The sequence below is a fragment of the Heptranchias perlo genome, unplaced genomic scaffold, assembly GCF_035084215.1.
Source record: "Heptranchias perlo isolate sHepPer1 unplaced genomic scaffold, sHepPer1.hap1 HAP1_SCAFFOLD_636, whole genome shotgun sequence".
NCBI lineage: Eukaryota > Metazoa > Chordata > Chondrichthyes > Hexanchiformes > Hexanchidae > Heptranchias > Heptranchias perlo.
In genome coordinates, this window is record NW_027139662.1 from 9,596 (window position 1) to 81,684 (window position 72,089).

General features: G+C 46.3%; 6 non-coding genes across 6 annotated transcripts; 5 read left to right on the forward strand and 1 right to left on the reverse strand.

The window, feature by feature from the left end:
* Nucleotides 1–4,110: 4,110 nt before the first annotated feature.
* trnar-acg (transfer RNA arginine (anticodon ACG)) lies at nucleotides 4,111–4,183 on the forward strand. Its single transcript has one exon. It is a non-coding gene; the product is annotated as a tRNA-Arg (tRNA).
* Nucleotides 4,184–11,998: 7,815 nt separating this feature from the next.
* On the forward strand, nucleotides 11,999–12,071 carry trnav-cac (transfer RNA valine (anticodon CAC)). The gene has a single exon. It is a non-coding gene; the product is annotated as a tRNA-Val (tRNA).
* A 5,259-nt stretch (nucleotides 12,072–17,330) lies between these two features.
* Nucleotides 17,331–17,404, forward strand: trnaa-ugc (transfer RNA alanine (anticodon UGC)). The gene has a single exon. It is a non-coding gene; the product is annotated as a tRNA-Ala (tRNA).
* A 3,392-nt stretch (nucleotides 17,405–20,796) lies between these two features.
* On the forward strand, nucleotides 20,797–20,878 carry trnas-gcu (transfer RNA serine (anticodon GCU)). Its single transcript has one exon. It is a non-coding gene; the product is annotated as a tRNA-Ser (tRNA).
* Nucleotides 20,879–30,229: 9,351 nt separating this feature from the next.
* Nucleotides 30,230–30,303, forward strand: trnat-agu (transfer RNA threonine (anticodon AGU)). The gene has a single exon. It is a non-coding gene; the product is annotated as a tRNA-Thr (tRNA).
* Nucleotides 30,304–35,951: 5,648 nt separating this feature from the next.
* trnas-cga (transfer RNA serine (anticodon CGA)) lies at nucleotides 35,952–36,033 on the reverse strand. The gene has a single exon. It is a non-coding gene; the product is annotated as a tRNA-Ser (tRNA).
* Between the last annotated feature and the right edge of the window lie 36,056 nt (nucleotides 36,034–72,089).

The following is a 72,089-nucleotide window of genomic DNA, read 5'->3' on the forward strand; positions in this document are numbered from 1 at the left end:
CCCACCGAAGCTTTGACAACACATCGCAGGCATCATCTGTCCCACAGTGTTCTTACTTCGCTGCAAACACAGAACTCGCCAGCTGTTTCAACGTTCATTGTCTGAACAAGGATTTGAATTCTGCACACACAACTCACTGGCCACTTTAACGAAGTCCAGTAGTCTACCGACTGAGCTACCCAGGCTCATCATTAAAAAGCGATCCATTATACAGATTTATGGTAGGACTCTGAATTATCCTTCGTAGACGTCGAACTGAGGTGAAGATCCCTTTTATAAATTTTTCAGTAACGTGTTGAGGAGAATCCTTGTTCCTGTTGAACATGATGCAAGAAACATGGGCAGTGAACTCGTGAGTTTACAATTCTTCTTGTTTTTGCCAAATGTCTTGTCATTCGTTAGCACCAATTAAAATAACACTTTACCCAGTGGCTCAAAAGCTAAACTTGTCCCACACGGGAGCTGGAAACGGCCTCTCGACATCTGTAAGCTGAATAATTTCACCCGTTACACAGTGACACCAGGCAGCAGATTTCCCTTCCAAATTTTCCCCACACTAAACTTCCACCCGATGAATATCTGCTAAACGAAAAAAAGAATTGTGTGTTTGGTTCTTTAGATTTCAAGATCTCGGACCGGGCCCTTTGGCACATCAACTGCCGCTTATAGCCCCCCTCTCCCACTATAAACAAGCAAACTGGCACCTGCTATTGCAAGATGGTAGGCCAGAGGAACCCAAGGGCCCACATGGGAACACTAAGAAGTAGTGAACATTTCGACCGGAGATAAAGGTACAATTGGTGTGTTCCAAAATGCATCCATTCATTTGTATTGCCACGTGGTTCCTCCGGACTACGCTGTTGCAATAGCAGATGAGATGTTCAGTATTACTTGTTTACAGGAGGGAGGCTGCGGTTTTGGAGACACAAACTATGATTTTGATCCATCGACAAATCTTGCGATTTAACTAGAGCTTTAAATCAGCGCCTTAGACCGCTCAGCCAGGATACTTTCCATCCGACACTTCTGGAGCTAGTTTTACAGGAATAGAATTACTACAAGCAAGAATTCTACCCCTCAAGCACCAATGCTCGCACGGCAGCAGGATGCATGTGTCCAGTTGGAAACCTGTCTGAAGGAACATGCAGTCTGACAGAGCCGGAAGTCCAGCAGATTGACTTTCGGTCTGAGATGATGTTGAGTCTCCATCTTGAGAGTGTTTCGCCAATCCAGCTCAGAGTGGATTTAGAATCATAAATTCTGGTTTGACTGGAGACACTTGTGTAAGGTAAAGTGCAGGGAGCAGTTTCCCGTCCTTGACGGACATCAATGATCCTGTTGCGGTTTTGCTGCAAAATATCACTTCCCAGCTCCCGAAACTAAAACTCAACTCTGGTGGGACTCGAACCCACAACCTTTGAATACCTCCTCCAATCATTCAGTAGAATGTCCAACACGCTATCCATTGCGCCACAGAGTCAGTTATGTAACATGCCGGAGAGCGGGGGTGTTGTGCTGTGGTTGAGGCGGTCAGGCTGCTCCTGCTTCCGCTTCTCACATTCCCAGAGCGCAGCGGCAGTCTGCACGGATCACCCTCCAATGGATCCGGCTCCAGCCGCTTGTTGTGGGCCTGGTGCAAGAACAGTCGCGTCTGACTCCAAATCAGAAGGCTGCGTGTTTTGAACCAGGTTGAAATCACAGCATTTTCACTGTGGCTCAGGGTCCTGCCGACTGATTTTAGATCGGGACCGTGTTTCAGGGATGGGATGTTCAGTGTTTGTGCAACAATATCAAAATTAAGTTTGATACATTAATGAGCTTTTTTTCTGTTACTTTCTATTTACACCCTCTCCAGTTTTATGTAGAAAGAGTTAACAATGTTTAAGGGATGTGGTGTGCAGTGTTTGTGGAATCAGTGTAATTAAATTGGATACTTTCATCAGTTCCTTCTCTAACCCAGACTTTGCTAGATTTGTAGCTTCACCCTGTTTAAAATAGGTTACTCAGTGATATAAATCAATCAGTTACAACCCCGAAACCTCAGCGGGTATATTTGTTCCAATGCTTTATGATGATCTCGATTTCCATTGAAATTTTCAATCAGCAAATCCCAACGGGTGTTTTGGGTTTGACAAACTAACTTTTTTACTTGCCTGGTTCCTGGAAATGATCCAGTGGGGATTTGCTTACCCGTACAGATATAGAAATAAATACATTCCATCATTTCACAAATGACAGTTGTGTAAATAAATATACCGCGATATCCAACATGGAAAAGCAGCTCTTCATGTTCTTAAACAAATTTCCTCAAATTATTTTATTAATCCACTTACGTTTCAATGTAAAACATATATTCAGAGCATCTCTCTAAACTTAAAGAATGGTAAAACAATTGCAGGTTTTACAAACACAAAACATGCGATCGTATAAGTAAGATTAAGGCTGACTTTGTGAAACTTGTATTCTAATTGTCTTTATGATGGTGCGAAAAATATTTCTAGATGTCCGTCCCCAACATAACAGAGAAACTAAGATGAAAACCAAAAGGATTTTTCAAAAACTATTTGGAGCGATTTGATCGGTTCCCCTTCTCCTTTCTTTAATTGTTACCTTTTGATAATTGTTGATCTTGATCCGTTTGCTTCATTTTTTTCAGTCATTTATGGTGAATTTTCTATCCGTTAACGTTCTTAAATATTTGATTTGTTTGTTCCCTACCTCTTGACTTGTGATTTGTCGACCTTCAGGTAAAAATCTGAAACAGAAATGTGTTTATATTCAGGAGTGACTCTGAAGTGTGAGACCGAGAGGTGATGCCGGATGTGTGACCGAGAGAACAACTGCTGGAGGCAGAACTGTCCGTAACCTAACATATCCCGTGTGGCATTGCTCATGGTAGGTCGGATGACAATGTTTTATATTGACTGAACGGCTATGTACATAACGCAGAACGGATTTTACTGCTGCTTTAACTCCACAAACTTTAATCACCATAAATGACCAAAGTCTCAGATCAGTAAGAATTGAATTACTGTTGGTGAGGGGAGTTTGTACATTGGAAGGAGTTTATACAATTACAGCTCCAGGTAAAACCTGCAAACCTCCCTCGCCTGTAGGTGACGTCACTATGAGATGTCCAGCTTTCTTTGCGCTTCTGGACTTCTGAAGTGTGATTGAACCTTCCCAAAAGTTTCCGATAATTAGTGAGGAAGGAAGGTATCAGTGAAAATGTGATATATAAACGTGGATATTTCACTGGGTACCATGGGAACCTGATACACTGCTCTTTCCAGTTATTTGTCCAGCAGGAAACAGAAATCATTCTCTTCAACTGTACTCGCCCGAAGGAAAAGGAAACAAACAAAACTGCTCAGTTCTTTGTTTTAGCTTCTTCTGTTGGTTTACGTTCACTCACCGAGAAAGTGACAGAGAGACTGAGAGACTGGATTGGCTTTTTCACTTTGTAATCGATTATACTTTGTACTTATTGTAAGAGACGGTTCCATCCCAATTGTCATGTGCCTGATATTCTCATTAATACTATGATGTGTTCAAAATGAGTTTCTGCTAATTTTACAAAAGCTGAACAGCGAAACTGCTCTGAAACGAGTTTCGCTTCGCAAATTTAATGGAGATGGGTTGCTGGTTGTCACTAAAGTAGTTTGTAAAATCAGCCCTCTGGAACAGTATCCTCGAAACGTCTTTCGGACACATTGTATGAGAGCTCCATCTGTTCAATGAAGGAGCACTTCCGCACTGCAGTTCTGGAATCCTTTCCTTGTTGACTCCGAAACTAATACAAATATTATTTTGTTAAAGATCATTTTGTTGTTGAACTCACAAATTGGGTAAATATCACATCGGAGGCTTAAGACAATAAAGGACCCGACGAAACACGCACTTTGAGCAGCGAAGCCACGGAGCCAAATCAAGCTGCAAATTCACCATCTCCTCTCACTGACACCTGTCAGATACTCGCCACTGTGTGTTGGATTTTGAGGCCGTTTGGTTCATTTCGATGACGCTTGCACATTTCGCTGTTTTTATCTGTCAACCTGTCGGTTGATTCTGAATGAAAAGTGAAATAAAATACATCAACTCCCATGACTTGGGCCAGTGGCGCAATGGATAACGCGTCTGACTACGGATCAGAAGATTGTAGGTTCGACTCCTACCTGGCTCGGGTTCATGCAATTTTATCTCTGACACTGGGGAACGAAGAATCAAATTTCATAATAAGATATTGTTTATGGTGAAGCAGGAAAGAAAACATTCCATCTTGAAAGATTTAGGTTCAATTACAAAAAGAAACTGTGACCACAACGTTTACCAACAAGCCGCCTTTTAGTTTGATGTCAGACACACGAACATTGCAGCACGACGTGGAGGCACCGCGCTGATGACCTTCAGGTGTATCCGGGCCGTTCAGACACTTCGTGTGACACAAGAGCTTTCCAATCCCCGCCAGCTCCTGGACGCCGAGACGTTCGTTGAAAGCAGCATTCACCGACAGGACCGCTATTCCGCTCCCTTTGCCGGTCTGCAGGAAATCCGATGCTGAAAATACAAAGTAGGACGGACAGTATCTGGAAAACAGTTAAACTTTCAGTGTTCAGACATTGGTGAGAACCATAAACAGGACTTTGGATACATTTAAATTGGGTGTGGAGGAGGAGTACGCTGTTTTTTTATAAACTGTGGGAGTGTAGATATGAGTGTGATGTTTATATATGAACTGTGGGTGAGTATATATGAGTGCGATGTTTATAAATGAACTATGAGTGTGTATATATGAGTGCGATGTTTATATATGAACTGTGGGTGTGTATATATTAGTGCGATGTGTATAGATGAACTATGAGTTTGTATATATGAGTGCGATGTTTATGTATGAACTATGGGTGTGTTTTTATGAGTGCGATGTTTATATATGAAGTGCGGAATGACCGGGAGGGGCAATTCCCCCTGGGTTTATATGTTCTTCCAACATAAGGACACAAAGATCAATTAACAGTGGGGTGGAAATAGCTCAGTTGGGAGGGCGTTTGACTAAAGATCTCGGGTTTCGGCAGTTTGAGTTATTTGGTTTCTGCTTCTTTGAATCCTAGAATGGTTACAGCACGGAAGGAGGCCATTCGGCCCATCTAGTCCATGCCGGAACTTTGCTAGAGCAATCCAGCTCGTCACACTCCCCCGCAGTTTACCCGTAGCCCTGCATTTTTTCCCTTCAAGTACTTATCCAATTCCCTTTTGAAAGCCACAATTGAATCTGCCTCCAGCACTCACTCAGGCAGTGAATTCCAGATCTTAACCACTCGCTGTGTAAAAGCGTTTTTCCTCATGTCGACTTTCATTCTTTTGCGATCACCATAAATCTTTGTCCTCTGGTTCTTGACCCTTCCGCCTATGGGAGCAGTTTCTCTCTCTCTACTCTGTCTGGACCCTTCATGATTTTAAATACATCGATGAAATCTCCTCTCAACATTCTCTGCTCCATGGACAACAACCCCAGCTTCTCCAGTCTATCCACGTTACTGCAGTCCTTCATCCCTGGAACAATTCTAATAAATCTTTTCTGCAGCCTCTCTAAGGCCTTCACACCCGTCGCAAAGTGCGGTGCCCAGAACTGGACACAATACTGCAGTTGTGGCCGAACCAGTGTTTTACAAAAGCTCATCGTAACTTCCTTGTTTTTGTTCTCTTTGCCTCAATTTGTAAAGCACAGGATCCCATATGCTTTTTAAAACCGTTTTCTCTATCTGCCCTGCCACCTTTAAAGATTTGTTCACACAAACCCCCAGATTTCTCGGTTCCTGCAGCTCCTTTAGAATTAAACGCTTTAGTTTAATTCGCCTCTCCTCGTTTTTCCAACTAAAATGTATCGCTTCGCTTTTCTCCGCGTTAGATTTGATGTGCCATATGTTCGCCCATTCCACCAGCCTGTCTTTGTACTATCACTATCCTCTTCACTGTTCATTACACTTCCAAGCTTTGTGTCATCTGCAAATTTTGAAATTGTGCCCTGTACACCAAAGTCCAATTCATTAATATATATCTAGAAAAGCAGTGGTCCTAGTACCGACCCGTGGGGAGCACGACTGTACACCTCCCTCCAGTCTGATAAACAACCGTTCACCACTGCTCTCTGTTTCCTGTCACTTAGCCAATTTCGTACTGCCACTGCCTCTTTTATTCCTTGGGCTTCAACTTTGATGACAAGCCTATTAAGCAACACTTCATCAAACGCCTTTTGGTAGTCCATATATCCCATGTCAACCACATTGCTCTCATCGAATCTCTCTTACCTCAACAAAAAACTCAATCAAGTTAGTTAAAAACGATTTGCCTTCAACAAATCCGTGCTGCTTTCCTTAATTAATCCACACTTGTCCAAGTGACGATTAACTTTGTCTCGGATTATCGTTTCTAAAAGTTCCCCCTTCACCGAGGTTAAACTGACTGGCCTATAGTTCCTGGGATGATCCATACACGCCTTTTTGAACAAGGGTATAATATTTGTAATTCTCCAGTCCTCTGGCACCACCCCCGTATCTAAGGATGATTGGAAGATTATGGCCAGTACCTCCACAATTTTCACCCCTAATTCCCTCAGAAAACTAGGATTCATACCATCCGGACCACGTGACTGATCTACTTTAAACACAGCTGGAATTCCTAATAGCTCCTCTTTATTAATGTATATCCCATCTCGTATTTCAACTACTTCTTTTACTGTAACTTTGCAGCATATTCTTCCTTGGTAAAGACAAATGCAACGTACTCATTTATTACCACAGCCATGCCCTTTGCCTCCATGTGTAGCTCTCCTTTTTGGTCCCTAATCGGTCCCACCCCTCCTCTTCCTACCCGTTTACTGTTCATGTGCCAAAAGAAGACTTTTGGATTCCCTTTTATGTTAGCCACCAGTCTATACTCATACTCTCTCCATGCCCCTTTTTTTCCATTTTCACTTCCCCTCTGAACTCTCTGTATTCAGCCCGGTTCTCACTTGTATTATCAACCTGACATCTGTCCTACGCCTCTTTTTTCTGTTTCACCTTAATCTCTGTCTCTTTCGTCATCCAGGGAGCTCTGGCTTTACTTGCCCTACTTTTCCCCCTGGTGGGAATGTACCTCGACTGTACCTGAACCATCACTTCTTTGAAGGCCGCCCATTGTTCAGTTACAGTTTTCCATGTCAATCTTTGATTCTAATTTACCCTGGCCAGATGCGTTCTCAACCCATTGAAATTGGCCTTCCAGCAGGATTAAGCGAGAACCAGAGAGAGTGAAACTGCCTCACTGAGAAAATCGGGGTCAGTGAACTCGAGATTCTGGAGTCAGGATGAGCCAGCGGTTGAGGGCGCTGTATTCAGATCGCAGTTTCGCCTGGTGGTGTGGTTTTGAATCCTCAATCTTCACATTCAGTCCTTTGCTTGTACGAATTTTTTTCTTGTGCCTTAGGATGGAGGTGATTTTTCTGCCCAGTTGATTTGCTGCTTCCAGAAAACAAACCCGACATCCGTCCACGGCAGGTTTGTTTTTATTTGTTCTGAGAATGTGTCGTGCTTGGGGTCAGCAGAACACGGCCCGTGGAATCAATCCATTGTGTCTTTGACCAGTTGTTCCAATATCTTTGCCACGAGCCTCATCTGGCTAAATGGGAATCCAGATATGGCTAATTGCAATTGCGATTATTAATTCAAAATGAGTCATGGACACAGTCTTTAGGCCTGTGATCTCAATACTCATATTCGCATGTGGACTTTAAACTTTTTGTGAGTTGTTGATAAAATGGTGAAAAGCAGAGTGTGCGAATGTTTTTGATCGTTGTGAGTGCTTCACTTCCTAGGTTACTGAATGGTGGGAGATGTTTGTAAGGAAATATACACATGTGAAGTACACCTCACTGTATATTGTGTGTGTGCAAGATGTTTTCGTTCATGTGACTTAAACAATGCCACCATGGCCACACCTGCGGCTAGTCAGCAATTTCTCTTGGACAACACTGACATAGAGGATGGCCGAGTGCACTGAGCATGGACATTGATTCTTCAGGACTGTCAGGGTGGGATTCGATTTTCGTCTCTAACAAACTTTCCATAGCAACGGAAAGATTGGCGGCGGCCGCTGCATAAACATCACAGTCAAACAAACACACACTCTTTGTATATACTCACTTGAGGTTGTGCAAGAGTGGGGGGCACTAGTTAATGTACATTAACTGAGGCGGCACCAGTTGGGGTTGTATGATAGAGTGGAGCAGACGTTGCCCTTCTGTCTTACTGAGGCGGGGAATTTAACAAAGGCTGCACCAGATACCTTGCATCACAAGCACGGAACATTTTTAACCAAGTCCTAAAATTCCGTCTGTAAAATGAGAACGGGTGACAATTCAACACAGGGAAAACACAACAAACTCATTAAAGTTTATACTGTCACTTGGTAACGAAGGTGGAAAGCCAACAAAGTGGAACATTGTGCAGGGATGTCCTGCTCACAAAAGGCTGGACAAAGCCAATCCGGCAAATTACCACCCTACCAGTCTACACTCTATCATCAGCAAAGTGATGGAAGTTTTCGTCGACAGTGCTATCAAACGGCACTTACTCACCAATAACCTGCTCATCGATGCTCCGTTTGGGTTTCGCCAGGACCACTCGGCTCCAGACATCATAACAGCCTGGGTCCAAACCTGGACAAAGAGCTAAATTCCGGAGGTGAGGTGAGGGTTACTGCCCTTGACATCAAGGCATCCTTTGACCGATGTGTCTTCAAGGAGCCCTAGGAAATTTGAAGTCAACGGGAATCAGGGGGAAAACTCTCCAGTGGCTGTAATCGTAACTGGCACCAAGGAAGAATGTAGTCGTTGTTGGAGGCAAATCGTCTCCGCCCCAGGACACCACTGCAGGAGTTCCTCGAGGCAGTGTCCGACGCCCAACCATCGTCAGCTGCTTTATAAATAGCCTTCCCTCCATCATAAGGTCAGAAATGGGGATGTTCGCTGATGATTGCACAGTGTACATTTCCATTCGCAATCCCTCAAATAATGAAGCAGTCCGTGCCCGTGTGCAGCAAAACCTGGACAACATTCAGCCTTGGGCTGATGAGTGACAAGTAACATTCAAGTGCCAGGCAATGACCAACTCTAACAAGAGAGAGTCTAACAACTCCCCTTGACATTCAACGGCATTACCATTGCCTAATTCCCCACCATCAACAGCCTGGGAGAGGCCACCATTGACCAGAAACGAACTGGACCAGCTGCATAAATACGGAGGCTACAAGAGGAGGTCAGAAGCTGGGTATTGTGCGGCGAGTGACTCATCTCCTGACTCCCCAAAGTCATTCTACTATCGACAATGTACAAGTCAGGAGTGTGACGGAATACCCTTCACTTGCCTGGATGAGTGCATCTCCAGCTTCAATCAAGAAGCTCGACACCATCCAGAACAAAGCAGCCTGCTTGATTGGCACCCCATCCACCACCCTAAACATTCACCCCCTCCACCACCAACGCACCGTGGCTGCAGTGTGTACCATCTACAGGATGCACTGCAGCAATTCGCCGAGGCTTCATCGACAGCACCACCCAAACCCGCGACCTCTATCACCTAGAAAGTCAAGGGCATATGGCACATAGGAAAAACACCACCTGAATGTTCCCCTCCAAGTCACACACCATCCTGTCTTGGAAATATATCGCCGTACCTTCATCATCGCTGGGTCAAAATCCTGGAACTCCCGACCTAACAGCACTGTGGGAGAACCTTCACCACACGGACGTCAGCGGTTCAAGGAGGTGGCTCACCACCACCTTCTCAAGTACAATTAGGGATGGCCAATAAATGCTGGCCTTGCCAGCGACACTCACATATCATAGAAATCGTAGAAAGTTTACAGCACGGAAGGAGGCCATTCGGCTCCACGCAATCCAGCTAGTCCCACTCTCCCGCCCTTTCCCTGTAGCCCTGCATTTTTTATCCTTTCAAGCACTTATACAGTTGCCTTTGAATCTGCCTTCACCACCCCCTCGGGCAGTGCATTCCAGATCCCAACCATTCGCTGTTTAAAAAAGTTTTTCCTTATGTCTCCTTTGGTTCTTTTGCCAATCACCTGAAATCTATGTCCTCTGGTTCTCGACCCTTCTACCATTGGGAACAGTTTCTCTCTATCTATTCTGTCTAGACCCATCATGATTTTGAATACCTCTCTCAAATCTCCCCGCAACCATCTCTGTTCCAACGACAACCAACCCCAGCTTCTCCAGACTGTCTAAGTAACTAAAATCCCTCATCCCTGCAATCATTCCAGTAAATCTCTCCTGCACCCTCTGTAAGGCCTTCACATCTTTCCTGAACTGCGGTGCACAGAACCGGACACAATAGTCCAGTTGTGGCCGAAACAGTGATTCATAAAGGTTCATCATGACTTCCATACTTTTTTACTCGATGCCTCTATTTATGAAGTCCAGGATCCCGTATACCTTTTCAACCGCTTTCGCAACCTGCTCTGAAGCCTTTACCGATTTGTGCACATAAACCACCAGATTTCTCTGGGCCTGTACCATTTTGGAGTTGTTCCCTCTAGTTTATATTGCCTCTCCTGGTTCTTCCTACCGAAATGTATCATTTCGCATTTTTTTTGCGTTATATTTCATCTACCACGTGTCCGCCCATGCCACCGGCCAATCTATAACTTCTTGAAGTCTGTCACCATCCTTCACACTGTTTACTACCGATCCAAGTTTTGTGTCATCTGCAAATTTTGAAATTGTGCCCTGTACACCCAAGTCCAAGTCATTAATATAAATCAAGAAAAGCAGTGGTCCCAGCGTTCACCCCTGGGGAACACCATTGTACACCTCCCTCCAGTCCAAAAAACAACCAATCACCACTACTCTCTGCTTCCTGTCCCTTAGCTAATTCTGCATCCATGTTTCTACTGCCCCCTTTAATCCATGGACCTCAATCTTACTGATAATCCTACCGTGCTGCAATTTATCAAACACCTTTTGAAAGTCCATATGCACCGCATCAACTGCGTTGCCTTCATCTACCCTCTCTGTTAACTCAACAAAAAACTCTATCATGTTAGTTAAACACGATTTGCCTTCAACAAACCCATGCCGGCTTTCCCGAATCAATCCACAGTCGTCCAAGTGTCTGTTAATTCTGTCCCGGATTATCGTTTCTAAAAGTTCCCCCACCATTGAGGTTAAACTGACTGGCATATAGATGCTGGCTTTATCCTTACAACTTTTTTTGAACAAGAATGTAACGTTTGCAATTCTCCAGTCCTCTAGCACCACCCCCGTATCTGTGGATGTTTGTAAGATTATGGTCAGTACCTCCTGCTATTTCCACCCTTACTTCCCTCAGCAGCCTACGATGCATCCCATCCGGACCGGGTGACTTATCCACTTTAAGTACAGCTAGCCTTCCGAGTACCTCTTCTTTATCAATGTTTAGCCCATTCAGTATCTCAACTGTATTTAACTTTACTGAAACTCTGGCAGCATCTTCTTCCTTGGTGAAGACGTATACAAAGTATTTATATCGGATCTCGGCCATCTCCTCTGCCTCCATGAACAGCTCTCCTTTATGGTCCTTTTTCAGAGTACGGCTCCTACTGCCCGTTTAATGTTTACATGCCAGTTTATGTTGGCCGCCAGTTTATTCTCACACTCTCTCTTTGCCCCTCATTTCCTTTTTCACTTCCCTTCTGAACTTTCTATATTCAGCCTGGTGAATGAATGAATGAAAAACATGTTGGGTTTCCGTCAGTCTGAAACAGAAAGTTATTGGTTGATATAATGGCGATTTGAACAACTATTCGTCTTTTTACTGAGTTTAATGAGTTTTGCAAAATTGATACAACAAACTATTTTGTAAAACTTAATCCCCTGAAGGGGAACCGGCCCCGTCTCCCAGCACTGAGAACATTTGTAGACGGCAACTATCTTCCGAGCATTTCCTACAAGCATTTGAACAGCAGAGTTTCCGTAGTGTAGTGGCTATCACGTTCGCCTCACACGCGAAAGGTCCCCGGTTCGAAACCGGGCGGAAACATTTTCAAAACGGAATCCACTAAAAATCAATAAATATGAAAAAACACAAGAATTCACTCTGTGGTGAAATATGAATAAAATACAGATCCGGTATATTTTCCTTTCTCTGTCCAGTTCTACACACACTCAAACATTACACGGATACCGAAAATGTCTCTCCCTCACTCCAGTTTCCTGCCCTGACTGTGCAGAAATCCCCTCTCAAAGCGACTCTTTGCAACTGGTTTTAGTTGATTTGTGAGAGATCATTGAAGGACCCTGAAGAGCTGCCTCGGTTAATAACGACAGTTCGAAACAGCGTTGCAGCCGCGGCAACAAACACATCCGTTTTTCGATGTTCGATATTCCCCAGTTCCCGGATTGAGTGAGGCCACGACAGCAACGACATTCAGGCCGCCTGTCCGGCCCCGCTCCCTCCAATCACAGGTTGCTGGCGGAAGGCCGCAAATGCCGCCTCAGACAGCGCAATACTGCCCATCCCTGGGAAACAATTTCCCACCGAAGCTTTGACAACACATCGCAGGCATCATCTGTCCCACAGTGTTCTTACTTCGCTGCAAACACAGAACTCGCCAGCTGTTTCAACGTTCATTGTCTGAACAAGGATTTGAATTCTGCACACTCAACTCACTGGCCACTTTAACGAAGTCCAGTAGTCTACCGACTGAGCTACCCAGGCTCATCATTAAAAAGCGATCCATTATACAGATTTATGGTAGGACTCTGAATTATCCTTCGTAGACGTCGAACTGAGGTGAAGATCCCTTTTATAAATTTTTCAGTAACGTGTTGAGGAGAATCCTTGTTCCTGTTGAACATGATGCAAGAAACATGGGCAGTGAACTCGTGAGTTTACAATTCTTCTTGTTTTTGCCAAATGTCTTGTCATTCGTTAGCACCAATTAAAATAACACTTTACCCAGTGGCTCAAAAGCTAAACTTGTCCCACACGGGAGCTGGAAACGGCCTCTCGACATCTGTAAGCTGAATAATTTCACCCGTTACACAGTGACACCAGGCAGCAGATTTCCCTTCCAAATTTTCCCCACACTAAACTTCCACCCGATGAATATCTGCTAAACGAAAAAAAGAATTGTGTGTTTGGTTCTTTAGATTTCAAGATCTCGGACCGGGCCCTTTGGCACATCAACTGCCGCTTATAGCCCCCCTCTCCCACTATAAACAAGCAAACTGGCACCTGCTATTGCAAGATAGTAGGCCAGAGGAACCCAAGGGCCCACATGGGAACACTAAGAAGTAGATGCGTTATGGAACAGACCAGTTGTACCTTGAACTCCGGTCAAAATGTTCGGAGTAAAATGTTCGACTGTTCTCGGTGAGGCTGAAACTCACAACCTGGGCATTTCTGAAGCTGATAAAGGTGCCGCACGCTGACCGCTTGCGCTTCAAGAGCTTCGTGATCTTTCTCCAATTTCTCCAAGAAGCCTCCAATCAAGATGCGCTTCGATAAATATCCGCAATGACCTTTAAAAGCCCTGGAATCTGAAAAAAAACCCCAGAAGATAAGAACTTTTAATTATATTTTTATTAACTTAGGGACAATTTTTGATGGAACTTTAAGGAGGACTTGGCGAAAGTGTGAGACGAAACTGGGAAACTCTCCCTGGGCTGTCGTTGATTGAAGAGATGGGCGTATTTCATTTGAAAACCGAGGCTCGGAACTTTCTGATGGAGAATTGTGACAGAAGATTGTGGTTCGTGACAGTTGCCGGTGAGATCGAGAGGAGAGGGAGAAAAGTCAATGTCACAGCTGTGACAGCTCAAGTGCTCTGCTTATCCGTAATATTTAAAAAGTAATGTACAATACGGGGCAAACCGATTTGGTATCGGTTATCAAAAATACTAAAAGACACGGGGTCAAACGTGGATTCGTAAAGAGGGAACGGATTTAACCGCCAGAGCGAAATAATTCCACATGAATCTGAAGTGTCTTGCGGAAAAGGGAAGTGCGAACTGTTATGTTCGTGTCATGACTTGAAAGACCCTCCAATTACCGACAGTATCTTTGAACGAGTTGTGTCAGCAAAACCGCGATTGAAGCCGCTTTGCATTTGTCAAACGTGTAGGTGACGATATTGGGATTGATAAAGGTCGATTTCAATTATTTGAAATCTCACCATACGTCATGACCCAAAAATCGACTGTAAAATCGAGTTTTTCCTGTAAGTCGTGAATTGAAGGGAAAGGCGCACCAATCAGATCAGGGAAACGAAGAGCAGAATACGTGAATGAAACTTGCACGATTGAAAATCTCTGTTTGTCGGAAGACTCAGTCCTCAGTGGTAGAGAGGATTGGTGTTTCGAGCAGTTATTCACCAGCCTCAATTTCAGTAATTTCCCGTTTCCTGACAATGAGATGAGTCGAAATGAGCAGGTCCAACGAGCCGGTCTGTAACACAGGCCAATGTCTCAGTGCAGCTCATGACCCAGTCACTGGGCTCTATTATAGCCGCTCCTGTCAGCAACACACAAAGAGAAATTGTAAATCTGAAACAGAAAGTGATAATGTATAAAACTTTGTATCAACCACCAGGTTTTCCATCTTTTCGGCTTTTAAAACAATCTGTTTCACAGTTTGTCAAACCCGAAACAGCCTCTGGGATTTGCTGATTGGAATTTCAATGGGAATTGGGACCGTCACTAATTATCGGAACAAATATACCCGCTGAGGTTTCGGGGTTGTTCCTGGTTTATTTATATCAGTGAGTGACCGATTTTAAACTCGCTGAGGGTCTGAACATAAGGTAAAAGCCTGGGATAGATAAGAGATTCTTCAATGTATCAAGTTAAATTACACTGATTCCACCAACACTGGACATCACATCCCTTAAACATTGTTACCTGTTACTGTATAAAACTGGTGAGGGTGGAAATGGGAAATAACTGAAAAAACCTTCATTGTATCAAAGTTATTATTATTATTATTAGACAAACAATGTACAGCCTATACCTTCAAAAAGACTCAATGTAAAACCAGTCGCCAGTTCCAGAGCCGCTGTGCCGGTTGTGTGATTTGCATCCGATTCTGACTGACTTAGTATCAGACGCGCTCCCGTCCACAGTAAACGGATGGGGCCGGATCCATAAGAGAAAAATGAGGACCGACCTCCGCATATCCTGTCTTCATAATTTAACCATTTTAGCCCCGGTATCATTCTGGTGAATCTGCGCTGCACTCCCTCCAAGGCCAATATATCCTTCCTGAGATGTGGTGCCCAGAACTGAATGCAATACTTTAAATGGGGTCTCAGCAGAGATTTCTATCTGTAACATACTTCCCCCCTTTGAATACCAGCTTCCTTGAAATAAAGGCCAACATCCCATGAGACATTTAAATTAATTTTTCTCCCATTCCACTGGCTTTGAGCGATTTCTGTACTTGGACCCCTAAATCTCTCTGCTCCTCGACAGTTCCTAGCTTCTCACCATTTAGAAAATACTCTGACCTGTCTTGCTTCAGTCCAAAGTAGATAAACTCACACTTCTCCATATTGAAAGTTTGAACAGACTGGGGCTTTTCTGCACAGAAAAGAGAAGGCTGAGCAGTGACCTGATATAGGACTTTAAGATTATGCAAGGGTTTGATAGGTTAGACGGAGATAAGGTGTTTGCATTTGTGGAGGTGGGGACTCCAAATCATTGAGGCAATGAATATAAGGTATTCACTATTTAATTCAATATGGCATTCAAGAGGAACACATTCACCCAGAGAGTGGTTAGAATGTTCAATTCGCTCCCACAAGGAGTAGTTTAGGCGAATAGCATGGATTCGTTTACAGCGAAGCTAGAAAAACAAATGGAGGAGAAAGGAATCGAAGGGGTTGCTCATAGGGTTAGATTAAATGGGGATGGCGGAGCCTTGTTTGCAGCATAAACACCGGCATTGTCTAGTTGGGCCGAATTGCCTGTTTCCGTGATGTACATTCTGTGTAATTCTATGTTACTCCATCTGCCACAGTTTTGCCAACTCTCTTAATTTATCAATTTCCCTTGGCAACTTTATGCTTCCATCTACACGACTCGCTGTGACACCTATGTTGTTGTCAGCGACACACTTGGATACACGGCTCTCTATTCCTTTGTCTACGTCATTTATATACCGGGACTCTGTCTCCCACCTTCTAACCAACTCCCTGCCCATTTCATTAGGTTGCCTCAAATTCTACGCACTGTCATTGTCGTTAACAGTCTCTTATATGGTACCTTATCGAATACCTCTGGAAGTCAATATCATTTAACAACCATGGATACTCCATTATCTACCACGTTCGTTACATCTTCATAAAGTTCAACTAGTTTTGTTAGACTTGACTTATCCTTTACAAATCCATGCTGGCTCTCTCTGATCAATTCATGTTTATCCAAGTGCTCAATCTTTCTTTCCCTAACAACGGATACTGGCAACTTCCCCACAACGGATGTCAGACTAATGGGTCTATAATTTCCAACATCATCTCTGCTACCCATCCCAAATAATGGAGTGACATTGAAATTGTTTCCATCAAAGGAACAATTCCTGAATCAAGAGAGTTTGAACGATCATGACTAAAGCATGTACAATGTCCTCACCTCGTCCTCTCAGTCCCCTGGGATGGTCACCATCAGGTCCTGGAGATTTGTCTATCTTTAATCTAATTATTTTCTCCATTGTCATTATTTTACTTATACTGAATCCCCTTGATTTATTTATAGTTTTCCTCATATCTTTGATACGTTAGCCTCATTTATTTCTGTGAAGAACGAAGCTAAGTAAGTATTTAGCAACTCTACATTTCATGATTTTCAATTACAATATCACCTCCATCTGTCTTTAAGCGGCCCACATTACTCTAAGCCTCCCTTCTTTCACTTAATATACTGGCAAAAATCTTGACTGTTGTCCTCATTTTCCCTAACAGGTTTTTCTCCTTTTCCCTGTTTGGACCTCTTACGGTTTTTTTATTTTCAGCACCAAAATAAACAATACTTTGCTGTAAAGTTCGTCTCAATAGTTCTTCACTTTCAGACCGAGAATTGTCTAAACCGGGAATTTATTTAATGTAACAAACATAAGTACACGGAATCATCCCTGTATCAACGCACTGATGGACACACAAAGAGAGATGCAGGCAGCATCGGGATGCACAGGTGAACGGACAAGCGAAACAGAAAAAGATGAACCGGTCTGAACCCCAAACAGACAGTGATGTATCGCTGATAGATATTAGTGAGAGGAGGTAGGGCTAAGTTATCATGGCTGGGCGCTGTGGATTAGTTGGTTGAAGCATCTGTCTTGCAAACAGAAGATCCTGGGTTCAACTCCCAGCAGTGCCTTATCCAACTAATTATTTTTACCTGATTTGTGGAATTCAGTGACAAAATGACACTTTGGAATTGGTATTTGTTCAGGTCTGAGGAGGAAACGGATATCAGATTGACTCTTCTAAAGCGCCCTTTCATTGTGCAGTCAGACCTCTCATAGAATGTGTCTGTAACGGGTTAACTTGAAGACACGTTCTTGTTTCTGGGCTCGTTGGGGTCAGGGTACAATTCACGATTTGAGGTTCAACCCGGAAGTCGTCCAAATTTGGACCGAGACTTGTGATCTTGACCTGCGCTGAAAATCTTTGCAAAGAGGAAAATGAAGTCCCCAAATCACTCCACCTGAATCTCCAGACCCCGAGGAAATATATCCCAGGCTGTTAACAGAAGCAAGGAAAGAAATAACAGAGGCTCTGACCATAATTTTCCAATCCTCCCTGGTTACAGGTGATATGCCGAAGGATTGGAGGACTGCTAAAGTTGTATTGTTGTCCAAAAAGGGAGAATAGGATAGATCAAGTAATTACAGGCCAGTCAGCCAAACCTTCGTCAGGCTGAAGGTATTCTATTTAATCTACTCTGCACTTCCTCCACGGCCAATACACGGAGGAGAGGACTCTTGACTGACAAGCCTCAGCTCTATCAGGAGAGGGAGACTGACCCACGCTCTCTCTTGCTTCTGGGATGTGCCACTTTTGAAAAAAAAAGGTGAATTTCTCTATATCTTTAAACGCTCTGACTCACTGCACATGATTTAAAGTGTATTGTGGGACGCTGTGAGTGTCTCTTTACCTGTATACTCTCTGACTCACTGCACGGATATTTAATGTGTACTGTAGGACAGTATGTGAGTATCTCTGGCTCTCTGCACGGGTATTGAAAGTGTATTGTAGGATGGTGTGTGTGTCTTCATGCCTTTATACTCTCTGTCTCTCTGCACAGCATTGACAGTGTATTGTAGGATGGTGTGTGTGTCTTCATGCCTTTATACTCTCTGTCTCTCTGCACAGCATTGACAGTGTATTGTAGGATGGTGTGAATGGGATGAGGGTCAGTGGGGCGAAGTGCAGCCGATTGGGAGCAGCGCCCGTTTGCGGGGTGAGAATTGCACGCTTGATTTTCTCGCTCCCTTCTATCTTTCTTTCTCTCTTTCTTTCTTTCACCTCCCTCTCTCCCATTCCTCTTCTTTCTTTCTTTTTCTTTCTGCCCCAGCACATTTGTCTGTATCCTGTTTTTGTTCTCACATGTGTCTCTGTTGGATGATCCGAAATTCAGACCCGCCGCTTCTTCCAGCTTTTCCTTACTTCCACAATCATGGTCTAGTTCATTGACACTTTACTGCGGCCTTGCCCACTCAAACATTCACTTTCACATTCTTACGCCTTTAAGTTTGCTCTCCATCGACTGCTGTTTCTCGGGGGCACATGTCCCGTTCGCATCAATGTTCATTTGTGACTTGAAACCAGTCGATACATTTTGATCTGCCTGTCTGCTCCAGAGACAAGCTCGAAGAAAGCAGGGCTGGCATTCGGAAGTACAGCGCATACTTTTCCGTGAAATTTCCATGGGGTATCTTGTGATACGGGGGATGTTAACTGAAGAACTGGGTTTTGTTTTCATGGACGTTGGCGCTTTTCCCCGAGCAGTTGATGTGCGGGAGAGACGGGCGGCGATACATAGCTGCGAATGACGGCTGAAAGGTGCACTTTTGGCAATTTGGGCGATGCAGTCAGGTCGGAAATGTTCCGCTTGATCTTAATAGGTCTGTGGAAATGTCCGATTGAAAAGGAATGAGGTGAAATGAGAAGAGCGGCAATGGTGAAAAGGTGTCGATTACAGATTGGCCGTGAGCGAAAGGTCCTTTGAAAGCTCGGCGCGGAGGAGATTTAGTTCGGAAACCACAGACTTTAAGCGCGTGAGGAAAGTGAAGTGTGAGCTGCGTTCTTGGGTCAAATTGGGTGTTTTCAGGAAAACAGCCATTGTGAAATCACAAAAATGAAAATAGAAAATGCTGAGCAGGTCAGGCAGCACCTGTGGCGAAAGAACCAGAGGAAACGTTTCAGCTCTATGGCCTTTATCATCAGATCTGAATGGCTTATCATCTGCGTGAGTAACTGCGCTGTCTCAGATGCTGGCTTCCATCTCGGAATTATGTGGGTTCGAATCTCACTGCTACCAGAATTTGTGCACCCTTCCATTTTGGCCCCCTCATCAAAAACCCTTCTTTGATAAGAAGTGCTTTTCCGCATTGCTGGTTTACACATTTTTGAACAATTCAGCAAAGTCTGGATTGCTACCCAACTGTTTCTTCGATGGAGGTGTTGGGACTGTAAGGGGTGATCTCGGCGAAGTATCAATCAATGTGCACAATGGCGCCCTGGTGAACCGAGTACCTCTTATAGTCAGTATAATATAAAAGATATGTACCATAATTATGAATTTCTTCTTTGCATCACACTAGGATTTATTATCAGGGAATGTACATGAGCAGGTCGATTTACGTCACGCTCCGGTCGCTTCGCATCGCCTCCCACAAATAGAATAGAATCAAAGAAAGGTCACAGCACGAAAAGAGGCCATTCGGCACATCGAGTCCGTGCCGGCTCTCTGCAAGTGCAATCCAGACAGACCCACCCCCCCCCCCCCCCACCCTTTCCCTGTGGCCCTGCATTCTCTTTCGTTTCAAATACTTATTCAGTTCCTTATTGAAGACCATGATTGAATCTGCCTCCACCACCCCCTCGGGCGGTGTATTCCAGATCCTAAACACTCGCTGTGCAGAAAAGTTTTTCCTCATGTCACCTTTGGTTCTTTTGCCAAACACCTTAAATCTATGTTCTCTGCTCCTTGAACCTTCCGCCAATGGGAACAGTTTCTCTCTATCCACTCTGTCCAGATCCTTCATGATTTTGAATACCTCCATCAAATCTCCTCGGAACCGTCTCTGTTCCAAGCAGAACAACCCCAGCTTCTCCAATCTATCCATGAAACTTATACCCCTCATCCCTAGAATCTTTGCAGTAAATCTCTTCTGTGGGGATTTGGTATTAACATCGCCGAACCCCCACCATCAACATACTAGTGGTTATCATTAACCAGAAACATAACTGGACCAGCCACATACATACTATGGTTACAAGAGCAGGTCAGATGCTGGATATTCTGAGCCAAGTCACTCACCTTCTAATTCCCTAATGCCGTTCAAACATCTACAAGGGGTACAAGTTGAGTGAGTTGGAATACTCATGTGATAGCCATCGACCTGAAACGTTAACTCTGTTTCCATGTCTTAAGATCCTGCCTGACCTGCTGAGGATAAACACATTTCCAGTTTTCACTTCAGGTTGGCAACATAGCCAGTATTTTCATTTTGAATAAAGGAGCTTTCGTTTATTTCAGCATGCGACGAGGTGGCCGAGAGGTTAAGGCGATGGACTGCTAATCCATTGTGCTCTGCACGCGTGGGTTCGAATCCCATCCTCGTCGTTATTTTGTTTAAGTTTTGTTTCTCTCATTCAGTCCACCCAGAAGATCTGGTCGAAGTCCCATCCTTCTGGAAACGGCAGACCGTGGGTATTGCATTGTTTGCTGAAATCAGCTGCAGTTCCTTCCAGGAAGGTGTTGAGATTGTATGGTCCCGAAGTATCAGATTGTACATTGGTGTCATTGTAAATAGAGTAAATCTTATGGTCAACGTAAGAGAAACTTATGGACCACAATGAAGATTTATGACCGGATCATTCCGTGTCTGTGTCCGTTAAAAAGGGACGTACTGTTTGTCCCGGATTATTCCGTATCTGTGTCTGTTTAAAAGGGGTGTGCTGTAAGTCCCGGATCATTCTGTGTGCGTTTTACCCGATTTTCTTGATACCTTTTTCCTTCTGAACTGAAATGACGATCCTCTCTCGAGAAGAAGATTCACCGCCTGCTTCGGGCAACTGGTAGGAAAAATAACAAAAACTGATGAGACCAAGTTCATTTTGCTGGGCTTCCATTCCAATCTTCGCACTCTATCCCCCATTCAGTCCCACCCCCGCCTGGACATTGTAAGCTGCGATATTCATAAGGGAATGGAGAAGCCGAATATCACGGTTACAATTTTCTTGGTTGCTCAACACTGAATAGCCTCAATTGCAATGATTCAGAAGGTAATCATAGAATCATAGAATCTTACAGCACAGAAGGAGGCCATTCGGCCGTCGTGCCAGTGTCGGCTTTTTCGAAGATCTGTCCAAATTAGACCCACACCCCAGATTTTTCCCCATAACCCTGCAAATTAGTCCTCTTCAATTATGTCCAATTGCCTTTTGAATGATCCTATGGAATCTGCTTCCACCACCCTTTCAGGAAGTGCGTTCCTGATCTTAACAACCCTCTGTGTGAAAAAAATTCTTCTCAATTCCCCTCCAGTTCTTTTGCCAATTATTTTCAATCTGTGATCTCCGGTTACCGACCCACTTACCAGAGGAAACAGTTTCTCCCTACTTGCTCTTTCAAAACCCCTCACTATTTTGAATATCTCTATTAGGTCTCCCGTTAACCATCTCTGTTGTAAGGAGAACAATCGCAGCTTCTCCAATCTCTCCACACAACTGAAGTCCCTCATCACTGGTGTCATCCAGGTCAACCTGCTCTGAATCCTCTTCAATGCCTTTTCATCCTAAAGTGTGGTGCCCAGATCTGTACAATATACTTCAGCTGAGGGCTAACCAATAATTTGTAAGGATTAGTATGATTTCACTTTTTAATGTATTCAATGCCCCTATTTACAAAGCCAAGTATCCCATATGCTTTCTTAACTACCTTATCAACTTGCCCTGTTTACTGAATATGCTCCCCCAGGTCCCTCTGCTCTTGGAACCCCCCATAAATTGTTCCATTTAGATTATACTGCCTCTCCATGTTCTTCTTCCAAAAGTGCATCACTTCACACTGATCGGCGTTAAATCTGTCACGTGACTGCCCATTTCACCAGTCTGTCGTTGTCCTCCTGAAGTCTGCTGCTATCTTCCTCACTATTTACTACGTTACCAAGTTTTGTATCATCCGCAAACTTCGAAATTGTATTCCCTATTGCCACATCCAAGTCATTTATATATAACAAGAAAAGCAATAATCCTAATACCGACACCCGGGGGATCCCACTGCATATTTCTCTCCAGTCAGAAAGACATCCGTTCACCACTAATCTCTGCCTCCTATCCTTTAGCCAATTACTTGCCCACGTTACCACCGACCCTTTAATCCCACGTGCTTCTAGTTTTCGAATAAGTCTGTAATATGTTCATTTCTAAAATGTGTCCTCGAAATAAATATATCCCCATAATTTTATTGTTAAACAATGAGAATACACATATTAAATCGCGTGCTAGATCGGGTTCATTCCCATTATCCGCAGGTGACGGGACCCGAGGAGGGGGAATCCCATCTGGGTTTATTTTTTCCGAAAACGGAGACGGAAAATAGCAAATCTCATCCCGTCGAAATCCAACAATTGGACGAAGAACCGACAGCCTTTTCCCATCCCGGGTTTGCAGACCTGTCTGTTGAAGGAAGCCTGATAAGTCCATTAGGAATCAACAGCGAAAGTGAAGAAACGCAGACAGAGATAGATAGATACATGCAAAGAAAAATAGTATAAATCTCCAATTCTGTGATTGAGCAGAATTTAGGTGGCAGCTTAAAGGAAATTCGTCGCATGCCGTGAAATCTTAGACGTGTACATAGGGCTGGATTCTTCCATTATTTCTGAAAAAAGTAAACACTGCCTGGTAACTACAGCTCTTATTTATTTGACACTTTTACAGTGGCGGTGTGAAGTGATTTCGAATCTCAGTGAATTTCAAGACCATGCTTGACCCACTCGTTTGGTCACCCACAGGTAGCACGCGGTTGTAGACTGCGCAGGCTCATCACAGGAACTCTGCCAGACTGCATGTTCCAGACTTGTATCCAACGCTACACGTGCAGCCTGCAGCCCTGTGTGGATTGGTGGTTCAGTGTCGAATCCTCGCCTGCCGACGGGAAACCAGGGGTTTGGTTCCAGGCCAATGCAGCTTCCTTTACCTTTTGTATCTATACCCATGAGATCGCCTGAATTGGGATAAATTCATGTGCCGGCTTCAATCTGCACAACTTCTTGAAAGATTATCTTCATTTCGTCTACGTATCTTTCGTGGAAACACCCTCTGCATTCTATCCTCTGGTGTTCAAACATGCTCGGCTGGAGATAAGTCAAACCTGCCTTCTGCACTTACTTCAAAGATGTGAGAAGCCAATTGGTGGTTTTTGACGAAAAATGGGGAAGCAAGGGGTCTCATACCGGGATTTGAACCAGTGAAACTCCCTGAGCGAGAATCAGATCCAAAGTCCAACTGGTAACAGAGCCGTGCAGCCACTGGAAAATTTCGCTGCCACGCAGCCGATCCGCCATCCTTTCAGAACACCATGGCCATCCAATCTCGCTTTGTTGTACGATATACGATGTAGAGCAATATCAGGTTCTACACTAATTATTTCAGATCAACACTATTCGTCTCTCTTTATCAAATTTGTTTTGAATGTACGACTTGTATTATCAAGTAACACTTTACAGAATGAATTGCTCTGAAACGACATTGTCGTCTGTCTCGGCATCGTCATAGTTTACACTCTACCAGAAGTACACTTTACTCAAATTGCTGCTTTCATTCACCATGAGAACGAAGAGCCACGAATGTGGAAACATTAGCTACGAATTTATCAGCTGGGTTGCACCTTTCCTTTTCCTACTTCCTCAGTCTTTTTTTTCTTTACCCTTCTCTGCTATTGTTGCAGGATAGATCAGCCATCGCCGTTCAAGGAAGCCTGAGAAGTCCATTGTGGACAATACAGAGATACAAGAGACGGAGACATGGAGAGATGGAGAGATGCATGCAAAGAAAATAAAGAGCATAAATGTCAGGTTTTGCAAACTAGCAGAATTTATGTTACAGATTGGGAGAGATTCCTTCTTGGGTCTTGAAATCTTGCAAGAGAAGATTGGACACAAGTTAAAATCATAGGCCTCGCTGAAGAATCTCTCATTCTGGGAGAGAGATAAATGCGGTCAATTAACTCCAATTCATCTATTTCAGCACTGAAGGGATCTTTAAACAGTAGCTCTGCGAGCAGAATTCAAACCTGGGCAGGAAAACCTCAATTGAATTTTGAGTCCAACGCTTTAAACACTCGGCCACCGCAGCTGTAAACGGCATGTTCATTCAGATCGGATTCCAAATGGACACATGCTGCTGTTACAAACGCGCGTATTGATGGTGCTTGGGGTCGAATTCTTACTTGTTACGCTGGAGACCTTGGTTCGATTCCCAATCAATGCAGGATCATTCTGCAACAATGAGGAGCTGAAGCGCAAAAGTATACTATTTCGCCCCTCGAGCCTTATGCGCAATTCAGTGAGATCCTGGTTGACATGTAACCAAACTGCATATTATCGCCTTAGCCCCATGTCCCTTAATGCCTTTGGTTAACAAAAATCTATCAATTTCAGTTTTAAAATGAACAATTCAGTTCGCATCAACTGCCGTTTGTGGAAGAGAATTCCAAATTTCTCCCTCCCTTTGCTTGCAGAGGTGTTTCCCAACTTCACTCCTGAAAGTCCTGACCCCAATGTTCAGGCTGCTTCCCCGAGTCCTCGACACGCTAACGGGCGGAAATTTTTTTTTATTCACCCCATCAGTTCCCCTTAATATTTTGAAATGTTCGATCAAATCAGCACTTAATCTACTGAATTCGAGGCAAACGCGAGTTTACGTAATCTCTCCGCGTAATTTAAACTGTGGAGTCCAGGCAACATTCTAGTAAATAGACCCTGCACTCCCCTCATAGCCAATATATCCTTCCTAAGGTGCGTTGCCCAGAACTGAAGGCAATGCTCCAGGTCTGGTCTCACCAGAGGTTTGTATAACTGTATAATAATGCCTATCCCCTTGAATCTAGTCCTCTGGATATAAAGACCAACATTCCATTAATCTTTTTGATTATGTTTTGTACCTGTCCATGACATTTTAATGATGTGTGTTCATGGACCCCAAAGTCTTTTTTGGACCTCCACTGTTTCGAGCTTTTCACCATTTAGAAAGTACGCTGATTTATCCTTTTAGGTCCAAAGTGGATGACCTCACACTTGACGAAATTCATATCGATTTGCCACAATTTTACCCATTTATTTATTATATTAATGCCTCTCTGTAATGTTATGCTTTCATCTGCACTGCTTACAATGCTGCCCATCTTGGTGTCATCGGCAAACTTGGATATGTGGCTTTCTATCCCGTCATCTAATATCCGCCTGAATTGGGAAAAATCCAAATTCAGTTTCAATCTCCTCATCATCTTGAGACATTTTATTTGCTTCATGTGTATTGCGCCGACGAAACTTCCGCATTCAGTCCACTGGAGCTCAAACATCCTCTGGACATAATTCAGTTCTCCCAACAGCAAAACTGAAAAGATGAGAGAAACCAATTGGTGACTTTTCACTAAAAGGCGAAACACATGCGGGCTCGTCTGGGAATTGAACCCGGGACCTCTCGCATATCACTCAATGAAACTCCCTAAGCGAGAATCATACCCCTAGACCAACGAGCCGCTGTTCCTTTAGTTGTGCAGCCAGTGTAAAAGTTGGTTGCGTCTCACAGCCGATCGGCCATCCTTTCAGACCACTTCGATCCATTCAATCTCGTTTTCTGTTCGGGTGGACAGCAATATCAAGTTGTGCACCAACTATCTCCATTCACCAATATTAGTCTCCCTTTACCAAATTGCTTTCGAGTGCACGACTTGAGTTATCAAGTAAGACGATTCAGAATTAGTTGCTCTTAAAATACATTGCTTGTGAGGATACTCAGAGTCGTGTCGATTTATGGCACGCTCTGTTCCCTTTGCATTGCACCCGACACGTAGAATTGAATCACAGAAAGCTTACAGCACGGAAAGAGGCCATTCGCGCCATCGAGTCCGTGCTAGCTCTCTGCAAGAGCAATCCAGCTTGAATCACTCCCCCGCCTGTCCCCGAAGCCCTGCATTTTTTTCCCTTTCAAGCACTTATCCAGCTCCCCTTTGAAGGCCATGATTGAATCTGCCTCCATCACACCCTCGGGCAGTGCATTGAGATCCGAACCTCTCGCTGTGTAAAAAAGTTTTTCCTCATGTCACCTTTGGTTATTTTGCCAATCACTTTAAATCTATGTCCTCTGGTTCTTGACCCTTCCGCCAATGGGAACAGTTTGTCTCCATCTTCCATGCCTCGATCCTTCAAGATTTTGAATACCTCTATCAAATCTCTACAAAACCGTCTCTGTTCCAAGGAGAACAACCTCAGATTCTCCGGTCTATTCACGTAAGTAAAGTCCCTTATCCCTGGAATTATGATAGTATTTTTTTTCTGCACCCCCTCGAAGGCCTTCAAATCTTTCCTGAAGTGCGGTGTCCCGAACCCCACACAAAATTTCAGTTGTGTTCGAACCAGTGTGTTATAAAGTTTCATCCTGATTTCTATACTTTTGTACTCGACACATCTATTTATAAAGCCCAGGATCCCGTATGCTTTTTAACCGCTTTCTCAACCTGCCCTGCCACATTCAACGATTTGTACACATAAACCCCTCTTTGTTCCTCTACCGCTTTTACATTTGTGTCCTGGAGTTTATTTTGCCTCTCCTCGTTTTTCCGACCGAAATGTATCACTTCGCATTTTTTTTGCGTTGAATTTCATCTGCCCCGTCTCCGCCCAAGCCACCAGCCTGTCTATATCCTTTGAAGTCCATCACTATTCTTATCATTGTTTACTACTCTTCCAAGTTTTGTTTCATCTGCAAATTTTAAATTGTGCTCTGCGCACTCAAGTCCAAGTCATTAATATATATCAAGAAAAGCAGTGGTCCCAGCACTGATCCCTGGGGAACGCCACTGTACACCTCTCGCCAGTTCGAAAAACAACAGTTCACCAGTAATCTCTGTTTCCTTCTGTTCGTCAATTCTGCATTTATGTTGTTTCTGCCCCGTTTATTCCATGGGCCGCAATCTTGATGATAAGCCCACCATGCGGCACTTTATCAAAAACCTTTTGAAAGTCCACATACACCACATCAACTAAATGGCCCTCATCTATCCTCTCTGTTACCTCACCAAAAAACTCTAACAGGTCAGTTAACCACGATTTGCCTTTAACAAATCCGTGCTGCCTTTCCCTAATCAATCCACCCTCGTCCAAGTGGCTGTTAATTCTGTCCCGGGTTTTCGTTTCGAAACGTTTCCCCACCACTGAGGTTAAACTGACTGGCCTATAGTTGCTGGGTTTAATCGTACACCCTTTTTTGGACAAGGGTGTAACCTTTGCAATTTTCCAGTCCTCTGGCACCACACACATATCTAAGGATGTTGGTGGATTATGGCCAGTACCTCCGCAATTTGCACCCTTACTTCCCTCAGCAACCGAGCATGCATCCCATCCGGACGTGGTGGCTTATCTACTTTAAGTACAGCCAGCCGTTCAAGTGCCTCTTCTTTATCAATTTTTAGACCATCCAGTATCTCAACGATAACTTCCTTTGCTGAGACTCTGTCTTCTTGGTAAAGACAGATACAAAGTACTCATTTGTTACCAAGGAAATCCCCTCTGCCTCCATGAGTAGATCTCCTTTATCGTGCCGAATCGGCCTCACCCCTCCTCTGACTACCCGTTTACTGTTTGCATGCCTGTCGAAGTCTTTTGGATTCCCTTTTATGTTGGCCGTCAGTCAATAGTCATATTTCTCTTTGCCTCTCATTTCCTTTTTCACTTCACCTCTGAACTCCCAAAATTCTGCCTGGTGAATTAACGCATAAAAAAGTAAGCATTTCTTTCAGCCGGAAACAGAAAGTTACTGGTTGATCAATGGCGATTTGAACAAGTATTCGTCTTTTTTACAGAGTTGAATGAGTTTTGCGAAATTAATACAGTGAACTAATACAGTAAAGTTGAATTCCTGATCGGGAACCGCCTCAGACAGCGCATTACTGCCCATCCCTGGGAAACAAGATACGATCGAAACTTTGACAACACATCGCAGGTCCCCCTACAAAGTCACAGCTTGCCAGCTGTTCCGAAATTTGGAGCCTGGACAGGGAGTTAAACACTGGACCTTCAGCTCACTGCCCACTTTGAAAGTCTGATACTCTACCGACTGAGCTACTCAGGCTCGATACTACATAAGCTCCCATCGTACATATTCATGGGAGGCCTCTGAATCATCCCTGCAGCCGGCGAGCAAGGGTGAGGTCCGTTTGATAAAATTCTCAGCAACGTGTTGAGGAGAATCCTTGTTCCTGTTGAACATGATATAAGAAACATGGACAGTGAACTCGTGAGTTTACAATTCTTCTTGTTTGTGCCAAATGTCTTCTCATTCGTTTGCACCAATTAAAATAAAACTTTACCCAGCGGCTCAAATGCTGAACTTGTCCCACACGGGAGTTGGAAAAGGCCTCTCGATCTTTCAGCGTATTAACATCTATAAGCTGAATAATTTCACCCGTTGCACAGTGACACCAGGCAGAATATTTCCCTTCCAAATTTTGCCAACACGAAACTTCCAACCGATGAATATCGGCTTAACGAAAAGAAGAATTGTTTGTTTGGTTCTTTAGATGTAAAGATCCCTTACCGGCCCCTTTGCCATATGAGCTGCCGCTAAAAGCCCCCTCTCCCCCTATGAACAAGTAAACTGGCACCTGCTTTTGCAAGACGGCAGGCCGGAGGAACCCAAGAGCTCCCATGGGAACACTAAGAAGAAGATGCGTTATGGAACATACCAGTTGTACCTTGAACTCCAGTCAAAATGTTCGGAGTAAAAGGTTTGATTGTTTTAGAAGACGCTCGAACTCACAACCTGGTCATTTCTGGATTCCATACTGCTATAAATAAGTAACGCACGCTCAATAATTGTGCAACACGAGAGCAGCGAACAACCGACAGCATCAGCGCTCCTGCCAAACAGCTTCATTTTCGGTCTCTCAATTATCACTTCGAGATCTTTCTCTAACAGAAGCCTCCAATCAAGATGCGCTTCATTAAATAACAATTCTTAAATCAAGAGAGTTTTGATCGATCATGACTAAAGCATGTCCAATTTCCTCACTTGTTCCTTTCAATCCCCTGGGATGGTAAACATCAGGTCGTGGAGATTTGTCTATCTTTAGCCTAATTATTTTCTCCATTGCCATCATTTTACTAAAACGAAACCCCTTGATTTATTAACAGTTTTCCTCGTGTCTCTGGTATGTTAGCCTCATCCATTTCTGAGACGACCGATGCAAAGTAAAAATTTAGCAACTCTGCCATTTCCTGATTTTCAATTACAATATCACCTCCATCTGTCTTCAAGCGGCCCACATTACTCCAAGCCTCCCTTCGTTCTCTTAATATATTTGGAAAAACCTTGAGAGTTGTCCTCATTTTCCCTCACAAGTTTTTCTCCTTTTCCCTTTTTGCTCCTCTACCGCTTTTTTTTAGTTTCAGCACGACAATAAACAACACTTCGCTGTAAAGTTCGGCTCAATAGTTCTCCAATGTCAGAGCGAGAATTGTCTGATCCCCGAATTTATTTAATGTAACAAATACAATCACACATAATCATCCATGTATCAACGCACTGATGGATACACAAAGATAAACACAGCGAGAAATCCAGTCAGTGTCGGAATGCACAGGTGAACGGAAAAGCGAAACAGACAAAGATAAAACGGCCTGAACCCCCAACAGTGAAGTGTCGCTGATAGATATTAATGAGAGGAGGTGGAGATAAAGTGTCATCAATTGGCGCTGTGGCTTAGTTGGTTAAAGCGTCTGTTTAGTAAACAGAAAATCCTGGGTTCAACTCCCAGCAGTGCCTTGTGCAGCTCGTTATTTTACCGAATTTGTGGAATTGAGCGACAAAATAACACTGTGGTGTTTGTTCAGGAGGAAACGGATAACCGAATGACTGTTCAAAAACGCCCTTTCATTGTGCAGACAGACCTCTCATAGAATGTGTCTGTAACACGTTAATTTAAAGACACGTTCTTGTTTCTGGGCTCGTTGGGGTCGGGGTATATTTCGCGATTTGAGGTTCAAACCCGGAAGTAGTCCAAATTTGGACCAAGACTTGTGATCTTGACCTGCGGTGCAAACGTTTGCAAAGAGGGAAAGGAAGTCCCCAAATCACTCCACCTGAATCGCCAGGCCCGGATGAAATACATCCCAGGCTGTTAACAGAAGCAAGGAAGGAAATATCGGAGGCTCTGACCATCATTTTCCAATCCTCGCTGGTTACAGGTGTGATGCCGGAGGATTGGAGGACTGCTGAAGTTGTACCGTTGTTTAAAAAGGGAGAAAGGAATAGATCGAATTATTGCAGGCCAGTCAGCCTAACCTCGGTATTGAGCACAATTCTGGGGGAAAGTATTAATCTTCATTTAGAAAGGGACGGATTAATGAAGGGCAGTCAGCATGGATTTGTTAAGGGAAGGTCGTTTGAATTGAATTTTTTTGGAGGTATCAAGGAAGGTGGATGAGTGTAGTGCGTTTTTTGTAGTCTACATAGATTTTCGCGAGGCTTTTGACAAAGTCCTACATGGCAGATTGGTCAAAAGTGTAAAAGCCCATTGGATCCAAGGGAAATTGGCAAGTTGATCCAAAATTGACTGAGTGGCAGGAAGCAATGGTCGACGGGTGTTTTTGTGACTGCAAGGCTGTCTCGAGTGGGGTTCCGCAGGGATCCGTACTGGGTCGCTGCTTTTCGTAGCACAGATCATTGATTTGGATTTAAATGTACGGGGTATTATTAACAATTTTGCAGAAGATGCAAAAATTGGTCGTGTGGTTGATGGTGAGGAGGGAAGCTGTGGACTGCAGGAAGATATCAGTGGACTGGACAGGTGGATAGAATAGTGGCAAATGCAATTCAATCTGGAGAATGAGGTAATGCATTTAGGGAGGGCAAACAAGGCAAGTGAATACACAATAAATATTGAAACTAATTTGCCATTTACACGCCCATTTTGCAAGTTTACTGACGTCTTCCTGTATTTTTCGCTTTGCATTAACTACAGCTCCCAATTATGTGCTGTCTGTCAATTTTGAAATTGTATTTCCGATTCCTATGACTAAATCATTAATGTAAATTGTGAACAACAGTGGTCCCATCACCGATAAATTGTGAACAACAGTTGTCCCAGCACCGATAAATTGTGAACAACAGTGGCCCCAGCGCCGATAAACTGTGAACAACAGTGGACCCAGCACCGATAAATTGTGAACAACAGTTGTCCCAGCACCGATAAATTGTGAACAACAGTGGACCCAGCACCGATAAATTGTGAACAACAGTGGCGCCAGCACCGACATATTGAGAACAACAGTGGTCCCAGCACCGATAAATTGTGAACAACTGTGAACCCAGCACCGATAAATTGTGAACAACCGTGAACCTGACGATACCGGATTTCTTTACCCTTCGTCTGGTTCAGCAATAACTGATGAGAATAACACTTGAAAGTTTAACACAATTTATTAGCTGCAGCTGACCTTATCTATAGAATTGATTTCAACTCTTGACAGAGTCTGGTCAATCTCATAGAGCAGGCAAAATTACATAGGCAGATCCACACAATTATACATTTTCAGAGTGGGGAGGGACATGAGTAGCAAGGGGTTAAAACCAATCATAAACTGAGTCTTGGCAAGCCATGCTAACTGACATAATGACCGACCACTCACAGGTAATACTTGTTCATGCGTGTGACAAGGAAAAGGGAGGCTACCTTATCTCTGGCTTGGGATGTTTTTTGACCTTGCCTGCAAAGGGAGATCCATTCAATAATGCAGCTGCATGACAACTCCTTATACTAGAATTCAACTTTCTCATATCTCTTTGCTTGATTAACACAAGGCAGGCTTATACATAAAGAAAATTAATAACGTAAACAGGTGGTCAAAGAAGAAGCTCATTGTTTCTAATTCTAGCCAGCAAAATGGGCTACTTATATTAACCATTGGTTCAACACACTGCTACTTCGCTATGGAGGTATCTCACTATAAACCACTAAAAGCTTACCCCATATGCATTTTTATTAAAAGGGCATTCTCAAACCCAGCACTGATAAATTGTGAACAACAGTAATCCCAGCACCGATAAATTGTGAACAACAATGGTCCCAGCACCGATAAATTGTGAACAACAGTGGTCCCAGCACTGGTAAATTGCGAACAACAGTGGTCCCAGCACCGATAAATTGTGAACAACAATGGTCGCAGCACCGATAAATTGTGAACAACAGTGGTCCCAGCACTGGTAAATTGCGAACAACAATGGTCGCAGCACCGATAAATTGTGAGCAACAGTGATCCCAGCACCGACAAATTGTGAACAACACTGGTCCCAGCACTGGTAAATTGTGAACAACAGTGGTCCCAGCACTGGTAAATTGTGAACAACAGTGGTCCCAGCACTGGTAAATTGTGAACAACAGTGATCCCAGAACCGATAAATTGTGAACAACAGTGATCCCAGCACCGACAAATTGTGAACAACAGTGGTCCCAGCACCGATAAATTGTGAACAACAGTGGTCCCAGCACCGACAAATTGTGAACAACAGTGGTCCCAGCACCGATAAATTGTGAACAACAGTGGTCCCAGCACCGAGAAATTGTGAACAACAGTGGTCCCAGCACTGGTAAATTGTGAACAACAGTGGTCCCAGCACTGGTAAATTGTGAACAACAGTGATCCCAGAACCGATAAATTGTGAACAACAATGGTCGCAGCACCGACAAATTGTAAACAACAGTGGTCCCAGCACTGGTAAATTGTAAACAACAGTGGTCCCAACACCGATAAATTGTAAACAACAGTGGTCCCAACACCGATAAATTGCGAACAACAGTGGTCCCAGCACCGGTAAATTGTGAACAACAGTGGTCCCAGGACTTTTGACCTTGAACTGCATTTGAAACTTCTGCATAAAATGAAATGAAGTCCCCAAATCGCCCCACGTGGCTCTCAAACGCAATGGGAAGAAGTTCAATGCGAACAATCAGGAATTTAAAGGCAACTCAACGACCTGCACTTTCTTTGAATAAGTTTTGTTAGCCATTATATTTGACTGTGAAATCGCTCTCGGCTTTCATCTTGCTGAAGCAGAGTGTGGCCGCTTTGTATCTGCGAGCATGTCGGTGACGTGTTTAGCTTTGACACTGATCGCTTCCAATTTGTAAAATTTCACCAAGCGTCAGCGAAATGAAACCGAGAATCGAATTGTCCCTGTAAGTGATGAGTTGAAGGGATTGGTGCTCCAAGCAGATCTGGAAAATGCACAGTGCAATCGGTCAGGAGTTCCAAATCCACCCTCCAGCCACTCACCAATCATATTAACTGAGTTTTACTCTGGTCCAGTGTCACCGCACTGAAAGCGAGTATTTCTCCGGCATGTTTTTCTTCATAGTTGCTGGTTTAAGAGTGAAGACCGGCTGTTTGGATTTTCACTCCTACAAGCTTCAACCATTCATTTTGGACTGACTGCAGACAGTTGTTATATTGGTCGCTGCAAACTCAAAGTTTAGCCCAATTATTTATTGGTTTAGCAGGTGACCTCTTCACCTGTCTAGTTGGTGCTGTCGGTTTGCACGGAAGTTTGATGGTTCGAGCTGTTATTTGATTTTTCCTCAGGATTCTTCGCCTCAAAGTTCCAGGGTTTCAATGTATTTTTTGGAAGCAAGAAAATTACAATTCTCCTTGGCAGACAAGCCCCCGAAAGGCCAGAAGGGAGGCCGCACTCGCTGCAGGAGAGCTGGTTCGCTGTGACATGGAGATTTCTGTAGTGAGCGAGATCAGACTGTTCCTATGTTCAGAAAATAAATGTCACACCCTTTATGTTGGAAAAGCAAAACGGTGGGGATTTTTGTATCAGATGTTGCTCGTTGCGTTACTTTCATCTTGATCGTAGAACCGGTTCGGGCGTTCCTGTGATAAACGGCGACAATTTCCTATTCATTTTAAATTTAACAACAGCTGCACTGAGCTTTTAATCATACCCTCAAGATACAGTCTATAAAATGATGAAATTTGATCACCTGCAAAGCATAAAAATCTGATTAAAGTTTTGACTGTCTCTCCGTAACCACGTCAACATCTCCTTCAGTATGAAATAGAAAGTTATCGTTTGATTAATGGTGAATAAAACAGTCATTCATCTACCAACAGGGTTTAATTAGTTTCATGTAATTAATTTAATAACTTTTGCTAAAGTTAATTCCCTGACTTGGAATCGAACTCATGCGTTGGTGGGAGCATTGAATTCTCACCATCAGTCCATCGGGGAGCGCCCAAGATTGCGCACGGAACACAACAGAACTGGTAAGATTTACTTTTCTTTCACTCTTCCGTGATTCATTCAGCTCTGTGTTTATTTTCAGGCCTCTTATCTCTCCCTTCTTTTCAGCTTCTGACTGCGGATATTCTTGTGGTTAAATATGAATAATATAGAATATCTCACAGCCCCAGTATATGTGCTCCTTCTCTGTACAGTTCTGTACAAAATCAAACTGTACGTTTATAACGACGGTGTCTCTCCTTCACCCCCGACAGAAGCAGGAGGAGATGCCACTTTAAACTGCCAGTTGCTTCAAATGATTCATGATGGACCTGCGTGGCCTTGCAGTTTTCCCAGGAGCTGCATTCAGGTTCGTGAATTTTGGAAATGGAAACATGTCCATCAGCAGCTTGTGGTAGTATTTTACCTCACTTTCCATTTCATGTACATGCCTAGTTGCACTTGGTGCTGTCATTGCCTGAACATCACCTTCTGTCGCGATAGTAGTTTGAACAGAAAATGCCATTTTTTTGCGGGCAGCTTGTCTCGCACGATAATGACCTGAATTACAAAGAGGCAAGTAGGAAAGGCCGCGTTGGGCTGCTTGTTCGCACCAAAGAATTTTCAGCGTTTCTTTGTGGTCTAGTGTTTAGATTCGATCATCACCATGGCAACGGTTCGATTGGTGTCTGTCTCAACACTCGCATTTAAACACTCTACCATAAGTGCACTGTATTCAAATTGCTGATTTTTTTCACCGTGAGGTCGAAGAGACATAAATGTGTGGACAATAGCTCCGAATACATCAACTGGGTTGCACCTTTGCTTCTCCCCCCGTCTCAGTCTTTCCATCTTTACCCTTCTCTGCTGGTGTTGCAGGTTCGATCATCCTTGGCCGTTCAAGAAAACCTGAGAAGTCCATCAGGGGAAAATTCAGAGAGTCAAGAGACAGGGACAGGGAGAGATTAAAGTATAGAAACAAATCGGATAAATATCAAGCTTTGCGAACGAGCAGAATTTAAGATGGAGCTTGGTGGAGATTCTTTCACGTGCCGTGCAACTCTGCAAGAGACCATTGGCTCCGAATTAAAAGCATTTGCCACGCTGGATCATCTCTCTGAGGGAGGGAACACGGTCCGTCAACTCCAGTCCTTATTTGTTTGATCATTGAACAAATCTATAAGAAATAGCGCTGCGAGCAGGATTTGAACCTGCGCAGGAAAACCCCATTAGATTTCGAGTCCAACGCCTTAACCACTCGGCCATCGCAGCTATGCAAAAACAGAACAGCTACTGCTACCAAAAGGGTGCAACCAGTGCAGAATTCGGTGCATCCCATCGCCGATCGGCCATCCTGCGATCCATCCAATCACTTTTTCTATTCCGATGTACAGCAATGTGAAGTTGTTCACTAACTATTTCATATCAACAATATTAGCCTCTCTTTACCACATTCGTTTTGAATGTGCGACTTGTCATGCCAAGTGAGACTTTTCAGAATTAATTTCTCGAAAGTTACATTGTTGTCTCCCTCGGCATCCGCAGATTATCCACTCGACCACAAGTATAACAGTGACGACACTTCAAAAATACCTCATTGGCTGTATAGCGCTTTGGGAGGTCTTGAGGTCTTGAAAAGCGCTTTATAAATACAAGACTTTCTTTCTTTTTATACTGGAATAAAATTACTGATGTTTTCACTATGAGGACGAAGAGACATTAATGTGTAGATATTATCTGCGAGTTCATCATCTGGGTTGGATTTTTAGTTTTCCTCCCGTCTCAGTCTTTCGATCTTTACCGTTCTCTGCTGGTGTCGCAGGTTCGATCAGCTTTGGCCGTTCAAGGCTGCCTGAGAAGTCCATCAGGGGGAAACACAGAGAGACAGAGACAGAGAGAGATAGAGAGATAAAAGTATCGAAAAAACCTAACGTCAAGTTAGCAGCATTTACGATGGAGATTGGGAGATATAGAATCATAGAATCGTCACTGCACAGAAGGAGGCCATTCGGCCCATCGAGCCTGTGCCAGCTCTCTTTAAGTGCAATCCAGATCGTCCCATTCCCCCGTTCTTTCCCCGTATACCTGCAAATATTTTCCCTTCAAATACTTATCCAATTCCTCTTAGAAACAAGGATTAAATTTGCTTCCACCACCCTTTCAGGCGATGCATTCCAGATTATATCCACTCGCGAGTTTAAGAAGTTTTTCCTTTTCTCGCCTTTGGTTCTTTTGTCAACCACCGTAAATCTGCGTCCTCTGGTTCTCGACCCTTCCGCCAACGGGAGCAGTTTTTTTTTAATTTACTTTATCGAAACCCGTCATGATTTTGAACACTTCTATCAAATCTCCACTCAACTTTCTCTGCTCGAAGGGAACAACTCCAGCTTCTCCAGTCTACCCACGTAACTGATGACCTCATCCCTGGAACCATTCCAGTAAATGTTTCTGCACCCTCTCTGACGCCTTCACATCCTTTATAAAGTGCGGTGCCCAGTTTTGGACAGTTGTGGAACATTGTGAAGTTCCCTTCACGTATCTTGATATTTTGCAAGTGACCACTGGGCTCCCAGTTAAAATGATCTGCCGCGGTGGAGTATCTCTCTGAGGGAAGGAATTGCAACCCGTTATCTCCAGTTCATATTTATTTGAGCATTGAACAAAACTTTACACAATAGCGCCGATAGCACGATTCCAACTTCTGCCGGAATACCCCATTGGGTTTCAGATCTAACGTCTGAACCACGCGACTACCGCAGCTGCGAGCGCCTTTGATGCACAGCTGTTATTCAGAATGCACAGGGTACTCACAGGAGATTTGTGAGACTATATGTTCTTTCAGACAGGTTTCCAACTGGACACATGCAGCCACGACCGTCCGGACGTTGCTGTTTCACCGGTAGAATTCACACCTGCCACCCGAGGAGACAGCAATTGATTCCCGGCCGATGAAGGAACATTTTCTTTCTGCACCCCTGAAAAGAGATAGATTCACATTCAGCTTCAATCTGCACACCACGTTGAGACATTTTCCTTTCCCTATGTGGTGTTGCGTCGACAAACCCTCTGCATTCGAGCCACGAAACGTCAAACATGCTCTGGAATTAAGTCAATCCTGTGTTCTGCAACGCTGAAAAGATGTGAAAAACAAATGAATGAATTTCCACTGAAAATAGTGAAACAGGAGTGCTCGTCCGGGAATTTGAACCCCGGACCTCTCACATATCAATTAGTGAAACGCCCAAAGTGAAAACCATAATCCGAGACCAACGAGCCGTCAGTAACACAGCCGTGCAACCAGTCGAAAGTTTCCCTGCTCCCCACAACCGATCGCCTATCCTATTAGACCGCTCTGTCCATCCAATCATCGAATCATAGAATGGTTACAGCACAGAAGGAAGTCAATTCGGCCCATCCAGACCGTGGCATCTCTTTGTAAGAGGAATCCAGTTAGCCTCATTCCCCCGCTCTTTCCACGTGGCCCTGCAAATTTTTCCCTTCAAGTAGTTATCCAATTCCTTTTTGAAAGCCACGATTGAATCTGCTTCCACCGTTTCAGGCAGCACGTTCCAGATCATAACCACTCGCTGCGTAAAAAAGTTTTACTCATTTCGCCTTTGTTTTTTTTTGCCAATCACCTTAAATCTGTGTCCTCTGGTTCTCAACCCTTCAGCCAATGGGAACAGCTTCTCTTTATTTACTTTTTCTAAACCCTTCATGATTTTGATCACTTCTATCAAATCTCCTCTCAACCGACTCTGCTCGAAGAACAATCCCAACTTCTCCAGTCTGTCCACATAACTGAAGTCCCTCATCCCTGGAACCATTCGAGTAAATCTTTTCTGCATGCTCTCCACGGCCTTCACATCCTTCCAAAAATGCGGGGCCCAGAATTGGACACAATACTCTGGTTGTAGCCGAACGAGTGTTTTATAAATGTTCAACATAACTTTTTTGATTTTGTACTCTATGCCTCTATTTATAAAGCCCAGGACCACGTTCTCAGCCTGTACTGCCACCTTCAAAGATATGGTCACATATGCCCCCAGGACTCTCTATTCCCGCACTTCATTTAGAATTTTATCATTTAGTTTATATTGCCTCTCCTCATTCTTCCTGCCAAAATATATCACTTTGCAATTCTCTGCGTTAAATTTCATCTGCCATGTGTCCGCCCATTCCACCAGATTATCTGTGTCCTCTTGAAGACTATTATTATCCTCTTCACTGTTTACTAGTTTTGTGTTATCTGCAATTTTTGAAATTGTTCCTGTGCACACAAGTCCAAGTTATTAATATATATCAAAAAGCAGTGGTCCCAGTCCAGTCCCATGGAAAACAACACTGTCTACCTTCCTCCAGTCCGAAAAAAAATACGTTCACCACGACTCTCTGTTTCCTGTCATTTATCCAATTTGGTATCCATGCTTTTCTTCCATGGACTTCAATTTTGCTGACAAGCCTATTTTGTGGCACTTTACTTCATCGAAAAACTCAATCAAGTTAGTTAAACACGATTTGCCTTCAACACATTCGTGCTGGCTTTCCTTTATTAATCTACACTTGTAGAACTGGCTGTTATTTTTATCCCGTATTTATCGTTTCTAAAAGCTTCCCTACCACTGAGGTTAAACTGACTGGCCTGTAGTTGCTGGGTTTATCCTTGCACACGTTTTTAAAAAGGGAGTAACATTTGAGATTTTCTAGTCGTCTGGCACCACCCCCATATCTCAGGACGATTGGAGATTATGGCCAGCAACTCTGAAATGTTCACCCTGACTTCCCTCAGCAACCAAGGATGCATCCCATCCGGACCGTGTGACTTACACACTTTAAGTACAGCCAGCCTTTCTCGTACCTTTTCTTTATTAATTTTTATCCAATCCAGCATCTCCACGACCTCCTCTTTTACTGACTCTGGCAGCTTCTTCTTCCTTGGTGAAGACAGATGCAAAGTCCTCATTTAATACTTCAGCCTTGCCCTCTGCCTCCGTGCATGCATGTGCTTTTCTGGCCCCGAATCTCAATTTGGATTCCGATGTGGTGCAATGTCAAGTTGCACACTAACTATTTCAAGTCAACAATATTAGTCACTTTTCATCAAATTCATTTATGGTGCATTTTCTTACAGTGAAAACACGCATTGAAATCCGGGATATTGTATCGTCCCTTGGGGTCATCGAACCACCAAATTTTGGGTTAAGAGCCGAACGCGCTGAATGATTGTAACAGAGAAAAACATCACATTGCATGGTTAACAACATTAATATTTCATCGAGCTCAAGCTTGTGGTTGTAGTGACCAATGAACGTTATTAAATTAATTAATGAAACTAATGAAATTCTGTGAAAGGTGAATAATTGTTGTAACCGATAACTTTATGCTGCTGACTCACGGAAATACTAACATGGATAGTGAAACTTTAAATATGTTTTTGTGCTTTGTGCCTGATGCACTTTCACCATTTTCCACTTTCCAGACTGCATTTTAAGGGTCTGGTTTCAAATGTTCATAGTTGATGACACTTGGAATTTGGTACAGCCGTTGTTAAAGTTAACAGGAAGGAACAAGAATTGTCCCTTCTCTCAGCACAAGTTGACGCCTGGAGGTTTATCCGAAGCAAGTTCCTCAAAACTAGAGCTTTTTCACGTAAAAGGCGAACATGATAAGCACGACACTACGGAAACCTCAGCACACGATTTTCGCAGTACCTCAGGGCCCTGCCCACTGGTTCAACAGCGGGACAGTGTTTTCGGGGTGGGCCCTTCACTGTTCAGAACATAATTATTACCAGAATTAAAATTTGTCGCATTAAAGTGCTCCTTATCTGTTAATTTCGATTTACACCCTTGCCAGTTTTATGCAGAAACAAGTAACAATGTTTAAGGGATGTGGTGTGTTCAATGTTCGTGCAATAACCGTATTACGCAGTGTGAGAAGTAAAACACAGAAAATCCAACGCCTGCCCCAAACTGATGGCCGTAAGAAAAATAAAAGGCCGGTTAGCTCAGTTGGTTAAAGCGTGATGCTAATAACACTAAGGTCGCGGGTTCGTTCCCCATACGAGTTATCAGTAATGCATTACGTTATTTTAGCAACTTTGAATATCCAGACTTTGCAAACAAGGAAATTCACGCAAAAAGTCAGAGGGAATAGTTTTTAGAATAGCATTCATTACAATGTTTGATATATCTTTACCCCTGGGGCGGAGAAACGCATCTTTCTGTTCATTCTTCATTTATCCTTCTTTTCTCACTCACCTTTCTGTGTCTCCATCTCTTTCTATCTGCCTCTTTTCCTATCTCTCTATTTCTTTCCATTTCCGGAACCATTTTTCCAGGTATGCTTACTGACAAACATTACAACCTGTGTCACTCAGTATCCCGGTATATTTACTGACACACATTACAATCCGTGTCACGCAGTATCTGGGTATGTTCACTGAAAAACATGACAACCTGTGTCACTCAGCATCTGGGTCGGTTTGCTGAAAAACATTACATTCCGTGTCATTCAGTATCCGGGTATGTTTACTGACACACATTACAATCTGTGTCATTCAGTATCCGGGTATGTTTACTGACACACATTACAATCCGTGTCATTCAGTATCCGGGTATGTTTACTGACACACATTACAATCTGTGTCACTCAGTATCCGGGTATGTTGACTGACACACATTACAATCTGTGTCACTCAGTATCCGGGTATGTTTACTGACACACATTGCAATCTGAGTCACTGAGTATCTAACAATATGAAGCAATGAGTTATATTCCCGCTGTAATATCGCTTTGTCGGTTTGCTGATAAACGTTTAACTCGGGGCTTGTGCCCTTTAATGGTCACAAGCAGTATCAAACAGACAGAGCGTGTCTGGCCGCCCGGAGATGAGGAAAAGGCATCACTTTAGGAATCAAATGCTTCAAATCAAATGTTCGCCGGCGCTGAGAGAGGCAAAAAACAGAGAAAAATGCAGAAAGAAATAAAGCTAAGTAAAGATGCTATCAATATTTCTCTTCCTTGATGCTTCTCGACTCCTTCCCCAAGCCTCCAGCGCCGGTTAAAATTTCAGGGTAAATTAATGCCAGATTCGACCCAAAGAACGAGAGCAAAACAACCAAATTCTGCTGAAATTCGGAATTGAACCAGGGACTTTCAAATTTTCGCATTCTCAACTGAGCTATTTCGGCTCCATCCCAAGTTGGACTGTGTGGCGTTGCTTTGGAAAAAAAACATAAACCGGGTGGAATTGCCTCTCCCGCTCATTCCTTACTTCGGGGGAATGGGACCGACCAGATCTCGGAGCTCAGGTTATGTTAATGTTCTGCTGATGGTATCTTAATATTATCTTGTGTTTGGGCCACTTTTAACCAGGTTCTTGGACACATTCTTCCATCATCCCGTCTCCCACATCGCGCCTCTCTCTCATTCATTCTTTCCTCCATTCAATCCATCAGGGAGCGGGAATCAGAGTTCACCCTCAAACCCACTACACACAAACCCCCGGTCAATAATGTACACTCTTTATAAACACAAAATACAAATAGACCAGGGGAGACCTCACAGTGTTGGACACGGAACGAAATACACTTGTGTTTATAAATACAGAAAGCGGACACACCAGGGGAGAACTCAAAATTTTGGATGCGGAGTGAAAAATACTGAAGTGTTTATGAAAAGTTACAGAACACATTATGTGTGTAAAATTCTCCGTCTTTTTCTCGGCACTGATGGGCTGTGAACGGAGAGACGGGCCCAAAGCCTCTCTGATGGGCTGTGAAGGGAGAGACGGGCCCAAAGCCTCTCTGATGGGTGTGAAGGGAGAGACCGGCCCAAAGCCCCTCAAATCCGCACTGACCCCGAGCTGCGGGTGAAATGAAATAAAGTTCAATCTGCAGCAGCGAGCGGTTGGAGAGAGATGAAGGTCCAGAATCAAGGAGGACATTTTTGATACTGCCCTTGAATCTAGTTTATACAAAATACTCCTTGAACTCTCTGCCATGGGAATTTCGAACTGGGGATCGCTTGTGAAATCAGCCTAAAAATTAAAGCACAAACCACCCAAAGTGGGGCTCGAACCAACAACCCTGAGAACAGCTAACTCCGCACAGGCCTGGGACTGAGCCTGGGCGTTTCCTGCTTTGTGGGGCTCAGTACCATTCTGGGTGAGATCAGGTAACAGACCCCAGACCGGAAACTGTGCTTTTCCTGTCATGTGTGGAGCAGGTGAACGGCCTCTCCCCGATTTGACTGTGTCGATGAGTTTCAAGCTCAGACAGATAATTGAATCCCTTCCGACAGTCCCCACATTTCCACGGTTTCTCCGTGGTCCGGGTGTCCTTGTGTCTCTCCAGGTTGGACGATCAGTTGAAGCCTCGTCCACACACAGAACACGTGTACGGTTTCTCCCCGCTGTGAATGGTGCGGTGTTTTTTCAGGCTGTGCAACTGGTTAAAACTCTTTCCCCAGTCAGTGCACTGGAACACTCTCACTCGGGTGTGTGTGTCTCGGTGCTTTTCCACTCACACTGATGTTTTCAAATCCTCGCCTTCTCGTACCCTGTAAAAGGAGTTTACAAAAGTCATCACTGTAAATACAGGATAGAAATTCAGAACAGACTATTCTAGTTTCTATGGAACATTCTTTCCTCTCTTGTTCCCCAAAGCTGTAAATCCCCGTCCCACACACTCTCCCTCCTCCCTGTGCTGAAATCCAAACCCATCCCACCATCTCCAATATTTCTTCCCTCCACTCCCAGTTTTCTCCCTCCCTCTCCTCTGATTGGGTTCAGTTCCACACCCGCTGTGGGCAGAGTGAGAATAAAATAAATGAGGCACTGGGACCCTGAAGCCCCGCCCACTCTTTGTTCCCGATCACTGGGACCCTGAAGCCCCGCCCACTCTTTGTTCCCGATCACTGGGACCCTGAAGCCCCGCCCACTCTTTGTTCCCGATCACTGGGACCCTGAAGCCCCGCCCACTCTTTGTTCCCGATCACTGGGACTCTGAAGCCCCGCCCACTCTTTGTTCCCGGTCACTGGGACTCTGAAGCCCCGCCCACTCTTTGTTCCCGGTCACTGGGACCCTGAAGCCCCGCCCACTCTTTGTTCCCGGTCACTGGGACCCTGAAGCCCCGCCCACTCTTTGTTCCCGGTCACTGGGACCCTGAAGCCCCGCCCACTCTTTGTTCCCGGTCACTGGGACCCTGAAACCCCGCCCACTCTTTGTTCAAGGTCACTGGGACCCTGAAACCCCGCCCACTCTTTGTTCAAGGTCACTGGGACCCTGAAGCCCCGCCCACTCATTGTTCCCGGTCACTGGGACCCTGAAACCCCGCCCACTCTTTGTTCCCGATCACTGGGACCCTGAAGCCCCGCCCACTCTTTGTTCCCGGTCACTGGGACCCTGAAGCCCCGCCCACTCTTTGTTCCCGGTCACTGGGACCCTGAAGCCCCGCCCACTCTTTGTTCCCGGTCACTGGGACCCTGAAACCCCGCCCACTCTTTGTTCCCGATCACTGGGGCCCTGATGCCCCGCCCACTCTTTGTTCCCGGTCACTGGGACCCTGAAACCCCGCCCACTCTTTGTTCCCGATCACTGGGACCCTGAAGCCCCGCCCACTCTTTGTTCCCGATCACTGGGACCCTGAAACCCCGCCCACTCTTTGTTCCCGATCACTGGGACCCTGAAACCCCGCCCACTCTTTGTTCCCGATCACTGGGACCCTGAAACCCCGCCCACTCTTTGTTCCCGATCACTGGGACCCTGAAACCCCGCCCACTCTTTGTTCCCGATCACTGGGACCCTGAAACCCCGCCCACTCTTTGTTCCCGATCACTGGGACCCTGAAAACCCGCCCACTCTTTGTTCCCGGTCACTGGGACCCTGAAACCACGCCCACTCTTTGTTCCCGATCACTGGGACCCTGAAGCCCCGCCCACTCTTTGTTCCCGATCACTGGGACCCTGAAGCCCCGCCCACTCTTTGTTCCCGATCACTGGGACCCTGAAACCCCGCCCACTCTTTGTTCCCGATCACTGGGACCCTGAAGCCCCGCCCACCCCTTGTTCCCGATCACTGGGACCCTGAAGCCCCGCCCACTCTTTGTTCCCGATCACTGGGACCCTGAAACCCCGCCCACTCTTTGTTCCCGATCACTGGGACCCTGAAACCCCGCCCACTCTTTGTTCCCGGTCACTGGGACCCTGAAACCCCGCCCACTCTTTGTTCCCGATCACTGGGACCCTGAAACCCCGCCCACTCTTTGTTCCCGATCACTGGGACCCTGAAACCCCGCCCACTCTTTGTTCCCGGTCACTCGGACCCTGAAGCCCCGCCCACTCTTTGCACCTGGTCACTGGGACCCTAAAGCCCCGCCCACTCTTTGCACCTGGTCACTGGGACCCTGAAGCCCCGCCCTCTCTTCGTTCCTGGTAACTGGGATCCTGAAGCCCCGCCCACTCTTTGTTCCCCGTCACTGGGACCCTGAAGTCCCGCCCACTCTTTGTTCCCGGTCACTGGGACCCTGAAGCCGCGCCCATTCTTTGTTCACGGTCACTGGGACCCTGAAGCCCCGCCCACTCTTTGTTCCCTGTCACTGGGACCCTGAAGCCCCGCCCATTCTTTGTTCCCGGTCACTGGGACCCTGAAGCCCCGCCCACTCTTTGTTCCCGGTCACTGGGACCCTGAAGCCCCGCCCACTCTTTGTTCCCGGTCACTGGGACCCTGAAGCCCCGCCCACTCTTTGTTCACGGTCACTCGGACCCTGAAGCCCCGCCCACTCTTTGTTCCCGGTCACTGCGACACTGAAGCCCCGCCCACTGTTTGCACCTTACCAAGATGGCCGCGCATGCGCCATAATTCCACCATGACTTCCTCTCCCAAGATGGCGGCCGGGCGGCCGCCTGACGGGCCTGTCACCAAGATGCAAACACGGGGCCTTTTTACTCTTTTTTGTTGCCTCAAGCCGCCCCCGGGTGTTTGTGAAACTTCCCCGCCCACCCACAGATCCAATTCCTCCCCCGCCTCCGACTCGCCTGTTTCCACTCAGTGAATCTCTACCATTCGCACTGCGCATGCTCAGAGCACGGCCCGGTCCTGCCCCTGCGCACTGGTCTCCTGTCGTCATTGATAGGGCACATTCTGAACCGCGGGGGATTCTGGGGAAATACTCCGCCATTGCAAGCCGGAATTGGTGAACAGAAAATTAATTATTGACATCCCACCGAAGTTGGCGCCAGTGGGTCAACAAACAAAATAAATCAATAAATTAGACAGAAACCCGAGTGCTCGGGCCCTCCCCCGTGGTGCTAAGTTAACTTGACGCCACTTTTCAGTTGCTAATTCGCACCTCAGGCCCGCCCCGCCCAGTCTGGTTTAATTGCTAAATGTTCTCTAACTATTCAGACCTGTCATTCTCAGGGAAACTTAAAAGCTCACATTTTTTCTGTGTACTACCCGAGAGCCAGTTAATGGCATTAATAAGCTGGTAACAAATTGTATAAAGGTGGAAAGAGGAGAAAAATGCCACGAGCAATGCCTCAAAACACAAGGGACCACTTACACTGTGACACCAAATCCAGGGACCACTTACACTGGGACACCAAATCCAGGGACCACTTGCACTGGGACACCAAATCCAGGGACCACTTTCACTGGGACACCAAATCCGGGGACCAATTACACTGGGACACCAAATTAAGGGACCACTTGCACTGGGGCACCAAATCCGGGGACCAATTACACTGGGACACCAAATCCGGGCAACAATTGCACTGAGACTCCAAATCCAGGGAAAACGAAGATGGTGACATCCATTTGAATCCTTTTTTTGCACCTTCTCCAGTGCCTCTATATCCTTTTTATAATATGAAGAACAAAACTTTTCACAGTACACCAAGTGCAGTCTGATCAAGGTTCCATACAAGTTGAAGATAACTTCTCTGCTTTTCAATACTATGCTCCAGAAATGAACCCCAGTGCTTGGTTTGCTTTTTTGTGGCCTTTTCAACCTGCGTCACTACTTTTAGTGATTTGTGTAACTGTGCCCCGAGAACCCTTTGCTCTTCTAACCCCCTTTTAGACTTATTATCCATGCATTATGCGGCCTCCTTGATCTTGCTACCAAAATGCTCCACTTCACCCTCATCTTTTCAAAATTCCTTTGCCAATTACATCCCCATTCTGCAAGTTTATTAATGTCTTCATCAGTATTAATTATACCCACCCCGCCAATCTGGTGTCATCTGTAAATGTTTAAATTGTACATTCATTCCCGAGTCCAAATCGTTTATATAAATTGTGAACAGTGGTCCCAGCACCGATCATTGTGCAACACCACTTTCCACTTTTTACCAGTCTGAGTAGCTGTCAAGAGAAACTTCTTTACAGAGCGAGTTGTGAGATTGTGGAATTCACTTCCAAAGTTCTGTAGTGACAAGTGGTTCTCATGTTTTTTATCCAAAGCAGGCCTCAGCCCAGTCATTGACTCCAAATGTTGATGCAATGGTTCAAGCTAAGAGGTGCCAGGTATCGGGAGCAGCAGTAGCAGTAACTAAAATCTAAATGTAAGTAAGTACCAATATAGTTCATCTTCATCTATTTCTAGTTTAATAACTTTTGCTGAATGTGGCCCAGGCCAAGTGCCAGGATATCGGATCAGGCTTACCATCGAAAATGAGTTTGACACTCCTGAGATAGACAATGTGAACCAATTACACTCATCCACGAACCCAGCAACTTCTTCAAAAAACTCAAGCAAGTTTGAAAGACACAAACTTCTTTTCCAGAAGCCGCGTTGAGTATCTCGAATGGTCCCTTCTCTTTCCCCGTGATCATAAACAGCATCTCTTAGGATCCATTCAAGCATCTTCCCTCTGATCGAGGTCACACCGATGGGCCTGTCATTCCCCGGCTCTGACTTATCCCCTTTCTTGAAAATAGGAACTGCGTGAGCTACCTTACAATCTCAGGGGACAATCCCTGACTCCATTGAGCAGTTGAAGATACAGGCAAGGGGCTCACAGAGCACCCGTCCCATCTCTTTCAACACCCGTGGGTGGATATCATCTGGATCTGGAACACAAAGTATTTTGAGATTTCATATTTTATCCAAGATGAAATCACTTTCTATTTTAATATTTATGATGTTATTGTCGACAGCACATCCCACAGCTGGAATCCGAGCCTCATCCACAGGAGTGTAGGCTGATGCGAAATAGTCATTTAACAACTCTGCCATAGCCTGGGAATCTGTCCTGAACTGCCTTTCAGTGGCCCTAAAACCATCTTTAATGGTCTTCTGACTCCTGACGTAGCTGGAAAGGCGTTTGCTATTATTCCCACAATTGTGCACCATCTTCTTTTCCAAAGATCTCTGAGCTTCTCTAAGGGCTGCATGTGTCTCCCTTGATTGTGGGTGATATTTGTCCCAATTCTCCTGTAAACTGAATTCATCCTGATCCGATCTGGGTTAAATGTAAGACAGTTCTGGGAGTAAGGAATCATTTACCCCGAGACCCTCACTGACATGTAAAACCCCAGACGGTTCCTTAGTAAGGATTCCTCTGGTTCCTCGGCATATATTTGTCAGGATACTGAAACGCTGCTTTCTTACAGTCCACTCCTGGAGGCCCCACTCCCTGAGCCTGCAACCTTCAGCAGGGTCAGAGGTGGAGTTCCGCAGTGGGAGTGATCCCAGAGTAACTGTCGGGATCGCCCCCACCCTGTGGATGGTCAGGGTTGTGTATTTTTAGTGATCCTGGTGTCTAACACGCACACATCAATAAAACCATGAATTCTGGAAACACACTGCAGGTCCTTCTTTATCTGGAGATCGAATGACTGTTGTATAATTGTACCAGCAGTTAACAGGCTCCTGTGAACTCCTCCCTCTGCTATTTTAATGCAGACTTTAACTCATTTATTTTTAACGGGTATATTTTAAATGAGTTAACGCCTGCCTTAAATGGTAGACTCAGGACTGTCACTCAAACAGTTTAAATCTCCATAGAATAATTACCACAGTCATTTTTAGACTGGATGCCGCACGGTGACTTTGCTATCAGAGAAGAGAGACGAGAAAGACCAAAGTGCCGTTTGCCCTTCTCAGTGTGGCCCTGAAGGACTGTATCCAGGCTGAAGTTCTGTTCCCACCGGACGAACCTCCCCCTAGATTGTCCTTTCTGAGCTCCAGTCAGGTGAGGCTAAACACTCAGGTGGGAAAGACCAAAATCGACAACAAGGGTTTAAAATAAAGTGGATTTAATAAACAGATATCCAGAATATTAAACTCCAGCCCAGTGATAGGGGTTATTGACATCAGCAGAAACAAATCCCAACTGTCAGAATGAACATGGTTCAGTCCTGGATGGGATTAACAGCAGAATCCAACCCCTGCAGTCATATGTGAACTCGCTGGTGTCTCAGCATGTGTGATGACTGAGTGAATCCCTTCCAGCACATGGAGCAGGTGAACAGTCTCTCCCCAATGGGTGCGAGTTGATGTGTCAGCAGTTCATTTCTGCTTTTAAAGCTCTTCTCACAGTCAGTGAATTAAAAGGTCACTCAATAGTGTGAACAAGTTGATGTCTCAGAAGGTGGGATGAATGAGTGAATCCCTTCCCACACACGGAGCAGGTGAACAGTCTCTCCCCAGTGTGCGTGTGTTGGTGTTTCAGCAGATCATTTGTGCTTTTAAAACACTTCTCACAGTCAGAACATTTAAAGGTCTCTCCCCAGGGTGAGTACGTTGGTGTGTCAGCAGGTGGGATGACCGAGTGAATCTCTTCTTACACACGGAGCAGATGAACGGCCTCTCCCCAGTGTGAGTGCGGTGGTGTCTCAGCAGTTCGTTTCTGCTTTTAAACCTCTTCTCACAGTCAGAACATTTAAAAGGTCTCTCATCAGAGTGAACTCGCTGGTGTGTCAGAAGGTGGGATGACCGAGTGAATCTCTTCCCACACACGGAGCAGATGAACGGCCTCTCCCCGGTGTGAGTGCGTTGGTGTCTCAGCAGTTCGTTTCTGCTTTTAAACCTCTTCTCACAGTCAGAACATTTAAAAGGTCTCTCATCAGAGTGAACTCGTTGGTGTGACAGAAGATGGGATGACCGAGTGAATCTCTTCTCACACACGGAGCAGCAGAATGGTCTCTCCCCAGTGTGAGTGCGTCGATGTCTCAGCAGTTCGTTTCTGCTTTTAAAGCTTTTCTCACAGTCAGAACATTTAAAAGGTCTCTCATCAGAGTGAACTCGCTGGTGTGTCAGCAGGGTGGATGACCGAGTGAATCTCTTCCCAAACACGGAGCAGGTGAACGGCCTCTCCCCAGTGTGAGTACATTGGTGTGTCAGCAGATTAACTTTGCTTTTAAACCTCTTCTCACAGTCAGAACATTTAAAAGGTCTCTCCCCAGTGTGAACCCGCTGATGTCTCAGTCGGTGGGATGACCGAGTGAATCCCTTCCCACACACGGAGCAGGTGAACGGCCTCTCCCCAGTGTGAGCTCGCTGGTGTGACAGAAGGTGGGATGACCGAGTGAATCTCTTCTTACACACGGAGCGGGTGAACGGCCTCTCCCCAGTGTGAGTGCGTCGATGTCTCAGCAGTTCGTTTCTGCTTTTAAAGCTTTTCTTACAGTCACAACATTTAAATGGTCTCTCTTCAGAGTGAACTCGCTGGTGTGTCAGCAGGGTGGATGACTGAGTGAATCTCTTCTTACACTGAGAGCGGGTGAACGGCCTCTCCCCAGTGTGAGTGCGTCGATGTGTCAGCAATTCGTTTCTGATTTTAAATCTCTTCCCAGAGTCAGAACATTTAAAAGGCCTCTCCCCAGTGTGAAATCGCTGGTGCGACAGCAGTTCAGATGAAATAGTGAATCCCTTCCCGCACACAGAGCAGGTGAACGGCCTCTCCCCAGTGTGAGCGCGTTGGTGTGTCAGCAGATTCCTTTTGCTTTTAAACCTCTTCCCACAGTCAGAACATTTAAAAGGTCTCTCATCAGTGTGAACTCGCTGGTGTGACAGAAGGTGGGATAACTGAGTGAATCTCTTCTGACACACGGAGCAGGAGAACGGCCTCTCCCCAGTGTGAACTCGCTGGTGTGTCACCAGTTCAATTCTGCGTTTAAATCTCTTTTCACAGTCAGAGCATTTAAAAGGTCTCTCAACGGAGTGAACTCGCTGGTGTGACAGAAGGTGGGATGACTGAGTGAATCTCTTCTTACACACGGAGCAGGAGAACGGCCTCCCCCCAGTGTGAACTCGCTGGTGTATCAGCAGGTGGGATGACTGAGTGAATCTCTTCTTACACACGGAGCAGGAGAACGGCCTCTCCCCAGTGTGAACTCGCTGGTGTGTCACCAGTTCAATTCTGCGTTTAAATCTCTTCTCACAGTCAGAGCATTTAAAAGGTCTCTCAACAGAGTGAACTCGCTGGTGTGACAGAAGGTTGCATAACTGAGTGAATCCCTTCTTACATACGGAGCAGGTGAACGGCCTCTCCCCTGTGTGAACTCGCTGGTGTGTCAGAAGGTTGGATGACCGAGTGAATCCCTTCCCACACACGGTGCAGATGTACGGTCTCTCCCCAGTGTGAACTCGCTGGTGTATCAGGAGGCTGTATGACTGAGTGAATCCCTTCCCACACATGGAGCAGGTGAACGGCCTCTCCCCGGTGTGTTTGCGTCGATGAATTTCCAGCTCTGACGGGTAATTGAATCCCTTCCCACAGTCCCCACATTTCCACGGTTTCTCCGTGGTCCGGGTGTCCTTGTGTCTCTCCAGGTTGGACGATCAGTTGAAGCCTCGTCCACACACAGAACACGTGGACGGTTTCTCCCCGCTGTGAATGGTGTGATGTTTTTTCAGGCTATGTAACTGGTTAAAGCTCTTTCCACAGTCAGTGCACTGGAACACTCTCACTCGGGTGTTTGAAATCTTCTCCCAGAGACAGAACAGACGAACATTTCTCCTTCCACATTCAAAGGCCGATGATATTCAGGTCCTGATGATGCGAATGACTCTGTCAGATCTTAACATGAAGAGGTTTAAAAGTCATCACTGTAAATACAGGATCGAAATTCAGAACAGGCTATGTTAGTGTCCACAGAACATGCTTTCCTCTCTTGTTCCCTCAAAGCTGCAAATCCCCCATCCCGCGCACTCTCCTTCCTCCCTGTGCTGAAATCCAAACCCATCGCATCATCTTTCAGTGGTCCTAAACCATGAGTGAAAGGGTGAGAGAGTGAATGTGAGAGAGTGAATGTGAGAGGGTGAATGTGAGAGGGTGAATGTGAGAGGGTGAATGCGAGAGGGTGAATGCGAGAGGGTGAATGTGAGAGAGCGAATGCGAGAGAGGGAATGCGAGAGAGGGAATGCGAGAGGGTGAATGCGAGAGGGTGAAAGCGAGAGGGTGAATGCGAGAGAGTGAATGCGAGAGAGGGAATGAGAGAGGGTGAATGTGAGAGGGCGAATGCGAGAGGGTGAATGCGAGAGGGTGAATGCGAGAGGGTGAATGCGAGAGAGTGAATGCGAGAGGGTGAATGCGAGAGGGTGAATGTGAGGGAGCGAATGTGAGAGAGCGAATGTGAGAGGGCGAATGCGAGAGAGTGAATGTGAGAGGGCGAATGTGAGAGGGCGAATGTGAGAGGGGGAATGTGAGAGGGGGAATGTGAGAGGGTGAATGTGAGAGGGTGAATGTGAGAGGGTGAATGCGAGAGGGTGAATGCGAGAGAGTGAATGCGAGAGAGCGAAAGCGAGAGAGCGAAAGCGAGAGAGCGAAAGTGGGAGAGCGAAAGTGAGAGAGCGAAAGTGGGAGAGCGAAAGTGAGAGAGAGAATGTGAGAGAGCGAAAGTGAGAGAGTGAAAGTGAGAGAGCGAAAGTGAGAGGGTGAATGTGAGAGAGTGAATGTGAGAGAGTGAATGTGAGAGGGTGAATGTGCGAGAGGGTGAAAATGCAAGAGGGTGAATGTGAGAGAGTGAATGTGAGAGAGGGAATGCGAGAGGGCAAAAGTGAGAGAGCGAAAGTGAGAGAGCGAAAGTGAGAGGGCGAAAGTGAGAGGGTGAATGTGAGAGAGTGAATGTGAGAGAGTGAATGTGAGAGGGTGAATGTGCGAGAGCGAAAGTGAGAGAGCGAAAGTGAGAGAGCGAATGTGAGAGAGCGAATGTGAGAGGGCGAATGCGGGAGAGCGAATGTGAGAGGGCGAATGTGAGAGGGCGAATGTGAGAGAGCGAATGTGAGAGGGTGAAAATGCGAGAGGGCGAATGGGAGAGGGCGAATGTGAGAGGGTGAATGTGAGAGGGTGAATGTGAGAGGGTGAATGCGAGAGAGTGAATGCGAGAGGGCGAATGTGAGAGAGCGAATGTGAGAGGGTGAATGTGAGAGGGTGAATGCGAGAGAGTGAATGTGAGAGAGCGAATGTGAGAGAGCGAAAGTGGGAGGGCGAATGTGAGAGGGCGAATGTGAGAGGGCGAATGTGAGAAGGCGAATGTGAGAGGGTGAAAATGCGAGAGAGTGAATGTGAGAGGGCGAATGGGAGAGGGTGAATGGGAGAGGGTGAATGGGAGAGGGTGAATGGGAGAGGGTGAATGTGAGAGGGTGAATGTGAGAGGGTGAATGTGAGAGGGCGAATGTGAGAGGGTGAATGTGAGAGGGCGAATGTGAGAGAGTGAATGTGAGAGGGTGAATGTGAGAGGGCGAATGTGAGAGAGCGAATGTGAGAGGGTGAAAATGCGAGAGAGTGAATGTGAGAGGGCGAATGTGAGAGGGCGAATGTGAGAGGGTGAATGAGAGGGCGAATGTGAGAGGGCGAATGCGAGAGGGCGAATGTGAGAGAGTGAATGTGAGAGGGTGAAAATGCGAGAGAGTGAATGTGAGAGGGCGAATGGGAGAGGGCGAATGGGAGAGGGTGAATGTGAGAGGGTGAATGTGAGAGGGTGAATGTGAGAGGGTGAATGTGAGAGGGCGAATGTGAGAGGGCGAATGTGAGAGAGTGAATGTGAGAGAGTGAATGTGAGAGGGCGAATGTGAGAGAGCGAATGTGAGAGGGTGAAAATGCGAGAGTGTGAATGTGAGAGGGCGAATGTGAGAGGGCGAATGTGAGAGGGTGAATGTGAGAGGGCGAATGTGAGAGAGCGAATGCGAGAGGGCGAATGTGAGAGAGTGAATGTGAGAGAGTGAATGTGAGAGAGTGAATGTGAGAGGGTGAAAATGCGAGAGGGCGAATGGGAGAGGGCGAATGTGAGAGGGCGAATGTGAGAGGGTGAATGTGAGAGGGTGAATGCGAGAGAGTGAATGCGAGAGGGCGAATGCGAGAGAGCGAATGTGAGAGGGTGAATGTGAGAGGGTGAATGCGAGAGAGTGAATGTGAGAGAGCGAATGTGAGAGAGCGAAAGTGGGAGGGCGAATGTGAGAGGGCGAATGTGAGAGGGCGAATGTGAGAGGGCGAATGTGAGAGAGCGAATGTGAGAGGGTGAAAATGCGAGAGAGTGAATGTGAGAGGGCGAATGGGAGAGGGTGAATGTGAGAGGGTGAATGTGAGAGGGTGAATGTGAGAGAGTGAATGTGAGAGAGTGAATGTGAGAGAGTGAATGTGAGAGAGCGAATGTGAGAGGGTGAATGTGAGAGGGTGAATGTGAGAGGGTGAATGTGAGAGGGTGAATGTGAGAGGGCGAATGTGAGAGGGTGAATGTGAGAGGGCGAATGTGAGAGAGTGAATGTGAGAGGGTGAATGTGAGAGAGTGAATGTGAGAGGGTGAATGTGAGAGAGTGAATGTGAGAGGGCGAATGTGAGAGAGCGAATGTGAGAGGGTGAAAATGCGAGAGAGTGAATGTGAGAGGGCGAATGTGAGAGGGCGAATGTGAGAGGGTGAATGTGAGAGGGCGAATGTGAGAGAGCGAATGCGAGAGGGCGAATGTGAGAGGGTGAATGTGAGAGGGCGAATGTGAGAGAGTGAATGTGAGAGGGTGAATGTGAGAGGGCGAATGTGAGAGGGCGAATGTGAGAGGGTGAATGTGAGAGGGCGAATGCGAGAGAGCGAATGCGAGAGGGCGAATGCGAGAGGGCGAATGCGAGAGGGCGAATGCGAGAGGGCGAATGCGAGAGGGCGAATGCGAGAGGGCGAATGCGAGAGGGTGAATGCGAGAGGGTGAATGTGAGAGAGTGAATGTGAGAGGGTGAATGTGAGAGGGTGAATGTGAGAGGGCGAATGCGAGAGAGTGAATGCGAGAGGGTGAATGTGAGAGAGTGAATGTGAGAGAGTGAATGTGAGAGAGTGAATGTGAGAGGGTGAATGTGAGAGGGTGAAAATGCGAGAGGGTGAATGTGAGAGAGCGAATGTGAGAGGGCGAATGTGAGAGGGCGAATGTGAGAGCGTGAATGTGAGAGGGTGAATGTCAGATGGCGAATGTGAGAGAGCGAATGTGAGAGGGTGAATGTGAGGGAGGGAATGTCAGAGGGCGAATGTGAGAGAGCGAATGCGAGAGGGCGAATGTGAGAGGGTGAATGTGAGAGGGTGAATGCGAGAGAGCGAATGTGAGAGAGCGAATGTGAGAGAGCGAAAGTGGGAGGCCGAATGTGAGAGGGTGAATGTGACAGAGGGAATGTCAGAGGGTGAATGTGAGAGGGCGAATGCGAGAGGGTGAATGTGAGAGGGTGAATGCGAGAGAGCGAATGTGAGAGAGCGAATGTGAGAGAGCGAAAGTGGGAGGGCGAATGTGAGAGGGCGAATGTGAGAGGGCGAATGTGAGAGGGTGAAAATGCGAGAGAGTGAATGTGAGAGGGCGAATGTGAGAGGGTGAATGTGAGAGGGCGAATGTGAGAGAGCGAATGTGAGAGGGTGAAAATGCGAGAGAGTGAATGTGAGAGGGCGAATGGGAGAGGGTGAATGTGAGAGGGTGAATGTGAGAGGGTGAATGTGAGAGAGCGAATGTGAGAGAGCGAATGTGAGAGGGTGAAAATGCGAGAGAGTGAATGTGAGAGGGCGAATGTGAGAGAGCGAATGCGAGAGGGCGAATGCGAGAGGGCGAATGCGAGAGGGCGAATGCGAGAGGGCGAATGTGAGAGGGCGAATGTGAGAGAGCGAATGCGAGAGAGGGAATGCGAGAGAGGGAATGTGAGAGAGCGAATGTGAGAGGGTGAATGTGAGAGGGCGAATGCGAGAGGGCGAATGCGAGAGGGCGAATGCGAGAGGGCGAATGTGAGAGAGCGAATGTGAGAGAGCGAATGCGAGAGAGCGAATGTGAGAGGGTGAATGTGAGAGAGTGAATGTGAGAGGGCGAATGTGAGAGAGCGAATGTGAGAGGGTGAAAATGCGAGAGAGTGAATGTGAGAGGGCGAATGTGAGAGGGCGAATGTGAGAGGGTGAATGTGAGAGGGCGAATGCGAGAGGGCGAATGCGAGAGGGCGAATGCGAGAGAGCGAATGCGAGAGGGCGAATGCGAGAGGGCGAATGCGAGAGGGCGAATGCGAGAGGGCGAATGTGAGAGAGTGAATGTGAGAGGGCGAATGCGAGAGAGCGAATGCGAGAGGGCGAATGTGAGAGAGTGAATGTGAGAGGGTGAATGTGAGAGGGTGAATGTGAGAGAGTGAATGTGAGAGGGTGAATGTGAGAGGGTGAATGTGAGAGGGCGAATGTGAGAGGGCGAATGCGAGAGAGTGAATGTGAGAGGGTGAATGTGAGAGAGTGAATGTGAGAGGGTGAATGTGAGAGAGTGAATGTGAGAGGGTGAAAATGCGAGAGGGTGAATGTGAGAGAGCGAATGTGAGAGGGTGAATGTGAGAGAGGGAATGTGAGAGGGTGAAAATGCGAGAGGGTGAATGTGAGAGAGCGAATGTGAGAGGGCGAATGTGAAAGGGCGAATGTGAGAGGGTGAATGTGAGAGAGGGAATGTGAGAGGGCGAATGTGAGAGCGTGAATGTGAGAGGGTGAATGTGAGAGGGCGAATGTGAGAGCGTGAATGTGAGAGGGTGAATGTCAGAGGGCGAATGTGAGAGGGCGAATGTGAGAGGGTGAATGTGAGAGGGTGAATGTGAGAGGGTGAATGTGAGAGGGTGAATGTGAGAGGGTGAATGTGAGAGAGGGAATGAGAGAGTGAATGTGAGAGAGTGAATGTGAGAGAGTGAATGTGAGAGGGTGAATGTGAGAGGGTGAATGTGAGAGGGCGAATGTGAGAGGGCGAATGTGAGAGAGCGAATGTGAGAGAGTGAATGTGAGAGGGTGAATGTGGGAGGGTGAATGTGAGAGAGTGAATGTGAGAGAGTGAATGTCAGAGGGTGAATGCGAGAGGGGGAATGCGAGAGGGCGAATGCGAGAGGGCGAATGCGAGAGGGCGAATGCGAGGGAGCGAATGCGAGAGGGCGAATGCGAGAGAGCAAATGCGAGAGGGTGAATGTGAGAGGGCGAATGTGAGCGGGCGAATGCGAGAGAGGGAATGAGAGAGTGAATGTGAGAGGGTGAATGTGAGAGAGTGAATGTGAGAGAGTGAATGTGAGAGGGTGAATGTGAGAGGGCGAATGTGAGAGGGCGAATGCGAGAGAGGGAATGCGAGAGAGGGAATGAGAGAGTGAATGTGAGAGAGTGAATGTGAGAGAGTGAATGTGAGAGAGTGAATGTGAGAGAGTGAATGTGAGAGAGTGAATGTGAGAGAGTGAATGTGAGAGAGTGAATGTCAGAGGGTGAATGTCAGAGGGTGAATACGAGAGGGGGAATGCGAGAGAGTGAATGTGAGAGGGCGAATGTGAGAGGGCGAATGCGAGAGGGCGAATGCGAGAGAGCGAATGCGAGAGAGCGAATGCGAGAGGGCGAATGCGAGAGAGTGAATGCGAGAGAGTGAATGCGAGAGAGGGAATGCGAGAGAGGGAATGCGAGAGAGGGAATGCGAGAGAGTGAATGCGAGAGGGCGAATGCGAGAGGGCGAATGCGAGAGAGCGAATGCGAGAGAGGGAATGCGAGAGAGGGAATGCGACAGAGTGAATGCGAGAGGGTGAATGCGAGAGGGTGAATGCGAGAGGGTGAATGCGAGAGGGTGAATGCGAGAGGGTGAATGCGAGAGGGCGAATGCGAGAGAGGGAATGCGAGAGAGTCAATGTGAGAGGGTGAATGCGAGAGGGTGAATGCGAGAGGGTGAATGCGAGAGGGTGAATGCGAGAGGGTGAATGCGAGAGAGCGAATGTGAGAGGGCGAATGTGAGAGAGGGAATGTGAGAGAGTCAATGTGAGAGGGCGAATGTGAGAGGGCGAATGTGAGAGGGCGAATGTGAGAGAGGGAATGTGAGAGAGCGAATGCTGAGAATCCCAACGTGGTCAGTTTTCGGTAAAATATTAAGATGCCTACGTGGCAAAGAAGCAGAATGTAAAATGGTTAGAAAGGGTTAATTAGTTAGTAACTGAGATTGGTACAGGTGGCCTGGCCTCCTGCTGGGCCATATGTTTGCGTAGTCAGCAGGTTTGCATGGTCTTAGCAATGTCGAGTGTTTGATGTGATTCAAGGACTGGTCTGAATGTCTCCATGTTTATGGCAGATCAATATAGGTAACGAGCTTAGCCAAAGTTGAAAGACATTCCAGGTTGGGAGATAAGGAACAGAAGGAACAGGGAAGAACATTCCAAGTTGGAAGGTGAGGAAGTATACCCTTTGATGTCTAACAGCAACATGGTCAGCACATGGACGATTTATGATTGGCCGGAAATAATGTAACCTCGCATGGCAACCTGTGCCCGGCTTATGATTGGTGTTGACCCTCGTTAAGTATGTTCCAACCCCTATTGATTGTATAAAAACGTGTGGATTTCTGTATGTTTTTGTTCTTGCTCTGCCAGCATAGAGGGACTCTATCAGGAGTCCAAATCAATGCTGCAGACTAAGAACCCTGCTATTAAAGTTGTGCTGAACTTTAAAATGTATTCGACTTCAGTTTATACTGAACCAGACTGAGGGGAAAGAATCCGGATCGTCAATGCGAGAGGGCGAATGTGAGAGGGTGAATGTGAGAGGGCGAATGTGAGAGGGCGAATGTGAGAGAGCGAATGTGAGAGGGCGAATGTGAGAGAGCGAATGCGATTGGGTGAATGTGAGAGAGTGAATGTGAGAGAGCGAATGTGAGAGGGCGAATGTGAGAGGGCGATTGTGAGAGGGCGAATGTGAGAGCGCGAATGTGAGAGAGCGAATGTGAGAGGGCGAATGTGAGAGGGCGAATGTGAGAGGGCGAATGTGAGAGAGGGAATGTGAGAGTGAATGTGAGAGAGTGAATGTGAGAGGGCGAATGTGAGAGGGCGAATGTGAGAGGGCGAATGTGAGAGGGCGAATGTGAGAGGGCGAATGCGAGAGCGTGAATGCGAGAGGGTGAATGCGAGAGGGTGAATGCGAGTGAGTGAATGCGAGAGGGTGAATGCGAGAGGGTGAATGCGAGAGGGTGAATGCGAGAGGGTGAATGCGAGAGGGTGAATGCGAGAGGGTGAATGCGAGAGGGTGAATGCGAGAGGGTGAATGCGAGAGCGTGAATGCGAGAGAGCGAATGTGAGAGGGCGAATGCGAGAGGGTGAATGTGAGAGAGTGAATGAGAGAGAGTGAATGTGAGAGAGTGAATGTGAGAGTGAATGTGAGAGGGTGAATCTGAGAGGGCGAATGTGAGAGAGTGAATGTGAGAGGGTGAATGTGAGAGAGTGAATGTGAGAGGGTGAATGTGAGAGGGCGAATGCGAGAGGGCGAATGCGAGAGAGCGAATGCGAGAGAGGGAATGCGAGAGGGTGAATGTGAGAGAGGGAATGCGAGAGAGGGTGAATGTGAGAGAGTGAAGGTGAGAGAGTGAAGGTGAGAGGGTGAATGTGAGAGAGTGAATGTGAGGGAGTGAATGTGAGAGGGTGAATGTGAGAGGGCGAATGTGAGAGAGCGAATGTGAGAGAGCGAATGTGAGAGGGCGAATGTGAGAGGGCGAATGCGAGAGGGCGAATGCGAGAGGGCGAATGCGAGAGGGCGAATGCGAGAGAGGGAATGCGAGAGAGGGTGAATGTGAGAGAGTGAAGGTGAGAGAGTGAAGGTGAGAGAGTGAAGGTGAGAGAGTGAATGTGAGAGAGTGAATGTGAGAGGGTGAATCTGAGAGGCCGAATGCGAGAGAGGGAATGCGAGAGAGGGAATGCGAGAGGGTGACTCTGAGAGGGTGACTGTGAGAGGGTGACTGTGAGAGAGTGACTGTGAGAGAGCAAATGTGAGAGGGTGAATGTGAGAGGGTGAATGTGAGAGAGTGAATGTGAGAGAGTGAATGTGAGAGAGTGAATGTGAGAGAGTGAATGTGAGAGGGTGAATGTGAGAGAGTGAATGAGAGAGGGTGAATGTGAGAGAGTGAATGAGAGAGAGTGAATGTGAGAGAGTGAATGTGAGAGTGAATGTGAGAGGGTGAATCTGAGAGGGCGAATGCGAGAGAGCGAATGCGAGAGGGTGACTCTGAGAGAGTGACTGTGAGAGAGTGAATGTGAGAGAGCGAATGTGAGAGGGTGAATGTGAGAGGGTGAATGTGAGAGGGTGAATGTGAGAGGGTGAATGTGAGAGGGTGAATGTGAGAGGGTGAATGTGAGAGGGTGAATGCGAGAGGGTGAATCTGAGAGGGTGAATCTGAGAGGGTGAATGTGAGAGGGTGAATCTGAGAGGGTGAATGCGAGAGAGGGAATGCGAGAGAGGGAATGCGAGAGAGCGAATGCGAGAGAGCGAATGCGAGAGGGTGACTGTGAGAGAGTGAATGTGAGAGAGCGAATGTGAGAGAGCGAATGTGAGAGAGCGAATGTGAGAGGGTGAATGCGAGAGGGTGAATGCGAGAGAGCGAATGCGAGAGGGTGACTGTGAGAGAGTGAATGTGAGAGAGCGAATGTGAGAGAGCGAATGTGAGAGGGTGAACCTGAGAGGGCGAATGCGAGAGGGTGAATGTGAGAGGGTGAATGCGAGAGGGTGAATGCGAGAGGGTGACTCTGCGAGGGTGACTGTGAGAGAGCGAATGTGAGAGAGCGAATGTGAGAGGGCGAATGTGAGAGGGTGAATGTGAGAGAGTGAATGTGAGAGGGTGAATGTGAGAGGGCGAATGCGAGAGAGGGAATGCGAGAGAGCGAATGCGAGAGGGTGACTCTGCGAGGGTGACTGTGAGAGAGCGAATGTGAGAGAGCGAATGTGAGAGGGCGAATGTGAGAGGGTGAATGTGAGAGAGTGAATGTGAGAGGGTGAATGTGAGAGAGTGAATGTGAGAGGGTGAATGTGAGAGAGTGAATGTGAGAGAGTGAATGCGAGAGAGGGAATGCGAGAGAGGGAATGCGAGAGAGGGAATGCGAGAGAGGGAATGCGAGAGAGGGAATGCGAGAGAGCGAATGCGAGAGAGCGAATGCGAGAGGGTGAATGTGAGAGGGTGAATGTGAGAGGGTGAATGTGAGAGAGTGAATGTGAGAGCGTGAATGTGAGAGGGTGACTGTGAGAGAGCGAATGTGAGAGGGTGACTGTGAGAGAGCGAATGTGAGAGAGCAAATGTAAGAGGGTGAATGTGAGAGGGTGAATGTGAGAGGGTGAATGTGAGAGGGTGAATGTGAGAGGGTGAATGTGAGAGAGTGAATGTGAGAGCGTGAATGTGAGAGCGTGAATGTGAGAGGGTGACTGTGAGAGAGCGAATGTGAGAGAGCGAATGTAAGAGGGTGAATGTGAGAGGGTGAATGTGAGAGGGTGAATGTGAGAGAGTGAATGTGAGAGAGTGAATGTGAGAGAGTGAATGTGAGAGGGTGAATGTGAGAGAGTGAATGTGAGAGAGTGAATGTGAGAGAGTGAATGTGAGAGGGTGACTGTGAGAGGGTGAATGTGAGAGAGTGAATGTGAGAGGGCGAATGTGAGAGAGTGAATGTGAGAGAGTGAATGTGAGAGGGTGAATGTGAGAGAGTGAATGTGAGAGGGCGAATGTGAGAGGGCGAATGCGAGAGAGGGAATGCGAGAGGGCGAATGCGAGAGGGCGAATGCGAGAGAGGGAGTGCGAGAGGGTGAATGTGAGAGAGGGAATGCGAGAGAGGGTGAATGTGAGAGAGTGAATGTGAGAGAGTGAATGTGAGAGAGTGAATGTGAGAGGGTGAATGTGAGAGAGTGAATGTGAGAGAGTGAATGTGAGAGAGTGAATGTGAGAGGGTGACTGTGAGAGGGTGAATGTGAGAGAGTGAATGTGAGAGAGTGAATGTGAGAGGGTGAATGTGAGAGAGTGAATGTGAGAGAGTGAATGTGAGAGAGTGAATGTGAGAGGGTGAATGTGAGAGGGCGAATGTGAGAGGGCGAATGTGAGAGGGCGAATGTGAGAGGGCGAATGTGAGAGGGCGAATGTGAGAGGGCGAATGTGAGAGAGAGAATGAGAGAGGACGAATGAGAGAATGAATGTGAGAGAGTGAATGTGAGAGGGTGAATGTGAGAGGGTGAATGTGAGAGGGCGAATGTGAGAGGGCGAATGTGAGAGGGCGAATGTGAGAGGGCGAATGTGAGAGGGCGAATGTGAGAGGGGGAAAGTGAGAGGGCGAATGTGAGAGGGTGAATGTGAGAGGGTGAATGTGAGAGGGCGAATGTGAGAGGGCGAATGTGAGAGGGCGAATGTGAGAGGGCGAATGTGAGAGGGCGAATGTGAGAGGGCGAATGTGAGAGGGCGAATGTGAGAGGGCGAATGTGAGAGAGTGAATGTGAGAGGGTGAATGTGAGAGAGTGAATGTGAGAGGGTGAATGTGAGAGGGTGAATGTGAGAGAGTGAATGTGAGAGGGCGAATGTGAGAGAGTGAATGTGAGAGGGTGAATGTGAGAGGGTGAATGTGAGAGAGTGAATGTGAGAGTGTGAATGTGAGAGAGTGAATGTGAGAGCGTGAATGTGAGAGCGTGAATGTGAGAGGGTGAATGTGAGAGGGCGAATGTGAGAGAGTGAATGTGAGAGGGAGAATGTGAGAGGGCGAATGTGAGAGAGCGAATGTGAGAGGGAGAATGTGAGAGGGCGAATGTGAGAGGGCGAATGTGAGAGGGAGAATGTGAGAGGGCGAATGTGAGAGAGCGAATGTGAGAGGGAGAATGTGAGAGGGCGAATGTGAGAGGGCGAATGTGAGAGGGCGAATGTGAGAGGGCGAATGTGAGAGGGTGAATGTGAGAGGGCGAATGTGAGAGGGCGAATGTGAGAGGGCGAATGTGAGAGGGCGAATGTGAGAGGGCGAATGTGAGAGGGCGAATGTGAGAGGGCGAATGTGAGAGGGCGAATGTGAGAGGGCGAATGTGAGAGGGCGAATGTGAGAGGGCGAATGTGAGAGAGCGAATGTGAGAGAGCGAATGTGAGAGGGTGAATGTGAGAGAGTGAATGTGAGAGGGTGAATGTGAGAGGGCGAATGTGAGAGGGCGAATGTGAGAGGGCGAATGTGAGAGGGTGAATGTGAGAGGGTGAATGTGAGAGGGCGAATGGGAGAGAGGGAATGTGAGAGGGTGAATGTGAGAGGGCGAATGTGAGAGGGCGAATGTGAGAGGGTGAATGTGAGAGAGCGAATGTGAGAGGGTGAATGTGAGAGGGTGAATGTGAGAGGGTGAATGTGAGAGCGTGAATGTGAGAGCGTGAATGTGAGAGGGTGAATGTGAGAGGGTGAATGTGAGAGGGTGAATGTGAGAGGACGAATGAGAGAGTGAATGTGAGAGGGTGAATGTGAGAGGGTGAATGTGAGAGGACGAATGAGAGAGTGAATGTGAGAGGGTGAATGTGAGAGGGTGAATGTGAGAGGGTGAATGTGAGAGGGTGAATGTGAGAGGACGAATGAGAGGGTGAATGTGAGAGGGTGAACGTGAGAGGGGGAATGTGAGAGGACGAATGAGAGAGTGAATGTGAGAGGGTGAATGTGAGAGGGTGAATGTGAGAGGGTGAATGTGAGAGGGGGAATGTGAGAGGACGAATGTGAGGGTGAATGTGAGAGGGTGAACGTGAGAGGGGGAATGTGAGAGGACGAATGTGAGAGGACGAATGAGAGGGTGAATGTGAGAGGACGAATGAGAGGGTGAATGTGAGAGGGTGAACGTGAGAGGGGGAATGTGAGAGGACGAATGTGAGAGGACGAATGAGAGGGTGAATGTGAGAGGGTGAACGTGAGAGGGGGAATGTGAGAGGACGAATGTGAGAGGACGAATGAGAGGGTGAATGTGAGAGGGTGAACGTGAGAGGGCGAATGTGAGAGGGCGAATGTGAGAGGGCGAATGTGAGAGGGCGAATGGGAGAGGGCGAATGGGAGAGGGCGAATGTGAGAGGGCGAATGCGAGAGAGGGAATGCGAGAGAGGGAATGCGAGAGAGGGAATGCGAGAGAGGGAATGCGAGAGAGGGAATGCGAGAGAGGGAATGCGAGAGGGCGAATGCGAGAGGGCGAATGCGAGAGAGGGAATGCGAGAGGGCGAATGCGAGAGGGCCAATGCGAGAGGGCGAATGCGAGAGGGCGAATGCGAGAGGGCGAATGCGAGAGGGCGAATGCGAGAGGGCGAATGCGAGAGAGCGAATGCGAGAGAGTGAATGCGAGAGGTTGAATGCGAGAGAGTGAATGCGAGAGGGTGAATGCGAGAGGGTGAATGCGAGAGGGTGAATGCGAGAGGGTGAATGCGAGAGAGTGAATGCGGGAGGGTGAATGCGAGAGGTTGAATGCGAGAGAGTGAATGCGAGAGAGTGAATGCGAGAGGGTGAATGGGAGAGGGTGAATGCGAGAGGGTGAATGCGAGAGAGTGAATGCGAGAGGGTGAATGCGAGAGGGTGAATGCGAGAGGGTGAATGCGAGAGGGTGAATGCGAGAGGGTGAATGCGAGAGGGTGAATGCGAGAGAGGGAATGCGAGAGAGCGAATGGGAGAGGGCGAATGCGAGAGGGCGAATGCGAGAGGGTGAATGCGAGAGGTTGAATGTGAGAGAGTGAATGCGAGAGAGTGAATGCGAGAGAGTGAATGCGAGAGAGAGAATGTGAGAGAGTGAATGTGGGAGAGTGAATGAGAGAAGACGAATGAGAGGGTGAATGTGAGAGGGCGAATGCGAGAGGGTGAATGCGAGAGAGTGAATGCGAGAGAGTGAATGCGAGAGAGTGAATGCGAGAGAGTGAATGCGAGAGGGTGAATGCGAGAGGGTGAATGTGAGAGGGTGAATGCGAGAGAGTGAATGTGAGAGGGTGAATGTGAGAGAGTGAATGTGAGAGATTGAATGAGAGAGGGTGAATAGGAGAGGGTGAATAGGAGAGGGTGAATAGGAGAGGGTGAACGCGACAGAGTGAACGCGAGAGAGGGAACGCGAGAGAGTGAACGCGAGAGAGTGAACGCGAGAGAGGGAACGCGAGAGAGTGAACGCGAGAGAGTGAACGCGAGAGAGTGAACGCGAGAGAGTGAACGCGAGAGAGTGAACGCGAGAGAGTGAACGCGAGAGAGCGAACGCGAGAGCGAATGTGAGAGGGTGAATGTGAGAGTGGGAATGTGAGAGAGGGAATGTGAGTCCAGCAGTGGGCTCGGTGTGGAGAATGAAGTGGGGCAGGTGGAGCATGTTTCAGTGGGGCAGCAGTGATCATAATCTCATTGGGTTTAGAATAGTTACGGAAAAGGACAAGGAACAAACAAATGTGAAAATACTGAACCGATTGGAGGGCAAATTCCAATGAGTTAAAAAGGGATCTTGTCCAGGTGGATTGGAATCAAAAATTGGCAACAATATTAATTGAACAATGGGAGGCCTTGAAGGAGGAGTTGGTTCAGGTCCAGAGTGGACAGATCCCTACGGGAGAGAAAGGAAGGGCATCCAAAGCTCAAGCTCCCTGGATGACTAAAGAAAGGAATCTTACAACACCAGGTTATAGTCCAACAAATTTATTTTAAAATCACAAGCTTTCGGAGATTATCTCCTTCGTCAGATGAATCTCCACATCATGATGACTAAAGAGATAGAGATTAAAATGAAACAGAAAAAGGAGGCTTATGACGAATGTAAGGTTCATAATACAGTCGTGAACCAGGCTGAACAAAGAAAGTACAGAGGAGATCTAAAAAAGGGAATAAGAGGTGCAAAGAGAGAATATGAGAATAGATTGGTGGTTAACATAAAAGGGAATCCAAAAGTCTTTTATAAACATACAAACAGTAAAAGGGGAGTCAAAGGAAGGGTGGGGTCGATTAGGGACAAAAAAGGAGATCTTCTTGTGGAGGCAGAGGGCATGGCTGAGGCACTAAATGAATACTTTACATCCGTCTTCACCAGAGAAGAGGATTCTGCCATTGTACAGTAAAGGAGGAGGTAGTAGTGATATTGGAGACGATAAAAATAGATAAAGAGGAGGTACTTAAAAGATTGGCAGTGCTCAAAGTAAAAAAGTCTTTCGGTCCAGATGGGATGCCTCCGAGATTACTGAGGGAAGTAAGGGTGTCGATAGCGGAGGCTCTGACCACAATCTTCCAATCCTCCTTGGATATGGGAGTGGTGTCTGAGGAATGGAGGATTGCAAGTGTCACACCCCTGTTCAAGAATATGGGAGAGGGATAAACCCGGCAATTACAGGCCAGTCAGCCTAACGTCGGTGGTGGGAAACTTCTCGAGGCCAGAATCCGGGACAAAATTAATTCTCACTTGGAAGAACGTGGGTTAATAAATGACAGTCAATATAGATTTGTTGAAAGTAGATTTGTTAAAAGTAAAATCATTTAATTTGATTGAGTTCTTCAATGAAATAACGGAGAGGGTTGATGAGGGTAGTGCACTCGATGTTGTGTACACGGACATTTCAAAGGCGTTTGGTAAAGTACCACCGAATGGACCTGTTGGTAAAATTGAAGCCCATGGCAGCATGGGTGCAAAATTGGCTGAGAGACAGAATGCAGAGTGCAGTGGTGAACCGTTGTTTCACAGACTGGAAGGAAGTATACAGTGATGTTCCACAGTGATGTTCCGCAGGGGTTGGTGTTAGGACCATGACTCTTTTTGATATATATTGATGGCCTGGACGTGTAAGTAGTGGGGTGCTGCAAGGATCAGTGCTTGGGCCTCAGCTATTTACAATATATATCAATGACTTCGATGATGGGACCAAGTGTGATGTATCCAAGTTTGCTGACGACATGAAGCTCGGTGGGAAAGTAAACTGTGAGGAGGACACAAAGAGCCTGCAAAGGGATATAGACAGGTTAAGTGAGTGGGCAAGAAGGTGGAAGATAGAGTATAATGTGGGGAAATGTGAGGTTATTCACTTTGGTAGGGAGAATAGAAAAACAGAATTTTTAAAATGGTGAGAAACTATTAAATGTTGGTGTTCAGAGAGATTGGATGTCCTCGTACAAGAAACACCGAAAGATAACATGCAGGTACTGCAAGCAATTAGGAAGGGAAATAGAATGTTGGAATTTATTGCAAGGGGGTTGGAGTCGAAGAATAAGGAAGTCTTGTTGCAATTATACAGGGCTTTGGTGAGACCACACCTGGAATACTGTGGACAGTTGTGCTCTCCTTATCTGAGGAAGGGCATATGCAGCGAAGGTTCACAGGATTGATTCCTGGGATGAGACAGTTGTCCAATGAGGAGAAATTGAACAGAATGGGCCTATACTCTCTGGAGTTCAGAAGAATGTTCGATATTTTATCAGTACATTAAGAACAAGAGGATAGCTCAGGAAAAGGTGGGACCTATCAGGGATGATAAGGGTAACTTGTGTGTCGAAGCAGAACATGTGGGTAGGGTTTGAAATGAATATTTTTTCTCCGTATTGACAAAGGAACAGGATGATCTGGACGTAGTAGTTAAAAGAGGACAGTTGTGAAATATTGGATCAGGTAAACATAACGAGAGAGGAAGTACCAGAGGGACTGGAATCCTTGAAAGTTGATAAGTCACTAGGGCCGGATGGATTGTTTCCTGGGCTATTGGAGGAAGCCAGGGAGGAAATAGCGGATGCTCTGAGGATCATTTTCCAATCCTCACTAGATACAGGGGAGGTACCAGAAGACTGGAAGACTGCAAACGTAAAACCATTGTTTAAAAAGGTTACAAGGGAAAGACCGAACAATTATAGGCCGGTCAGTCTTACCTCGGTGGTGGGCAAACTATTACAATCAATACTGAGAGATAGGATAAACTGTCACTTGGAAAGGCATGGTTTAATTAGGGATAGTCAGCATGGATTTGTTCAGGGAAGGTCATGCCTTCCAAATCTGATTAAATTATTTGAGGAAGTGACAAGGAGGATTGATGAGGGTCGTGCTGTTGGATGTTGTCTACATGGATTGTAGCAAGGCATTTGACAAGGTCCCACGTGGCAGACTGGTCAGAAAGGTAAAAGCCCATGGGATACAGGGAAATGTGGTGAATTAGATCCAAAATTGGCTCAGTAACAGGAAACAAAGGGTAAAAGTTGATGGATATCTTTGCGAATGGAAATCTGTTTCCAGTGGTGTGCCATCGGGCTCAGTGTTGGGTCCCTGCTGTTTGTGGTATATCTTAATGATTTGGACTTGAATGTCGGGAGCATGATAGGCAAATGTGCAGATAATACAAAAACTTTTTTACCCAGAGGGTGGTGGGTGCATGGAATTCACTGCCCGAATTGGTGGTAGAGGTAGGGACCCTCAACTCTTTTAAAAAGTACCTGGACCTGCACCTAAAGTGCTGTAAGCTGCAGGGCTACGGACCGGGTGCTGGAAGGTGGGATTAGAATGGGCACCTGGTTGTTCTTCGAGCCGGCGCGGACACAATGGGCCGAATGGCCCCTTTCTGTGCTGTATCTTTTCTATGGTTCTAGGAATGAGAGGTGATCTCATTGAAACTTGTAAGATTCTGAGAGGGCTTGAGAGGGTACATACTGAGAGGATGCTTCCCCTGGCTGGAGAGTGTCGAAGTACTAGCACTGTCTCAGGATAAGGGGTCGGCCATTTAAGACTGAGATGAGAAGGAATTTCATCACTGAGAGGGTTGTAAATCTTTGGAATTCTCTCCCTCAGAGGGCTGTGGATGCAAGGCTGAGATTGATAGATTTTTGGACTCGAAGGGAATCAAGGGATATGTGGATTGCTCCCTGACCGATCACCATTTCTCCTTCATCTTCAGACGCCCCCTGACCTTCACCATTTCTCCTGCATACACAGACGCTCCTTGCCCGATCACCATTTCTCATTCATCGACAGACTCCCCCGACCTTCACCATTTCTTTTTCATTTACAGACGCTCCCCGATCTGTCATCATTTATCGTCTATTTGCAGATGCTCCCTGACCGATCACCACTTATCCTTCATTTACAGACTCTCCCTGACCGATCACCATTTCTCCTTCATTTACAGATACTCCCTGACCGATCACCATTTCTCCTTCATTTACAGATACTCCCTGACTGATCATCATTTCTCCGTCATTGACAGACACTTCCTGACCAATACCCATTTCTTCATCATTTACAGACGCTCCCTGACCAATCACCATTTCTCCTTCATTTACAGACGCTCCCTGACCAATCACCATTTCTCCTTCATTTACAAATGCTCCCTGACCCGTCACCATTTCGCCTTCATTTACACACACTCCCTGACCGATCACGATTTCTCCTTCATTTACAGACGCTCCCTGACCGATCACCATTTCTCCTTCATTTACAGACGCTCCCTGACCGATCACCATTTCTCCTTCATTTACAGACGCTCCCTGACCGATCACGATTTCTCCTTCATTTACAGACGCTCCCTGACCGATCATCATTTCTCATTCATTTACAGACGCTCCCTGACCGATCACCATTTCTCCTTCATTTACAGACGCTCCCTGACCGATCACCATTTCTCCTTCATTTACAGACGCTCCCTGACCGATCACCATTTCTCCTTCATTTACAGACGCTCCCTGATTCGATGAGTCACGAGGTTTGACGCTGACTCTGCGCATGCTCGGAGGCCGCGGGCCGTTTGTCGAGTTTCGGGTCTGATCTAAACCGGAGCCCCCGGAGTGTAGAGAGAGAGAGGAGAATGTTCACTGTTTGATATTCGGGCCCGGGGCCGCACTCGGGGTTTGTGAAGCCCCCGCCCCCTCCCCCGGGGTTTATTAACCCGCTCCCCCCGCCCATCTCTCACCTGTTGCGGACACGATCTCGGCCTCACTCCCCGCCCGCCGCGCATGCTCAGCTCACACTGCCCGGGTGATTGACGGGAGCTCCGGACCAATAGGAAGAGCGGAGAGGGACTGGAGGACCGAGCGGGCGGTTGGTCCTCCAACCAATGGGAGTGTGTGAGGGGCGGGACTTGCGGCACCGAGTGGGCGGGGCTGAGCCCGGATCTCCCTCATTGGCTGAAACTCTGCCTCATTTTGAAAGCTGATTGGTGTGAAACTCTTGGGGAAAACTGGCCCTTTGTGTTGTGGAGAAAAACCGATGGAACCGAGTGGGTGGAGCAAAGATTTCAACATTGGGAATGAAATGGATTAATTCAGGACAGACAGCAGGGATTATTGGAGGGAATAACACAGTGTGGGGATAAAATGCAATGGAGGTTGTGAAGATGGATTGTTAAAAAGTGTTTGAGAAGATGCCGGACAGGAGGCTTGTTGATCAGATTCAAGCTCCAGATCCCTTTCAACCCTCACACAACACAAACCCATCAATCTCAATATTGAACATTTCAATCGAGCCCCAGCATCCACAGCCTTTCGGGGAAGTGAGTTTATGATTTCCACCACCATTTGTGTGAAAAATTACTATCTTATTTTGCTCATAAATGACCTCGCTCTAATGTTAAGATTATCAAGAAGTTGTCAGATGGAGTATCATGTGGGGAAATGTGAAATTATTCACTTTGGTGGGAAGAATAGAAAAGCAGAATATTTTTTTTAAAAGGTGAGAGACTAAGAAATGCTGTTGTTCAGAGGTTTTTGGGTGTCCTTGTACACGGATCACATGAAGTTAATATGCAGGTACAGCAAACAATTAGGAAAGCAAATGGTATGTTGGCCTTTATTGCAAGGGGGTTGGAGTATAAGAGTAAGGAAGTCTTGCTGCAGTTATATGGGGCTTTGGTGAGACCACACCTGGAGTACTGTGTACAGTTTTGGTCTCCTGACCGGAGGAAGGATATACTTGCCTTCGAGGGGGTGCCACAAAGGTTCACTGGATTGATTCCTGGGATGAGATGGTTGTTGTGTGAGGAGAGATTGAACAGAATGGCCCCATAATCTCTGGAATTTAGAAGAATGAGAGGTGATCTAATTGACACGTCTAAAATTCTTAGAGGGCTTGGCAGGGTAGATGCTGAGAGGCTGTTTCCCCTGGCTGGAGAGTCTAGAACTAGGAGGCATAGTCTCAGGATAAGGGATCTGCCATTTAGGACAGAGATAAGGAAAAATTTCTTCACTCAGAAGGTGGTGAATTTTTGGAATTCTCTACCCCAGAGGGCTGTGGACGCTCAGACGTTGAATATATACAAGAATGAGATCGAGAGATTTTTGGACACAGAAGGACTCAAGGAATCAGGCAGGAAAGTGGAGTTAAGGTAGAAGATCAGCCATGTACTTACTGAATGGCAGAGCAGGCTCGAGGGGCCCACTCATGCTCCTATTTCTTATGCCCTCTTGTTCTGGATTCCTCCTCCAGATTAAATCATTTCTCTGTATCTACCTTATTGAATCCCTTTATTATTTTAATCATCTCGATGAGATCACATCTCAATGTTTTAAACTCATTGGAATAAAAACCAAGTTTATGCAACCCGTCCTCATAATTTAATCCTTTTAACCCCGGCGTCATTCTGGTGAATCTGCACTGTATCTTTCCCAAGGCCGATTTATCTCTCCTTAGGTTCGGTGCCCTGTTCTCCAGGTGGGGTCTGACCAAGGTTCTTTACAACTGAAGCATCACTTCTGTATTCCAACCCCACTCAAGATAAAGATCAACATTAAATTAGACTTGTTGATTATTGTCAAGATTTGAAAGGTATTTGCAAAGGATTCGAGGGGATCTTAGAGTTGGGATTTTTCTTTATTCTGTCCACTCAAGGAGTTTGATAACAGACTTACTCCTTTGAATTTAGTGCTGGATTATTGGGCCGTGATGTGTTTACTTGTTTGTATTTTGTTAAATACATTTGCAGAGTGGATTTAAATCGAAGCCGAGATTCCCAGACCTGATGCTCTATTCACACATCGAAGGTGAGAGAGATGCTGTGGGACACACGATAAGTCCAGTAGCTGAAAGTGATTCACAGACTGGGTTTTGTGTTTAGTGATCCTGGGTACATTACTGATACCTTCCCTGGATCCCAAGGCTGGGAGAGGCACTCGGGAAGGACCGGGAAACTGGGACTTGGCCATGAGAGTAATTGAAGGTATGAGAACTGAA